This window comes from Pipistrellus hanaki (assembly GCF_964339955.1).
Source record: "Pipistrellus hanaki genome assembly, chromosome: 5".
Taxonomy (NCBI): Eukaryota; Metazoa; Chordata; class Mammalia; order Chiroptera; family Vespertilionidae; genus Pipistrellus; species Pipistrellus hanaki.
The window spans coordinates 102,572,689-102,642,766 of record NC_140507.1 but is presented as its reverse complement, the minus strand read 5'-3'; the positions used below and the strand labels follow the sequence as shown (position 1 = coordinate 102,642,766).

At 56.3% G+C, this 70,078-nt stretch overlaps 1 protein-coding gene across 1 annotated transcript; it reads left to right on the top strand.

Moving 5' to 3' along the window:
* Positions 1-18,110: 18,110 nt before the first annotated feature.
* Positions 18,111-46,523, top strand: NDNF (neuron derived neurotrophic factor). The gene is made up of 4 exons (XM_084883434.1): positions 18,111-18,393; positions 39,997-40,185; positions 42,583-42,707; positions 45,070-46,523. Exons 2-4 carry the CDS (start codon positions 39,998-40,000, stop codon positions 46,452-46,454), a joined length of 1,698 nt encoding a protein of 565 aa, XP_084739560.1. The 5' UTR covers positions 18,111-18,393; position 39,997; the 3' UTR covers positions 46,455-46,523.
* The last annotated feature ends 23,555 nt before the right edge of the window (positions 46,524-70,078 follow it).

Genomic DNA, 70,078 nt, shown 5'->3' with positions numbered 1-70,078 from the left:
GGTCATCCTGTTCTTCAGAAAGCTGACAGTGTTCTGTGAAAGAAGGCCTACGTGCTGGGAAGGGGCCATGAGACCCTATCTCAAGGCCTGGCCTGGTGTCGGCACTGACAACTCCATTTGGGGCACAGTCCACAGCCTCTCTGGAAGCATGCTCAAAAATCCCCACTCTCCAATGAAACATGCGGGTGTACTGGAGACTTTCCAAGCAGCTGAGCCACCGGCCAGTGCCATGGACCTTCTGGAAGATTGATTTGCTTGTTCATAGGTAATAATCAAATGTGTGTATTAAAATGCAGGCCACTTGTGATTGGTCAAGGGCAGCTTTTCTCTCATTTCTGGGTCTACATGGAGACATGCTTGCTATTTCCCTTTAATGCTGATTCCAATAAAAGGAAAAACACGTAAGTTTTGAAATCCAAGATTTGTTTCTTAGCTCTATGTCCACTAGATGGCGCTATTGTTTCAAGAGAATGAGGTGAGGAGTTTAAAATCTTCCCAGGAATCACAGCAGTAAGAGAGAGAAGTCCTTTTTTTGTTTTTTAAAAACTCTCTTTTTATGCAAATGGCATCAGCATTTAAAGTGCATGTAATCAGAGCTTAATTCTGAAAATGTCTGCATCTCTGAGACTTTGTTTCCTTAAGCTGCTGGGTTCACTTCTTAAACCTTTTTTTCCTATATACTTAATAAGCTTAATGACAACAAATGGAAACAATCTTGGTTATAAAATGTGCCTTAAAAGCCACCGTCCACAGAGGTTCAATAAAACCCCCAACGCTACAGCCAATGGGTAAAACCTCGCGTGGAAACGCGCACACAAGATCCAGTGTGAGCGTCTGCCCGTCACGCCTGCCTGGTTCTCAGAGAGACGTGCCAGCATGTGTGCACACGCTCCTGCCGGTGCACACCGTGTGCTCACAGTGCACATCTTACCCACTCGCTAATGCAAACAGCTCAGCATGGGTGCGAATTCCATTCCAGGCTGGCCACCTGATATAACACTCCCTTCCCTCACTCAGTTTGTCACAGTGTGAGCCTTGTGCACTGAAGGCAGTGTCTAAAGCAATCTCTCTTGTCACTAGGATGTTTGTGACTAATACTTTTTTTAAATTAATTTCTTTATTGATTAAGTTATCACATATTTGTCCTCAACCCCCCATTCCAATCCCCCAGTCCCCCCTCATGTCCCCACCCCCCTATTGTCCTTGACCACTGGTTAGGCTCACTACAGACTGATTCATATGCCTTTCAGCATAACCATTATTGCTTGTCTCATTTTTGATTCTTATAAGTATATTTCCAGTTGGACATGAGCTCACTCATCTGGGGGAAATGGTGAACAACATAGACTGATGAACAAGAACAGACCCAGAGATAAGGAGCATGGGTCAGACTGTTGGACCTCAAAGAGAGGGTGGGGATAAAAGGGAGAGATCAACCAAAGGACTGTGTGGACACTAATGAGCCTAACCTGTGACTAATACTTCTAAAGTATTAACATAATGCCCTACAGCATGCTACGGGTTATAATTACACAGACTCTGGGAGTTACTGTGAACTAATCTTTACAAGTGCAATTCTAGGACACAGTACCACCTCGAGGCTCAAACCTCCATGCTCCTGACCAGGTCCTCCCACAGCGTGTACCCTCAGCGCACACACCTGTGCTGACGCCTTAGAGATGAGAAGAAATCAGTGGGACCCCAGGCAAACCCTTTGGGGTAATTCCTATCTGTTGGAAATACCATAGAGAACGGACTACAGCGCCATGATGTCATTGGAAATATAGTGGTCTGTTTTTTTTTTTTCCCCTCTATAAAAGCTGAGGGACGATTTTAAAAATTAAATTGAAATGGTTATGATATTTTTTTACTTCTTTCTCAAAGTCTCCATAATTCAAAGGTATTTTTTAAATTTTGAGAGTAACTATCCTTTCTTACCTAATTGACTTAGTAAAATCTATCGAACAAATTAGTTTCTCGAGCCTTAAATAGAATGTCATGTTCTTCCTTTGGATCCATTGTCAGAATGAAGTCTGGCAGCTTGGGTTTTGATTTGCAATCATCTTGCACTGACATACAGAAAAGCAGTCCACACCCTGTCCATTTGCCCGTGAAATCCTGTCGCTCAGAACCTTCTGAGGCTGGTTTTCTGGTCCTACAGGCGGGTGACTGAATTGTCTGCGGGCGTGACCGGCACAGACCAGTGGTGTGTGGCCGGCCGGTGGGGGCTGGTGGTGTGTGGCCGGTGGATGGAGTGGAGGGGAGTCGGTCCCTCACTCGACTGCAGCAGGTGCAGTCCCAGCGGTGGAATGTGATGGAGCCTTGTTCACCCGTCCCTCCCATGACCTCATCCATCCATCAATATTTATCCAATTCCTGGCATTCCACTCTCAGCCGTCGATGTTTGCACGTCTTTATTTTTAGTATGCTGTCATACCTCGCTGACGTGACTCCCCAGGGCTCTATTGTCAAACAGAAAAAGGAGTAACTCTCCGCTGCCCACAGAAAGCAGGCCCAGCCGCGGGCTCTGAGGTCGGACATGCGTGGCCCTCAGCTAACACGGAGATGTACCACTATGGCTCCAAGCATCTCAGGCTTCGCCCCGTCTTGCCTCCGCACCATTCCCTGTGTTCCCTCTGCTTACAGTTCTTTCCCTGTACATGGGCCCACTCCTCTGAGCTGCTCACATGCTTCAAGCTCACTTAGAGCTTGCCTCCTGCAGGAGACTCAGTAGCCCCCTCTCTGAGCTGTTCCGTGCCTTTGACTCCTCAGTGGCTGACATCCCGGCTGAGTCTCCCAGGCTCTAAGACGTAATTTCACATTCTTCCTCTGAGCCACCTGCACATTCCTAAGAACATCGGCACGTTTTCCCTCCTTCCATTGGGGATCATGCTTCCCACTGGCACAGGGACCCTGGCATCGTCATCTCTGCGTCTTGAAAGCTCTTGTCACCCTCTCTCCCAGTGCCAGCTGTCCCCCCGGGCCACCGTCTCTTCCTCTGTAATTGGGGGACCCTCTCCCTGGGGAAGACCTGAGCTCCCACAGGGTCCCTCCTCCTGCCCCCCACTTCCTGGGCTCTCCTGCTGCTGTTCTTCTCCATTTTTACTGGCTTTTCCCAGCAGCATAGAAACATGCTGGTCTCCCCAAAGCCTTCTTTCCACCGATACCCTCTTTCCACTCTCGTACTATCTCTCTGCCCCCCTAACAGCCAGCCCCCTGGACAGGGTGAGTGTACCCCGTCGCTGCACCCACAGCTCCGTCTCCCCAATGAGCCCTGCAGGCTGGTCTCCGGGCTCTCACCCTGAGTGGACTGCATGAGCCATCGGCCTCGGTGCACCGCTCCCCGGAGACTTCTCACTGACTCCGCACCCGGGCAGGCATTCGCCAAGTCCTGCCAGCTGCACCTGGCATTGTGTAGGTCACACTTTGTCCTGGAGACTCAGGAGCCGGTGTGCAGGGCCTGCGGCTGTTTTATGTGGGCAGCTATAACCGCCGAGCCTAACACGTGCCCAGCACACGGAAGTGACCAATGTGTGTTGAAGGTGTCATGGGTGTCCAATACACATGTGATAGGTGATGGATTTTGAAAAGTAATCGAACCTGCCCTATTGGGAGAAACAGCGTTAGTGATTGGGGAGACAGCTTTGCTTTGTTTTCTGCCACGTGACTGACCGTGTGGGATGAGGATGGCGTGTCTGAGCAGGTCAATGCCCTGGTCACACCCGTGAGGCAGCGGGGACAGGGGCAGGCCCGGGGATCGCGCTTCCCACAGACACAGGGTCACGCCTGCGAGAGGATCAGACTCACCCTCGGGTGGGGGAGGGGCCATTCCAGGGGTTTCCTCTGGGAGCAGCCGTTCACCTTTGAACCAGGGACACAGCTTTGCCTGGCTCCTACAGTCCCTGTCACAAACTGAGGGCACTGTGTTTACCTGCCCAAACGGCAAACGCATCCCATATAAACAAGCAGCAGGGGCCCTAACCCTGGGACGCGCTCAGGGTTTCGTGGGCAAGAGCTGGGCAGGGGCCTCTTCCCCCTCCTTCATCCCACAGAGGAGGAGCAGCATCCTGAGAAGCCACCTCACGACCAGGTCCCCCCAATCCCAACAGGCAACGCCCCAGCCCCCTTGTCAGAGGGACCCTAGTGGGGCCCGGGCCACACCTTCCTGCATTTCCTTCCACGCGCCTGCCTCCGTGGCCGTGGCCATGGCTGTGCACAGCGTAGAGTGGCCAGCTCCAACTTGGGCCCCGGGACAGAGCCCATTGCAGGGAGGTGTGCTGTGGAGCTCGGACAGGAGGACATGGTGGGAGCTAAATCTTCCCTGAACAACAGTGTTAAAAACCAGGTGAAGTCAACGATGAGTTCTGGGCCATTTAACTCTTCCCTGTCTGCGTACCTTGAAGCCTGTCCAAGTCCCACAGCATCTCAGGGCTGAGCTGGAGCGCGGCCCCAGGCAGACGAAGCGGCGTGGAACCCCGTCCCCGGGACAGGGGCCATGTGCTGCGTGGTGCCGTGTGGGTTTCAGCCACGTCCAGCACTGGGTCGGTAAAGCCCAGAGCTCGGCCGAGACAGGGAGAGAGAACTGCGGGCGGGGCTCCGTGCTTTCTTTCCCTCTTTGTCGCCTGATATGCATTAATTCAACAATTGGGCGTTCATTCGGTGCACTTTCCCCGGGGCCACCCCCAGCCGACGCCTACACTGCAGCCGCAGACACCTGTGCCCGCCCTCGCAATGGAGACCCCGGTCCCTGCGGCTCTGAAGAGGCCTCGTTCTCCGCATAGGAGCCCGAGCACTGAGCCCGGGGCCGCCAGGCGGCCACACCTCCTGCTCAGGACGAGGAGTGGGCGTGCCTGTCCTCCAGGTCCCAGCCAGAGCCAGGGCACTGCGTCAGCGTTCCCTCGTCCTGTCCCCGCCCTCACTCAGCCCGATGCACACAGCATGACGTGGTTCCCATTTGTCTGAAACTCCTGCATGGGGGCACCTCACCTCTGAGTGACCTGTGGGTGCGCTGTCTACATCCTGTCAGGGCCACAAGTGCTCTGTGCATGTGACACAAGTGCTGGTCCTAGGCTCGTCCGGCCTTCTGGGAGAGTCTGTGTGAGTGTGAGTCTAACTGAGTGTGAGTCTGAGTGTGAGTCTGAGTGTGAGTCTGAGTGTGAGTCTAACTGAGTGTGAGTCTGAGTGTGAGTCTGTGGGTGTAAGTCTGAGTGTGAGTCTAACTGAGTGTGAGTCTGAGTGTGAGTCTAACTGAGTATGAGTCTGAGTGTGAATCTGTGAGTGTGAGTCTAGCAGTGAGTGTGAGTCTAACTGAGTGTGAGTCTGAGTGTGAGTCTGTGAGTGTGAGTCTGAGTGTTAGTCTAGCAGTGAGTGTGAGTCTAACTGTGAGTGTGAGTCTAACAGTGAGTGTGTGGCTTTAACCCTAAGAGTCTCTCATCCTAGACCACAGCGGGCGGGTCTGTGAGCCCTGGACCTTCCTACAGGCGGGTTCTACAGCCTCTGGTAGGTGCACCCTGAAGCCGGGCCACAGGAGATGGCAGTTATTCCCTGGCTCTGCTCCTGCTGACGGCACTCCACAGTGAGAACGAGCCGGCTGCACAGTCTGAGTCCTCCCAGCAGGACACAGCACCGCGGCCAGGGGCCACCAGGCCACAGAGGCCACGCGGTCCTCCCAACAGGGATGGTGTGTCCAGGCCCCATGGGACGAAAAGGGTGCAGCGGGGCGAGGAGGGAGCAGGAGGGAGCAGGAGGGCACGTCTCAGCACCGAGAAGGCCAGTGGCACAGAGGAGAGGGCCAGCATTGAAGCCAAGAGCAGGGCAGATGGACCTCCTAGCGACAGGGCCGCCCACCCTGGCCGCCGGACTCTGAGGCTAGGACACTGGTGCCCGGGTGCAGAGACTGAGCTCACCGGCGTGTCGGGGAGCCCTCCATGTGTGAAGACAGCCTGGTACCTGTTCACTGAAGTGACAGTCAATCAGGGGCCTTGGTTGTCCCAGGCCTACTGGAAAATGGTTTTCCCAGTTCACACGACTGACAGCACAGGCCCCTGTGTCAGCGGAGGTGTGTGCTAGTGCGTGTGTGTGCGTGTGCATGTGTGTGTGTGTGTGTGTGCATGTCTCAGTGTCCCCAGGGCAGCAGTGAGAGGTGGGGAAATCCCTGCCCCGCTCTCCACCTACCTCGTCCCGGGAAACACAGCCCCAAACACACTTTGTCCCGAAAACAGGGCCCTGGGGTGAGCATCGCCGGTCTGAGCCATGTCTGATTCATGCCAAGCTTTGCAGCCTGTGCTTTTGTGCCTTACGATGCAAAGACATGGGTACAGCCCTCGCCGGTCTGGCTCAGTGGATAGAGTGTCGGATGCAGACTGAAGGGTTCCAGATTCAAGGCCCAGTATGTGGTAGTGGGTGCAGGAGGCAGCCGATCCATGATTCTCTCTCCTCATTAATGTTTCTATCTCTCCCTTACTCTCTGAAATCATTTTTTTTTTTTAAATAAAGGGCACAAATTCTTCACGTTCTGCCCACCCAGGAGGGGTCAGCCCGCACCTCCTGGACCGGGCTGCCTCTGTGAGAGGCTTCAACCCACAGAGGAGGCGGGAGCGGAAACGGGTGGTCCCTGCCAGACCTCAAGGCCCATGTCCTCCCACCATCCTCCCAGTCAGGTGGCTTCTGCTGCTGCCATCCTGCCCCTCCTGCCCCTGACATCTCTGAGGCGCTGGACCCTCCTGCCTCCCCCACTCAGGCGTGGGGCGGGCAGCAGCAGCGGCAGGAGAGACTGCCCTCAGGGGAGAGGGGGGCCCATCGCCAGAACTGTACTGACTTCAATGCAAAGGAGAAAACACACAGCACAAACCAGCACGTGAAACAGATATTACTATTTTGGTTGCTAATTTCCTTTTAGAACAAGCTATTTTAAAACAGAAGGTCTTACAGTTTAAACAAATCAAGTAAGTGATCGAGGAAGCTGTGTTTAAACTTGGAAATGTTGTAGGAATTCTGCTCGAAGGCGCACTGGCTCCAATCCTACTTGGGGCCAATGCACCACCCGGTTTACTTCCACTGAGGGCCCCTGATCAGCGTCTGTCCGTCTGTCTGACCTCCTTCCTCTCCCTCCATCGCCGTGGCAACCCAGTGACACTGAGGCCTTCCCACCTGGCCCGGGCATGGACATGCCTAGCTCAGGCCTCTGGACCCAGTAGACGCCACCGCCCGGGCTCCATTTCACGCCCTCTCCACAGCAGTGCCGGCTTCAGGGTGTCGCCTCTGGAGTTGGTGCTAAGCCACATTTTCTCAGGGACTCTGACCCTCTGATGTGCTCGCTTCGCTTTATTTTCCTGCGTCTTCACTTTCCCAGCACTCAGCCTCCCGCCCTGGGCTGCCTATCCTCGGCCCCAACCATTCACTGCCCATCTCACTGCCTTGTCACTCTCTCCGCTGTTCTTTAAAAAAAATAATAATAATTGATTTTAGAGAGAAAGGGAGAGGGAGAAACAGAGACCTCAATGATTAGAGAGAATCATGGATCAGCTGCCTCCTGTATTCCTCACACTGGAGATGGAGCCTGCAACCAGGGCATGTGCCCCACCCAGGAATCAAACCGTGACCTCCAGGTTCATAGGTTCAACCACTGAGCCACGCCGCTGGGCTCCACTATGAGCTCTTAACCACCCTCTATTCTTCACCTTCTCTCCTGGATACCCCCACTTCTGGACGTCCTCACCTCCCACGATGGCACTCCTCTCCTCACCTGTGTCCGCGGGGCTGGCCCGACCCCCGGGGGAAGGGCACCTGGGGTGTGGGTGTGGAAGCGAGCTGCTCTTGTAAAGGTTGGGGGAGCCCAGCATTCCAGCGCCCTGGAGGGTCTTCCTGCCCTGGGTCCTGCTCTGTGTGTGTCTCTTACTCCCTTAAGAACATTCCCACTAAAGTAACTTACAAAGATTCTGGTCTGGAATCGATTGGGTAGAAGGTTGTTTGTAGTTCTTGAATGAGACTCTGCGCTTCACATATATATTCCTCATGGGTCAGCACACAATTTCCCATGGAGGTACGGTAAGTGCCAGAAGCCAGTTTCAGCACATCATGATTACAAGAGTTTCACCGAAAGGTTGATGAGACTTGGGGGCTCAACAAGGGCTGAGCCACATATGTAATCACCTGTTGGAGCTTCCCCCAAACCTGAATAGGATGATTGTCTGCTGCCAGACAGCTCAGGGCATATCAATCTGCATGTTATTGCCTTCTGTTGGCCAAACACCTGAACAGCTGTAGGCTATTCCCCACTCTGACAATGCTTCTGTACCTTACCCTTTGAAGGGTATTATCTCCACTTTGCCATAGGACAAATTGTGTTAATAAAAAGTAAGGGGTTCTGAGACAAGGAAGAACTTTAGCTCCTTCAGCTGAAGCTCCTCTGACCCCCAATGCCTTTCAAAATTATCTTTTGTCTTTGGACTCATTTAATCTACGCAAAGTCTTTCTCTTGCTGAGCCCTTTCCCTTTGTAAGGAGAGTTCTTTCAAAATCGAAATGATTTTCCTGAGTTTCGACAGATACCCAACGAGTTCTTTGGAGCTTCATGCTGCCCATGATCCCCAAGCACCTGCCTACTGGAATTGTCCCAATGCCGCTCTCTTCTCCCGAAGGACATCCCACCCCCAGGCCCGCAGCCTCTCCTCCACAGGAATCCATGCCGATCTTGCCTGAGCCCTGAAGATCTGGGCCTTGGGAGTGGTGGACTGACACTGTGGTTATCATGTTAACATAAACTTATGAACAGAGAATAGAGAGAGATGCTCATAAAATGCAGGGAAGTTGAGAGAAAAATGGAAGGTTCCACGTTTGTTACATTTCGTGGAGAGGAAACGTGGCACAGGATTCATTGAAGGAAGGGAGGGAATTGAGACTAAGTGACCGAAGCTCACATGAGCAGAAACCGCATTCTTTCTTTCTGACACCAAGCGCGTTCCCTTGCAGTCACACCAGACCATGGAATAGAAGCAGTCTTCCCAAAACAGTTCCAAAGATTCAATTATGCTTTATTATCCAGGGGGAAAAATGGCTCTACTCCTTTCAAATGACCTGAAATAATGCAAATTTCCCCTCCGCAGCACATGACGCGATCTGAGGTGTGATGCCCAGAAATGAGGCGGCCTCTGCTTCCCGTCACCCTCCACACTCAGAGGCTGGGTTTTACGGGGAAGTGACTCCTGTTCGATGTGGTTCTGTAACAGGGTCTGATGTGGCACACAGTGCAGTTAATATTAGAATACTTCACTTGTAGACGCAGCATTTAAGTAGACATGAGACAAAACCCAGCGTTTATAGGACTCACCCCACAGGAATTTCATAGATCTGCATCTGATAACACAAACCGAGATGCTTAACAGAACTTTAAAACAGTCTTGTTCTTCTATTCAAGAAACGTTTATTTTCTCAGAGGAAGCGTGTTCCTGTGCCAAACTAGTAGGGAAGAGTTAAAAATAGATGCTGATAAGACCGGACTTGGCTCCTTGTTCCATTTTTTAGTTCAGTCCACACATCTGCAAGGGGCTACTGTGAACCCACGCCCACAGGGGGCAGACAGCATCGCAGCAAAACCTCTGCCTCGGTTCTCACACATTCTGACAGCCTCCGCAGTCCCGTCTCTGCAGAGCAGCGACGAGAGGACCTGCTGCCCAGGGCTCTTGTAGGGGCGAGCGAGCAGGCACAGCAGCAGACGCTAGAAACGGCTCACTTACCCTGTTTCCCCGAAAATAAGACAGTGTCTTATATTAATTTTTTCTCCCAAAATTGCACTAGGTCTTTTATTTTCGGGGAAACACGGGTAGTAAGAGGGATTCAGCCGTCTGAGAGTCACTAGGGGGCGCCCTTCTTAAAGCAATCGAGTTCCAGGGTTAACGCGTTCCATGTCATGGAAATGTGGACACGGATTGAATGAAAGACACATGCATGTCTACTTTTTCTGAGCTGCACATGGTAAGATCTTTAGAATTTTGTTAGCCCTCCCGTGTTTATAGACAAGCCGATTTCTTCCATATGCTTAGGGAGGGACGTACGGTGTGAGCAGGCTGCACTTGACGGTCAAGACAGGTTTTGGGTGCTTGCAAGCACCCTGCTTTCTTCGTCTTCTTTTTAAAAAATATATTTTATTGATTTTTTACAGAGAGAAAGGGAGAGGGATAGAGAGCTAGAAACATCGATGAAAGGGAAACATCAATCAGCTGCCTCCTGCACACCCCCCTCTGGGGATGTGCCCGCAACCAAGGTACATGCCCTTGACCTGAATTGAACCCGGAACCTTTCAGTTCTCAGACCAACGCTCTATCCACTGAGCAACACAGGTTTCAGCAGCACCCTGTCTTCTTGGTGGCACTTCTCAGTAAATGCCCTATGTGATTCAAGTGGCCTTCGTGTCTGGACACAGCGACAGGCAGCCAAGCCCATGGGGGTGGGGGGGCATTCCGGGGACAAAAACACTGTCTGGGTCGTCCTCCTGAGCAGCTTCTGAGTGACGCCCTTCACTTCCTTCTTCTCACTCACAGATGGCTTTCTGATCAGGAGGGGCAAGTGTCTTATGTTTTGGGCACTTTACGTATTCAAAACAGTTTACTTCTGGCGATAACCCTATCAGGGGAATCTTATTCTCCCCATTTCACAGATGAGAAAACAGAGCCACTTTCCAAGTCCATGAAGGTCCCGAGTCATCAGGTGGCTACACCCAGGGGCTCAGAGGCTGTGTTCTCTCCACTCCATCTGCTGCCGTCAGCTTCACATTAGATGTGACCCGCTCTGTGAGTGCAGCAGGACGATGTCACTGCAGCAGCAACCGCGGCGTGGGTGCTAAAGGCCCGTGTAAGAGTTCTCCTCCCCGCCTAGCCTAAACAAGCCAGGGATGTGGGAAGTAGAGCCATTCATATATACTCCCAGATCATCGGAACGTATCCATCACATCAGCGTAGACTCCCTGTTACATCTAGGAGTGCATTCTGCCCTGGTCCTCCCAGCCCCTTTTCACCCTAGACCAGCCGGGGCAGCCCCCGTCTCTTGATGTTTGTGGGCACACAGTGCCACATCCTCACCGCGCTGCTGCCATTGCCACAGAACGGGTGCGTGCAGGGCGCTGGACACGGCTGGCCACGCCGACGTGGCCACGCAGCCCGGCCCTCAGGACAGGCAGAGCGGGTCCCACAGGCCGAGGCCCCGCTGCAGGACACAGGGGGCTCTCTGAGACTGTTTTCTGGGCGGGCTGAAAAATACGCCCCTGTTTCCATCGCATAATGGGTGCAGTGCGACACACAGATTAGGAAAAACCCTCACAGGAAACGCAATGATTGCGCAGGTATATACTTTGAAGTGAAACAAATAGGGGATTTTATGCAAGAGGAACCATTTATTACAATCTGAAGGATGGAAGATTAGGAGGGAAAGGGGTTTGGGGGTAGGAAGTGATTAAACAAAGATCTTATATGCATATACGCGTTACCTACGGACACAGACAATAGGGGGGTGAAGGCCTGGGCGGTGCGGGAACCAGGAGGGACAATGGGGGGGAAAAGAGGGACATCTGTAATATTCTCAACGATAAAGATTTTAAAAAAATAAAAATAAAAAAGGAATCCCTGCTGACCAAACCGGGAGTGACCTCCCTCTGCGTGGCAGGCAGTGCTGGCTCCAGTGCTTTATCCTCTCAGGGTCTATTCTCGCCAACAGGAACGAACGTAGGCCAAAGCTCCTTCTAACGTGGTCACCCCAACCTGCTCCACCCACACCCCCAGTGCCTTTTCTATGTTAGTTACACGGCAACCTCCCTCCCCCCCACAAGGCAAACTGGCCTCGCCCCTGCCCTGAGGCACCTGTGCACCCCTCAGGCTCTCCGGGGACACGTCTGTGGTCTGTGGGCTGGGTGCTCTCATCCCCTTAGCCTTCCCCAGGTAGGAGGGTGCTCTCCCATCCCTTCCCGCCCCGGCCACCGGCCCGGGGTCTGAGGCTGTGGAGGGAGGGGGTCTGAAAGCCAGCCAGCCATCACTGCTGTGCGGCGTGTCCCCAGAGCAGGGCCCACCTGGTCTTTTCAATGCCGTGTCCTCCAGCCACGGGCACCGGGCACTCAGTGACTGCGTACCAAATGCGCAGAGGAAGGAGCGAAGCCCATCTGAGCTCACCCAGACTCCTCCTGCGAACACTGCGGGCTGTTCCGTCTTCGGGCCTTCGCTCGGGCCTTACACAGTGAGAACAAGCACTGTTTCTCCCCGCACACTAGACGAATCTTTGGGAAGCTGTGCAAAACTGTTGGAGGCTTTTACTAAAACGTTTACTCTTTCCTTACATCCATGAATACTTGTGTAAGGTTACGGTAATTCCTATTTAAGTTAAATATATTTAAATGTATTGCAGTAATTTAAAAATACCCTGTTCTACTTCTCAAACTAAACGTCCAGGGAATTATGTTGGTCTTATCTACACCTGTTACATGAAGGCAGGCTCCTATAGGGGTGTATGTTTTAATTAATATACCCTGAATATTTCGTAATTCCACGTGGCTCCTCCTTCCTTCCAATGATCACTGACTCCACATCCCCATCCTTCGATCCAAGATGGCTGGCCACCTTCGGGTTTCTGTTTGGATGTTATTTTCCCAAACAACCCCCACTAGGCGCCTCATTCCCATCTCCTCACAGCGGGCTCAGCGCCCAGATTCCCTTATTAATTCCTGTGGTAATTCCCTAACCTGCCTCTGGAATACAGGTTCCTGAGAAGTAACCCACATGAACAAAGCTTCTCGGGACCCTTGAGGATTTTAAGATGTTATCATGGAATCGCCCCGATCATGACACAGACGGAAGGACCCTCCGAGGCCTGGCAGGGCGCTCCCCTGAGGCCGGCTGCCACCTCGTCGCACCCTGAGCCGATGCACACAGACACCCTCCACGCATGCTTCACTCCCTAGTGCTGTCAGCCCATCTCTGCTCTGGGGACCAGAGGAACCGGCCGACCTTGCACCCAAACCAGGGAGCTTGCATTCTGCCTTTGTCTGTTCGCCCCATTTCCATCCCTTCCCCTCCCCCACCCCCTGCAAAAGTTGCCCCATCATTCCTGCAGTCATTCTCCCAGGCCTCTTAGGAATTAATGATTCCCTCGGCGTCAGGTTCCGTGGAGTTCCACTCCTGTGTGCAATCTGTTGCGAGGTTGTTTTGCGTGAAGTCAGCGAGGAATGCCTGCCCTCACACAGACTGGCAGCTGGAAAATGAAGCAGCACCCCAATAACCTTTCAGTAGTTCGGCGAGTCCTCTTAGGCTACACCAACGCTCAACCACTGCTAGCTTCTTAAACCTGATCGTTGCCCGTGGAGTAAGAAACCACATCGGTTAACTCTCATGGTCTGTTATATTAAAACCCGTCCGTCTAACTCCTGCTTGGAATGGCCCTCGCACTCCGGTGTGGTGTTACCAAATCCTACTTCCCTGGTCCCTTGGAAAGCAGTGGTTCACGGGGTTACACAGAGTCCCCGAATAGCAGAACATCTCACTACCAGCATCAAAACCCGCCTGATGGAAGAGATGGCACCTCCTGAGGAACTCGTCCAGTGCCGGGAGGCTGTCAAGCTCACCGTCTCGGATACCAGTTCCGGAAAAAGCATGTTTTCTACTTGTGAGCTCACATTTGCAACTGACGGTAACGCAGTAACGACTTCCGACCGCTTACCTCGGGGCGGCGGGCTCCTTTCGTTTGTGTGGGAAAACAGTGCCTGTCCCAGAGCGGCTTGCCGGGCCGCGGTTCCTCTCAGAGAGCCATGTTCCACAGGGCCCGCAGCAGGCTCGGCTAGCGGCTCTGCCCCCGTGCTAGATGGGGTTCAGAGAAACGCTGGACTGGGGACCCCGCAGGAGAGGTGACGGGTGAAGGCACAGCCACACAGACGGTTCACAGGGCAGCATGGGGGGGCTGAACGGTTAGACGGTGAACAGCTTTTGCTGCTTCATCACAGACTGTCGTAAGCGACCCCGGCATTGGCAGTGGCGGTGGCATCAGCCACCCTGACAGTTCGGGGCCACCGCCTGGATCTGTACGAAGGTGGCAGCCTTTCACCCACCGTTGCTTTTGCACCAACAGTGCACATGCCAATTTTTCTAAAAAGGCAAGTGACACTAGCTTTGGCCTCGTAGATATCCTCGATAAAGGGGTCTCATGACCCTCTCACCCCACCCCCTGGGGTCCTAGGACCGGGTTTGAAGGACGCAGGCTTCTCTCTCTCTCTCTCTTTTCAAAAAAATATATTTTATTGTTTTTTTACAGAGAGGAAGGGAGAGTGATAGAGAGTTAGAAAGGTCCATGAGAGAAAATTATCAATCAGCTGCCTCCTGCAACCCCTACTGGGGATGTGCCTGCAACCAAGGTACATGCCCTTGACCTGAATCGAACCTGGGACCTTTCAGTCCGCAGGCCGACACTCTATCCACTGAGCCAAACCGGTTAGGGCAACGCAAGCTTCTCTTAAAGAGACCGAAATCACTCTCCTAATTGTATAATAGGTCTTCGCTTTTCTTCCCCCCAGTGGGCTGTTGATGCATTTCATGGTTTAAAAGTAAATTCAGATGTAAATAGTCAGATCCCTGCCAAGCACTTGAAGCTGACATACTGCTTGATCCTCACAAAACATCTGTGAGCCTGCTTCCCTCGCTTTCCCTCGCTCCGCTTTTATCCTCGGAAAGAACAAAACGCTGGAGCTCAGGGAGGTTAATTTGTCTCACAGCAAGCAATTACCAGTCTCGGATGAGACGCAGGCCCGTCTGACAAGACGGTGCGTGTTCTGGCCGAGGCGGCACGCTGCCCGCGTCTCTCAAACACGGGAGACACTGACGTACATAAATACAGGTACACACGGCCACTGGGCTTACCAACGGTCTATTTTTTTTCTGAGAAAACAGGTAAGGAATATGAATACACACAAATCTTGATGTGTGGCACTATTTTTAGGAACGGTCATAAAAATACCCTTTCCAGAGTTCTTTGGGAACTTCCCCATCCGTTTGGTCTATCACTGTTTGGCTCAACGAACAAGTCACTTCAATGTCTTTTGGGCTCACCCAGCCAGTGTGGCTGCGTGGTTGAGTGTCGACCTATGAACCAGGAGGTCCTGGTTTGATTCTCTGTCAGGCACCTGCCCAGGTTGTGGGTTCCACCCCCAGTATGGGGTGTGCAGCAGGCAGCCGATCCATGATCCTTATCATGGATGTTTCTCTCTAGATTCCTCTATGAAATCAATAAAAATATATTTAAAAAATAAAATTTTGGCCCAAACCAGTTTGGTTCAGTGGATAGAGAGTTGGCCTGAGGACTGAAGGGTCCCAGGTTTGATTCCGGTCAAGGGCATGTACCTTGGTTGCGGGCACATCCCCAGTAGGGGATATGCAGGAGGCAGCTGATCGGTGATTCTCTCTCATGGGTGTTTCTGACTCTCTATCCCTCTCTCTTCCTCTCTGTAAAAAATCAATAAAATATATTTTAAAAATAAATAAATAAATAAAATTTTGACATATTAATTAGCATGTTAGTTAACATATTAGTGTTTAGTGTGTTAAATATAAATTAATTGTTTCTTGCCAGTGTTAACTTGCCGTCTCAGCCTTGGTTTAGTGAAGCTCCCCCAGCCCTTCCTTCCCCTCAGGACCACCTGTGAGGTCGGTGAGCTCGTGGCTGTGTCCCCAGGACACCGCCGTCGTACCTGCTGTCATCCGGGTCCTTCAGGCGCACAGGCCGAGGACCACGGCTGCTGAGGCCGAGGTCCCGGGCACACCATGCAGAGCCGCGGTCATGGACACACCATGTAGAGCCGCGGTCGCAGGCACAGAGCCGCCATGGCTTTGCCTCGGGAAAGATCTCCCTGCCATCTTAGACCCTGGCTGCCGGTCCCTGCCTGGGGGGCTCCCCCACCCTGCTCTCTCCGAGTCCCCTCGCCCCCTGTCCCTACATCTCTCCCACGGCAGCTCTTCCTCCTCCCACCCCAACATGCTGGTCTAGGCCACGTGCTCCCCTCCACGGGCCCCAGGATGCTGGTGGTCCTGACGGGTGCCTCCGGCTGGGGTCCCAGGCACCCCAACCTGACAGGTTCACAGCAGACCTCAACGCACCCCCCTGAGAGGCTCCTGTGGCGTTTCTCTCGGCAAAGGGCACCAGCACCTGCCTTCTTGCCCGCGGAAACCTGGGAGTCAGTCCAGAGTCCTCCTCCCCTCCGTCTGTCCACCATGTCCAGCCAATCACGCGGTGCTGCCCTTTGTAAGTCCCCAGCCTCGGCACGCCGGGCTGCCGAGTACGGACCGGACCTTTTCTGGAATGACCTCCCCGCGGCCATCACATGCCCGTCTCCACAGCAGTCCCAGCGATCGCTTTCTAAAACGCCTATCGGATGGCATTTTAAAAACCTTAAAATCTGTCCTCCTTTAAGACCCTTACCAGCTTCCCAACCACAGGCTACTGTCAGGAAAGTTCTGGTTCTCTGGGCCCGTGGAGCCTGGTGCTGTCTGGTCTTGGGGATGGGCCTCAGAGGCGATGCAGCCACAGCTGACGCCCGGCTCCCAGGACACGCTGTGAACTTTGACCCCGTCCTAACCTTTCCCTGGCTTCTCTCTGTGCGTGGAATGCCCTTCCTGCCCTTTCCAGACCTTCTCCTCCTCCTTCTTCAGAACGAGGCACGCCAAACCCTACCCTCAAGTCTGCCCACAGAGCCTTCTAGAAGGACACTCTGCTTCCTCGCCCACGCACCATGCCCGCAGAGCAGGTAAAGACACCGTCACAGCCTCAGCAACTTTCATCCATACCCCGTCTCCCCGTGAAGGCCAGCACGTGTCTCACCGCGAACCCTCAGCACTGAGACCTGAGGACACAGCAGGCACTGGAGGAGCTGCGAAGGCTGGAGTGACCTGCTCGGTCCCGTGTCCTAAGTGCAGGGTCACTTTCCGCGTTTCCCCGTGCCATCATCTCCTCTGCACGGGCATCGCAGAGTCCCCCTTCGTGGTGTGCCCATGGCTTTGTAAGTCCCGAGAAGCCAGAAGCTCTGGGCACCCCCAAGTCCGCCCTCTGCGGCCAGGCGTCTCACAGGAAGGCCCGTGTTTCCAATGGCTTTGGGAAGGCTGATTTTCTTCTTATTTATGTCTTTTCGCCGTGGTATCCGGAGAGAACCGGTCCATTTCATGGCCTCAGTGCTGACTCTGCGTCTTAAGAAACTACATGTCCCGAGAGAACCTAAAACTCCGGAGTCTGAACAGCAGGTTTGCTGGAAACTAGGCTTGTGCTTTTGAAGATGCAATCCTAAGTCACTGGTACTCTCCCCTCCGCGGTCCTGGGCCGGGCCAGGCTGCTAACTGGGTAACTTCTCATCACAATCACCCGAGGCCTGAATGGCTGCACTCACTCCGCTGTCTCTGGGTCTGCAGGGCCCTTTCCAATGGTTAAAACAGCTGCCGGGTTCCAGCCCAGGAGGCTGGGTGCCTGCAGGGCCTCCCGGTGGGCAGGGCGGCCTGGAGGACCTGGACAGACAGGCACAGGGTGCACCCTGGCCTCCTCCACCTGCTCCTGCCCTGGCCCCCAAGTCCGCCCGGCTGTGCACAGGGGTCTCTCTGACCCATTGCCATGGCTTTTGCTGCTGGAGGGGGTCCGGAGGGGCCCCCTCTCCTCCCCCTGCCCTGCGGAGGCAGGACCGCACTAGGCTCTGAGAAGGTCGGGGAGGGTCTGGGTTTGGGGAGTTCGGGTCTAGGGGCGTGAGCATGACTGTGTGTGAGTGTGTGTGTGTGTATGAGTGTGACTGTGTGTGTGTGTGTGTGTGTGTGTGAGTGTGACTGTGTGTGTGAGTGTGTGTGTGTGTGAGTATGACTGTGTGTGAGTGCGTGTGACTGTGTGTGTGAGTGTGTGTGAGTGTGACTGTGTGTGTGAGTGTGTGTGCCAGTGTGAGTACAGGAGTGTGAGTGAGCGCACACAGTGGCGTGCAGCAGGCGGGTGGGGAGGAGCAGGAACCGGGGAGGCGGCGGGCAGCGGAGGGAGGGGGACAGGGGGGAAGGAGGGGGGAGGGCTCGGCTTAGGCGGTGACACGCGGGAGCCAACTCTCACTCCCGTTCGGAGCCGCCAGAGAGCAGAGGAGCCGCCACCGCCTGCGCGCCCCGCTCCCTGCGCCCCGTTCCGGGATCCCCGTTCCCTGCGCTGCCGGCCCGCACCCGGCGCCTCTGCTCCGCGCTCCGCTCCGCAGCCACTGGGCGGCCCCGCCGCCGCCTTTGAAGTTCGGGCGCCGCCAAGTTGGGAGCCGGCGGGGAGGCTCCCGGTTCCCCCACCTCTGCCTCCACCGGCCCCGCGGTCCCCGGTGCCGCGCCTCTGGCCGCGGGACGGAGCCTCCTCCCGGGAGGAGCGGCGGTCCCAGGTGAGCGGGGCGGGGGCACCGATCTGCGCCCGGGGAGGGGCGCGGGCACCCGGGGAGGGACGCGGGGACCCGGGGAGGGGCGCGGGGACCCGGGGAGGGGCGCGGGCACCCCGGGAGGGACGCGGGGACCCGGGGAGGGATGCGGTGACTCGGAGAGGGATGCGGTGACCCCGGAGGGACGCGGGGACCCCGGGAGGGGCGCGGGCACCCGGGGAAGGACGCGGGCACCCGGGGCCCTAGGGACGTGGGTCCTCAGGTCCCACCGGCCAGGGCGCGGCTGCCGGGGGCTGGGGCCGGGGCGCGGGCCGGGTCCTCGGAGTCCCAGGGCCCGGAGGGGGTGGACCAGTGGGCGGACCGGCGGGTGGACCCGGGCCCCGCGCCCCGAGAAGCCCCTCTCGGCCCGGACACCCTCGGCTCCCCGCGGGGCTGCGGCTCCGGCTGCCGCCCTCCTCGCCGTCTGCGGTTGCCCCTTCGGCGGGGCTCCAGACCGGGCGGCCAGGCGCAGGAATCCCAAGCGACTTGGCCTCAGGCGGCTCCCCAGTCCCTCCGCTTGGCAGGCGAGCGTCCTGGGACCGTCCCCTCCTCCGCCGGGGAGCCTGCAGCCCGGGAGCCGGGAGCCTGCAGCCGGCGGAGGCGGGTTCGGGGTTCGCTGCAGCCCGGGAGCCCGCGGGACCGAGGGGAGCAGCCGGGCCCTGGGAGCCTGGATAGCGGTTCGGTCCCCGTGGTGCCCGGCCATCGCAGGCTGCGATGCCAGGACCCTCCTCCTCCTCCTCCTCCTCCTCCTCCTCCTCCTCCTCCTCCCTGCACCCGCGCAGCCCACACCCCGCACCCTGCAGCCCGCTCCCTGCGCCCCGCACCCAGGTCCCCAGGCCGGGTCTGTCCCCCTCCGTGTCCCCTCGGGCGCTGTCCGGCTCCCGCTTTGGGTGCGGGGACCACCCAGAGCCCTGAGTGGGAAATGGACCCGAGCAAACGTCTCTGGGTTTGCTTTATTTACTTATTTTTTAAACAGGTTTGGAGCAACTTGGGCTGGTAACGTTTGTTTACTGGCATTTCCATCCAGTCAAGTCACAAAGAATGTATTTCTCCATGCAGCTGGGTTCTCACTGAACACCCTGCCCGCCCTACCCCCCCCCCCCTCCCGCCTCACTCTGGACTCTTTCTCTTTCCCAGGGGAGGGTGGTCTCCCACCCCTCTCCTCCCACCAGCCCCCTGGGGACCCGGGCGTCCCCAATGGAAATCAATAGACCCTCTAGCTTCTCTGCCCCCTGCCCTGCCCCTGCCCCTGCCCCTGCACTGCCCCTGCCCCTGCCAGAAGCTGGAGGCTGGGGCAGCAGACCTGAGAGCAGGCCTCCCCTGAGGGGAGTGAGGGTGTGAGGGCATTGCATGTCAGAGGGAGTGGGGGTGTGCTGCCATCGGGTGTCAGAGAGGAGTGAGGGTGTGAGGGCATTGGGTGTCAGAGGGAGTGAGGGTGTGAGGGCACTGGGTGTCAGAGGGAGTGAGGGTGTGAGGGCACTGGGTGTCAGAGGGAGTGAGGGTGATGGCATTGGGTGTCCTTGTCCCCAGAGGCAGGAGGCCAGATGCCAGGGCAGGTCCTCCCGCAGAGCCCAGGGCACGGAGGAGATGGGTATTCGGTATTCGCTCTGATTCACGGGTGCTTATTAAGAGTGGTAATGAGGCCCTGATCTGGCTGGCGGCTGTGCTTGTATTTGGTTTGGTTTTATGTCCGCCTCCTATGACAGAAGTTTCAGAAAATGGAGCCCGGGAAGCGTATGGGTTCCTCACACCCGTTCCGCAGACAGGGTGTCTCACGGGCAGAGGGAGGTCACCTGTCCGAGCTTGACCCTGAGCTTGGGAGGTGCAGGCCGGAAACGCCCCCGGCCTCCCTCTGGCTTCTCAGAGTCGGGAAATTTGGCGACGTAATTAGTGATGGTCCCAATTCCCACTTTCAATCTAAACCTATCTGCAGGATTATATTAAAATACCTCATCATTTATCCTTTAAAGGTGCTTCCAGTGAGTTCACATGCTCGGGGCAGGGTCAGCTGGGAATGGGGGCGCAGATGTTAGAGAAACGAGCACTCTTCCAGGTTCCTCTAAAACAAAACAAAACAAAACAAAACCAGAACCCTGCGTCTTCCCTGAAGAAAGGCAGGGCTGCTCCGCGGGCCTGAGGAGGGACGCCCGGTCCGCCGCACGCTGGGCTGGCAGCTGGCCGCCGCTCTCGTGCTGTTTTCGTTTCTGTGTCAGGACGTTTCAGTCGGCAAACCTGTGTGCTGCCGTCCTTCTGAGGCTCCTCGGGCGGGGACACTCTGTTTTAATTAGCGACTACCATAAAAAAGAAGCTAGAACTCTGTAATGGGCCTAAATTGCTGTGAATTATGTGTGGTTTGAATTACGCCTTTATTTCAGCAGGAACGGGACCGTGACTATAAAACATCTTTTAATCGCTTGCAGATCCAGCGTTTTATCTGAGACGGAACCAAACATGTGTAATTGAAAGCGGCCCTCTGAGCGGGAGGGCAGCCCGGGCGGTGTGTGTGTCCTGGGCCTGCGGACCCCGAGCGGCAGAGCGCGGGTGTGAGCAGCCAGGAGGGTGGAGGCGCCCTTGGTCGTGGGAGCCGGGGAAGGTCCGGCCCGGGAGCCGGCAGGCCTGCAGGAAGCTCACTGGAGCTGCTTTTCCAACAGGCTTTGCCAGCCCGGCCACCCACATGTCCGTTTTCTCACTCGGATTCGCTGACCGGACTCTGTGATGTGGTGGGTGGGCGTGGGGCAGTGGGGATATATGTATTTTAGAAAAACTAACAAATCGTTTGGAATGAAAGGGAAGGCAGTGGAGATACAATGTCTGTCTGTCACATTCCTGTGTTCATCTCCAGAGTAGTTTTCCTCGGTCTTTCCAGAGGTCAGGGTTTTCCTTTAAAACGCGGCTGCTTTGGGTGTCGTGGCGTGAGGACGGAGCTTGGTTTTCCGTTTTGTGGGGTGGGTGAGGAGGGAGTGGGAATGCAGTGGCCGGGCCTAGAGGTAGTTCCCAGCTAACCGTCATCGTAGCTACACCTCCTTCTCTGAGGCCCTGTCCCACTGCACACAGATCGAGAGAGTGTTTGTGCCGATAGAAATCATTGTAGCCTTTCTTCCTCACTTTTCCCGGCGATAAGGCGGTTGCTTCCTGCGGCTGAGAGGTGCTCTCAGGCTTGCTTTGCTCCCTGTCTTCTTGTCAGGCCTTGCTCTGGGGCCCACGCCCCACTTCCTATCAGGTCTGGTGTTGGGGAGCCCGTGCCCCACTTCCTATCAGGTCTTCCTCTGGGGAGCCCTCGCCCGTGGCAGCACGCGTGTCGCGAGTGACCTTGCCGGTGTCTGTGCCATCAGCCCGTCCCTGGAAGCCTCTCCTGTGGCCGTCTGAACGTCTGAACAGGGTCAAGGGCAAGCGTCACTGACGAAAGCCATTCAGATCGTTCACTTGACCTTGAAGCGACATCCAGACCCTCTAATTGTTTACTTTGGAGCGGTGACTCCGAAAGCTGTGACTTACTCTTTCCTGCTGGCTAATACTGCTTCGCGGAAGCAGCTGCTGAGAGAGCGATCCCTGATCAGTAGATCCAGGTCTTTGCTCTGAGAATGATTAGGAATTAAGGTCCTCTATACTTACTCCGTTTAACAGCACTCTGCCCCTCAGAGCCCGGTGCGGCCGGGTCTGCTCTCTCTGTCCCCTGCACTGCGAATGCGGTTCTGCTCCCACGCGGGGCTGGCTGCCGCCGCTCTTGTTGTGGTCATTAAAGAGAAGTCACGTCACATGGTTGCAGACAGAGAACCATCATGTTTTATTGCCTCACGGAGCGGCAGGTTGACTGTAAACTTAGTTGGGTTTCTGGGGGAAGACACCCCAAGGCTTGAGTCTGTGTGTGAGTGTGTGTGTGAGTGTGTGTGTGGGTGTGAGTGTGTGTGTGAGTGTGTGTGTGAGTGTGTGTATGGGTGTGAGTGTGTGTGTGAGTGTGTGTGTGAGTGTGTGTATGGGTGTGAGTCTGTGTGTGTGGGTGTGAGTGTGTGTGTGAGTGTGTGTATGGATGTGAGTCTGTGTGGGTGTGGGTGTGAGTGTGTGTGTGAGTGTGTGTATGGGTGTGAGTCTGTGTGTGTGGGTGTGAGTGTGTGTGTGAGTGTGTGTATGGATGTGAGTCTGTGTGGGTGTGGGTGTGAGTGTGTGTGTGAGTGTGTGTATGGGTGTGAGTCTGTGTGTGAGTGTGTGTGTGAGTGTGTGTATGGGTGTGAGTCTGTGTGTGTGGGTGTGAGTGTGTGTGTGAGTGTGTGTATGGATGTGAGTCTGTGTGGGTGTGGGTGTGAGTGTGTGTGTGAGTGTGTGTATGGGTGTGAGTCTGTGTGTGAGTGTGTGTGTGAGTGTGTGTATGGGTGTGAGTCTGTGTGGGTGTGGGTGTGAGTGTGTGTCGGGGGGGAAGCCTCGCTCACTCGCCACTTCTGAGCTGACACCTGCCCTTGCCGACCGGCAGCCCGCGGTGCCTGGCTGCCTCAGCCCGCAGTGCCTGGCTGCCTCCTTCCTGAACACACGTCTTAAGACGCTCGGCCCATACTTCCCCCTGCGTGCTGGGGTTTTACTAGCGACTGCAAGCCAACAAACAGGGCTTTATCGTCTTCTGAAATACTCTGAAAACACGAGCTGTCTAATGCTCACTCACCCCGAAGGAAAGAGGCTTTGCTCTGACTGCGTCGTGGGAAGGGAGAGCGAGGTGCTGAGCCGGCGTGGAACATGGACTGAGAGGGAGCCAGCCATAAGATCCGCTCCTGCAGGTTCCCCGCGGAGAGGAGCAGACAGACTCAGAGCAGCCGAACACCAGCTCCCGTCACAGTGAGAGTTTTCCTCGAGAACTCCCTGAGCTGGACCTGATGTAAACTCCACTCTGAGTCCGTGGACCTCACCTCTATCGGTCTATAACTCCCCAGGCTGCACGCCTCATCCCTCCAGGGACCTCCGGGTCCTCTGGACGTGGATTTATGTTAGCATGTTGGTGACTTGTCTTTGGTTTCCATTGGTTAGTTTCTTCCGGCAGCGAACTTGAACTTGACACATATCCAGTGTTTCAGCCATTTCTCCGAGCATTTATTTTCGGTTTCACTTGTGCCCACTCCGGCTCTGGTCTTTAGAGAAGAATGGCACAAGGCCTATCATTCACTTTATCAGATGTCTCCTTCAGTTATTCCTTCAAGAGAGTTAGTTCCCTCTCATAGGGTTATGAGGAAAGAAGGCCATTTTCTAGAAGTGAGGAGGTTATGTGGAGTTTGGAAGGGACCAGTGGAAACATGCTTACGCACGATGGGAAATGGGGTTACGTGAGCGGAACGCTCGGCCCCTGCCCTGCGGTGTGGCGTGTAATGTAGCCGCCGAATAACGGAAAGTGAGCAGGCAACGTCCGTCTCCTCCTTGGAGTGACATCAGCCGCACCACAGGCCAGGGCCCACGTTCCTGTCCGTGTTCCTCTTTCCCCACGTGAGAACCGGGTCTACGCCCTTGGCCACCGGCTGTGTGCTCAGGGACCGTCTGTCCACAACCTGCAGGCAGAGCCACCAAATAGGCGCTCAGTTCAGTTAGACAAAGGGTTTCATTCCCGGCCAGAAGCTGTCGTAACTACACCTCGCTCTTGGTGGCCGTGTCCCAGTGTACACAGATCGAGATGGAATAGGAGACTGGGATTGGTCAAATACGTAGGGAAAACTAAACTCAGAGAGCTTTATCAAGAAGGGGGTGGGAGGGTACCTGTTTTTTTTGTTTTTTTTTTGTGTTTTTTTTTTTAATCACTGGGGCTATTTTCTAAGTTATAATCTAGAATCTACAGAACACATGCCAAGACATAGACTACCACATCTGGATAGTTCATCAAGAGAAGGAGGGGCGACATTGTGGCACTTACTTGAAAATATGTCTAAAGGGGGAGAAAGCGAGTGTAAAAGCCCTGGTATCTTCGGGGCTAGTTTTTCTTTTTCTTTTTTTAAAATATATGTTATTGATTTTTTACAGAGAGGAAGGGAGAGGGATAGAGAGCCAGAAACATCAATGAGAGAGAAACATCTATCAGCTGCCTCCTGCACACTCACCACTGGGGATGTGCCCATAACCAAGGTACCTGCCCTTGAGTGAAATCGAACCCAGGACCCTTGAGTCCAAAGGCCAACGCTCTATGCACTGAGCCAATCTGGTCAGGGCTGGGGCTAGTTTTTTCATCGTAGGTGCTGCCAGCAGGGGTGCGAGGCCCTGAGGGCGATGGCTAAAACTTGTAGCACACACAGTGAGAAGTAAACCAAAGCACCCCTCGCTGGTTGGGCGAGGAGGATAGAGCATCGGCCGGTGGACTGAAGGGTCCCGGGATTGATTCCGGTCCAGGGCACATGCCCAGGTTTCGGGCTCGACCCGCAGTGCGAGGATCTCTCTCATCGTTGATGTTTCTCTCTCTCTCTTCCTCTCAGAAATCAGTAAAAACATATATATATTTTAAAACAAAGCAGCAGGCTGCTCCCGGGAACCGCCCTCTGCTGCTCAGGTCATATGTGCTTTGAGCCACAGGCACTGCCAAGTGCAACGTGATGCATTTCATTCCTGTAACACAATGTGCTTCTGATTACACTATCAGCGCTTTTTAAACACAAACACACTTAACCCATCTTGGTCCTATTGTCTAAAATACACTTGAAGACAAAAAAATAAAAGCACTTGGCTCATAAGGATACACTAGACCTAAATCTGAACAGTATTCAGATATTGACAGTGGTCAGTAAGGGGTGTCATTTCACAGGAACTACGTCAGTCACTAACGCTCACTGATGCTGTCGAGAGCGTGCCGGTGGGGAGGGTTCAGAGGTCGCGGGTCCTGTCATTGAGGAGGGGTTTGTGGTCCTCGGTGGTGACGGAGGCCAGACAGCAGCGCCCCAGCAGCACCTAAGAAGTGGGAAAACGGGCGTTTCTGTGCCAGCTGCTGTATTCTGGGATCTTCGGAGCTGGAGGTCTGAGACGCCACCCTGCTCCCCACCCCGTCCCCACCCTGTCCCCAGGCCTCTCCTGGTATGAAAGCAGCATCCACCCAAAGATGACGTCATTTCTGAAGTCCATTTTTGTTTCCCTGCGACCCTGGAGTGTAGATACCCTGGGTGGAAAGCGGGTAGGGATGCCAGCTGGCTTCCCCAGAGGTGCGAGCAGCTGGAGGCGCCAGCCAGAGGGGGCCGAGCTCAGCTGAGGCGGGAGCTGAGAGGGGCCTGGGCCTGGGCCTCTCCTCGCACCGACGGCCGCCGCGCACACCCGCCTTCTCCGCCCTCAGGTCGCTGGCACTGTGTCTGCATGCGAGTGCCTGTGGCACCCGAGGGCACGCAGACCACCGCGCCCCGCTGTGCCCTCTGTCATCTCCGTGACGCCCTCATCTCCAGTAGGAGGTCCTGCTTGCACCACAAATTGTGTGCCTCCCCGTGTTCCCCGGTCCTGCATGCACCGCACAAACTGTGTGCCTCTCCAATTTCCCCCGTCCTGTTCCCACCCCACAAACTGTGTGCCTCCCATGTTCCCCCGTGGTATGAATGTAAGACCGAGAGACTGGGCACCAAGCTGAGGCGCAGTGGACATTGTCTTTAAGCCTGGTCCCTTGCCCTGGCCTGTGTTGCTCAGTGGATAGAGCATTGGCCTGCAGACTGAAGGGCTTCGGGTTGGATTCGGGTTAAGAGCATGTGCCTCAGTTGCAGGGTCTGGTTAGGGCTCCCGCGGGAAGCTACCAACAATGTCTCTCTCCCGTCGATGTTTCTCTCTGTGTGTCTCTCCCCTTTCCTTCCACTCTCTCAGAAAATCAACTGAAAAATGCTGTCCGCTGAGGATTAACAAAAAACAAAACAAAACTTGTCTTTTAAGGAAAGCGAAAGACGCAGAGTGGTCCTTCTAAGTAGCTGAGGGGGAGGGTTCCCCTAAAACCACCCGGGACAGGCAGGTCCCAGCTTCTGAGAGTCCGCCTGGTGGAGCAGAGTGAAGGGATGGTCCTCCGGACCCATGCAGGCAGCAGGCACCGGGAGGCTGCCCGACAGTTACCGTTTGTATGGAGGAGGAAATGCTTAATATGGCTACTGACAGGGCATCTTACCCACTCAGCGGAGCTCACGGAACAGTAAACACTGCCGAGGCAGCGGCTCATGTAGAGTGAAACTCACCCAAGGGGAGAAGCATGACACACTGATCAGCTCTGCCCCAAATTAACCAGAAAAGGGTTGAAATACACAGTTTCACACCCCCCCCCCGTCATAAACTGATGTAAGTTATTTTATGCATACGGCATATACACTGAGTGGCCAGATTACTATGCGATCTCTGAACGCATAATAATCTGGCCACTCAGAGTGTGTGTGTGTGTGTGTGTGTGTGTGTGTGTTTTAGAGGCCTGGTGCATGAATTTGTGCATGGGTGGGGTCCTGCCAGCCTGGCCAGGGGGAGGGGACATGGGCAGTTGGCCAGCCTGCCTGCTGGTCCAACTCCTGGCCAAGGGGACTATTTGCATATTAGCCTTTTATTCTATAGGATATACACCGAGTGGCCAGATTATTATGCATTCAGAAATCTGGCACTCAGTGTGTATGTTGGGGGAGGGGGGAATACATATATGCATATGCATATATATATATATATATATATATATATATACACACACACATATATATATACATGTTTGTATAATATCTACATCTCACAATTCTGAGGAGTTTGGAGACAACGTGTAAGGGTCAGGGGTCCTGAGAGGAGGTGGGCAGGAAGCCAGGAGGGTCCTAGGATAAATGAGTCATCGTCGTCTTCTAAAGCATTCTTCGTTATTTGTATAAGGATTTCATAATTACCCCGTTACCGGATGTAGAAAATACAGCCCATTACGTCTTGAGACTTTTAGCGCTCAGGGGTCACAGCCTGACGCCCTCATACACACACATACGTGTTACATTGAATTTGTTATTGAAGTTCCGCTGGTTTCCAGTGAAGCTCCCAGTTACTAACCTCTGCTGCTGCGACATGCCTGTGCTGTGGGCTGCACGCTGCGAGGGAAAACGAATCCCCTCATTCCTGTGTCGCTGTGATCCCGCCCGTCACAGGCCCGGCCCCAGCGGCCACGGTCCTGAAAGCTCCCGGGACCGGAGGAAGAGGGGAGACCCTCCCACGCCTGAGAGAGGCCAGGCCCAGTTTGCCAGACTTATCTCAACTCGCAAACGTGTAAAACAAAGGGGTGAGTCTTTAATGGATGGGAACATCTAAACATTCTAAATTGAGATTAATTGCCAATGAATTTGCAAAGATGCCACCATTCGCTTAGATTTTTAAAAATAATTTAATGACTCAAAAACATTAAGTTAGCCCTAGCTGGTTTGATGCAATGCATAGAGCAATGGCCTGCAGGCTGGAGGGTGCCGGGTTCGATTCCGATCAAGGGCACATTTCCAGAAGGGGCGTGCAGGAGACAGCCCATCGATGATTCTTTCTCATCATCGATGTTTCTATCTCTCTCTCCATCTCCCTTCCTCTCTGAAATCAGTAAAAAAATATTTTAAAAACATTAATTTAGTCCAATTCCCCAAGACCTTAATCATAGTCTGCTCAGATGTTGTGCTGTTTGTTAGTTTTGCTAGTAGTTCACTTAGTAGGGAATTTAATATTTGAGGTCATGCTTAAGCAGCATCTTTCTGAGAGTGAAAATACTCTGACGAAAACACAGAGGGCCACGCAATGCCCCCACCTGCCCTGCTCCCAAGTTAGAGACGCTTTAAGTAGGGGACATTGCTGACCATGAAAGGGGTGACGGTTTCTGGGATCTGGAAGTCCCAGCGTAAACTCCCCCTCCTCCCCAGCCACCTTCCCACAGATCCAGCCCCGTCCCAGAAGGTAGACCAGTTCAGCACGTGGCTTCACTGAGTCGCCCGCAGCCAGGGAACCACTCAGAGGCAAAGCTCCTTTCCTTTCCTGAGCCCTTCTCTTCCTAGTCCCCTGGCCTGCCACTCAAGTCTGGGTGCTCACGTGCCCTAGGACAAACCTTCGGTTGAGTCTCTCTCTCTCTCTCTCTCTCTCTCTCTCTCTCTCTCTCTCTCTCTCTCTGTGTGTGTGTGTGTGTGTGTGTGTGTGTGAGAGAGAGAGAGAGAGAGAGAGAGAGAGCCATTAACACACTTTGAAGACCAGTCACTGGAAAAAGAAGTAAAAAAAAAAAAAGTATTTTCTTGGGAAAATGAGTTGAAAGTTTGTTAGAGATATATAACCCATTATTTTTAAGAATTATTTTTATATTGATTTCAGAAAGGAAGGGAGAGGGAGAGAGGTAGAAACATCAATGATGAGAGAGATGCCTTGGGCATGTGCCCTGACGCATCGAACCAAGGCCTCCTGGTGCACAGGTGGACGCTCAGCTGAGGAGCCACACCAGCCAGGCTCCTTATGATTTTGAAACATGTTCCAATTATGTACAGTAGGTACAAACCCAAAAAATCGGCAAGTGCAAAATCCCTTTTCAAAGGAGTAGTAACAGAGTAATTCAGCTCTAGCATCATTCCTTCATTCCATCAATAATGTGGCATTTTGGAGAGGTGAGACTTGGAGTTAGGTCCTTCCTAAGGGTTTTAAGATAAGTGATATTATATTTACCTTATATTTGCCCACCGGACATTTCAGTGGGGGAGAGAGATTACAGACCCCTGGGGTGTGATAGTCCGAATATTCTGAATGCTAAAGCCCTTTATGCAGATGAGGAATACAGTTCAGTGAGTGGACGGGCCTATAGACACCAGATGCATGCATCCAGCCGCCTGTTCAGCTGTCACTGAAGGGATCTCGGCATTCCCAGTTTATTACGAGGCAGCAGCTCGGAGGCCGTCTCCAGCCTCCTCCCCCCGGCAGCCCCGGCCCCACGCGGGGACCCCACAGTGCGGCCTCCAGGCCCAGCTGCAGCCGCTCGTTCCTGAGGCTTCCCCAGTTAAAGCGAAAGCACGGCCTCAGCCATGGCGGGGGTGCTCATGGGGGAAGGCAGGAAATAACCGCGTCTGAGTTCACCCGTGGAATCCCCTCTTGGGGCAGTGCCTCCTGGCGTGTGGCCTCTCTGCCACAGGTCTGTACACTCCTTTTATTTCATCGCCGTCTTCTGTGGGCGTTCCATGGAAAGGGACTGCAGGGTCTGTCTGTGCCGCGGCATTCTGAGCATCCGGTTCTCCAATCGTCTTTTAATCCAGAAATAATCACCCGGAGCGTCCCGGGAACGAGCCTGATCCCCAGCTCGCTAATCCCCACACGGCCTCTCAGATCCTCCGCTGGAGGGGCCGGGGACCTGAGCTCGCTCACCTCCGTGATCCGCCGTGTGTAGTCAGTAATGGTAGATGTGGCCATCGAGGCGAGCAGAGAGGAGAGTCGGAGTTTTAGGAGATTATTTCTGAAAGCTCATCAGCCTGGCCTCGCTCTGAGCTTCCTGCCCCTCTCTGATGGAACAGGGGCTTTGGCTGATGGATTGGGTGGATAAAGGTGGAGTAGTCTGTACTGAAAGTCCTCTTCCATTTTAATAGCAAGTCAAAATGGGTGTCTTTTGCTGCTGAACAGTTTCCCAACTACTTTGAGCTGATTTTTACTATTTGTAAATAAATAGAACCTGGGACCAGACAGGAGGGAGGTGGGACGCACCGTCTCCTCTCAGTGCCCTTCACTTGCCAGCCGGCAGCACGGTGTCTGTGGGGAACACTCCCTCACCCCGATTCCTCCGGGGCAGATCCCGAGGGCTCCCTCCCACCACCCGTTAGTGCTGCCTGCACACAGCACCTCGTTCCTGGGGAGACCCAGAGCCGGGGCAGCGCCCGCGGGGTGACTGCCAGGACGTGGCTGCTGACCAGCCCAGGAGCCCACGACCCTGCCCGCTCCCCGGGCTGCTCTCCGGGGAGGGCTCTTGCCTCCGCCTGCGGGTGAGAGGCCGCCCGCTGACCCACCCGGGGATCCAGGATTCCTCTCGGGGGACACGGGGGAGGCCCCCCGTGAGCCGCAGATGGAGCTGCCAGGTCTGAACGGCCTCGCGTTGGCGTGGTTTCGGCACCATACTTGGTTACCACAGTGCGGACTCCATCGCCGTTAGAATGTCCACGTTCCTTTGGGAAGGCGGTAGGCGCCCCTGAGGCAGGTGGGGGTCGGGGACAGTGAGGCTGTGACGGATCAGCGGACGGGCCACAGGAGGTCTCTCTGCTCTTCCTGTCCGTGGCATCGCCCACACGGAGACCTGGACGTGCTGCCCGTGACGGTCGGAGAAGCGCACTGGACGCTTTTGGCTGCGGTCCTGAGCGGGGTTCAGGGGTGGGGTGCACAGCTGTGCCTGGGGCTCCCCAGGCACAGCGCCCGAACGCTCCGGGGAAGGCACAGGACTTGTTTGTCACTTTCTGCTGATCGCAGGAAAGGAGGCGGAGCTGCCAAGCCAGAGTAGGAAAAGCCACCCAGCCCGTGACCCCTCAGGCGCCGGTCCCTGCAGGCTCCCTGGCCTCCCGGAAGGCAGCCACACGGCTCCCAGCGCCCACAGGGGAGTCCGGGAGGAGGGAGACGCCTGGTTGCGGTCCAGTCCCGTGTGCATCAGCTCCTGAGTTGCTGTTGAACTCAGGAGTGTGTCTTGTTATCACGCGTCGGGACCCGCCCCTCCCCGCAGGGCAGGGGTCGGCTGCCTGGCCAGAGGCTGTTCCTGTGCTTAGTGATTGCATTCGGCCATTGTTTCTCCTATGGTCTATTCCATCTGGTCTATTGGTCCTCCTCCTTCTCACCGGCGTCAGCGATGGCGGGAATGTCCGCGGTGACCTACTGGGTCATCATTTTACAGCTCTTATTCCACCAGCTGGGCAGCCTTTTCCCTTTGGGGGCCCTGGCCTGGCTGTGGCCCCCCGACTGCAGGGTCGGGCAGGGGGACTCCCTGGAACCCAGGCAGGTCCGGAGGCTTAGGGCGTCATTGTGTCCCATACCAGGTGTCCTCCGCAGGGAGCACTGGCAGCGCCTGGGCAATGGTGAGGTGCGTGGGAAGGTCCGGGTGCAGAGATGATGAACTCTAACCCCAATCCTCACCCCAGGAAGTCCCGACCCCTGGCCCTCGAAGGGCTTTGCCCGGGTTCTGAGCCAGATGCTGATTGACATGTGGCAGCCACACCCCACAGTGAGGCTGACACCCTGCAGCGAGGCAGGGCACCCCACAGGGAGGCAGGGCACCCACAGGGAGACAGGGCACCCACAGGGAGGCAGGGCACCCTGTAGGGAGGCACCCATACCCACAGGGAGCCATCTGCACTCACAGGGAGGCAGGGCACCCACAGGGAGGCAGGGCACCCACAGGGAGACAGGGCACCCACAGGGAGGCACCCATACCAACAGGGAACTATCCGCACCCACAGGGAGCTATCCTCACCCATGGGGAGGCATCTGCACCCACAGGGAGACACCCGCACCCACGGGGAGACACCCACATCCACAGGGAGACACCCGCACCCACAGGAAGACGGGCACCCACAGGGAGACACCCGCATCCATGGGGAGACACCCGCACCCACGGGTAGGCATCCGCACCCACAGGGAGACACCCGCACCTACAGGGAGGTAGGGCACCCACAGGGAGACACCTGCACCCACAGGGAGACGGGCACCCACAGGGAGGCAGGGCATCCACAGGGAGACACCTGCACCCACGGGGAGGCATCTACACCCACAGGGAGACACCCACACCCACAGGGAGGCAGGGCACCCACAGGGAGACACCCGCACCCACAGGGAGACACCTGCACCCACGGGGAGGCAGGGCATCCACAGGGAGACACCTGCACCCACGGGGAGGCATCCACACCCACAGGGAGACACCCGCACCCACAGGGAGATACCCGCACCCACAGGGAGACGGGCACCCACAGGGAGGCAGGGAACCCACAGGGAGGCACCCATACCCACAGGGAGCCATCTGCACCCACAGGGAGGCATCCACACCCCAGGGAGGCAGGACATCCACACCCACAGGGAGGCAGGGCACCCACAGGGAGGCAGGGCACCCACAGGGAGGCATCCACACCCACAGGGAGGCAGGGCACCCTCAGTGAGTGCGCACCTGGGGCTCCCCGGGCACAGGGAGAGGACCCTCCGGGCACACCTGTGGGAAACCTCCCTGACCCCGGCTAAGTCACCCCTTTCAATGGGGGATGGAGCAGACCCATGGCTGTTCCCTCCGGCAGCCGCAGAGGCTCTGTGTGTCTCTGAGAACGACCGCTAGTCCAGGGGCCTCCTCCTGTTTGCAAGACACACAGTGCTCCCAGGGGCCCAGCTTCCTCACGCCTGTCTGTCCGGAGGGGCTGTGTGCCCGTGGCACCCGCATGGGACGGAGCCCAGAGCCCCCTGAGCAGGTCGCGGCCTCCCTGTGGGGTGCCCTGCCTCCCTGTGGGGTGCCCTGCCTCCCTGTGGGGTGCCCTGCCTCCCTGTGGGGTACCCTGCCTCCCTGTGGGGTGTCCTGCCTCGCTGTGGGGTGCCCTGCCTCCCTGCAGGATGCTCAGCCTTGCTGTGGGGTGGCTGTTATCATGGGGGGCTGGAAGGCAGAACCCCCCAAAGCCACCTTTTCCTTCACTGCGAGGGCACAGGGTCACAGGCTCAGACTCATCAGAGGTCGTGTGGATGAGTCAAAGGAAAGCAAAGGGCCCGGTTAAAAGCAGCCTGGAAAGACTGAATGTTTGCCCTTAAAAAGGAGAAGGAAATAGCAGACCCCTCTGTGGCCGAGATGCCTGCAGGAGCCCTCCGGGTTAGACCCTGTCCCCTCCGCTCTAACCGGACGGTGGCTCCGTGTCCCGGGGCCTCGCCTCCGCGCAGAACCCTGCCCTGAGGTCAGGCACGTCCTGTTCGCGCCCTCACGTGATGGGGCTCGGACAGGTTTGGAGGGAATCTCGGTGACACTGACATTTTTAATTTTAATTTTAATTTTTTTTCAAATGTACAAAGCTGTTTATTTTTCTTGGCAAGTTAAAAAATACATCACCATTTAAACCGAATACACAGTGAGTTAATGTTATTTCCTTACTATACAACGGATATTATAAGGAACAGCTTCTTTCAGTCAAAACCAAATGAATACCATCATCTTTTCCTGGCTTATTTTTCTGAACATATAAATTTATTACCCCTTTTTAAATGCTGGAGAAGTTATACCGTAGTTCACACGGGCCTGTTAAAAATCTGTTGCGGGCTGCAGACATTGAGAGTGAAGGTGACTGATGGCAGTCCTCACAGGAAGAGCCTCCTGGAAGTGGGATTCAGTGCTAAGCAGGACGTTTCTAATTCACACGTGCTGTGGCGTGTGTACCGACCGAGCTGATCTCGTGGCATTATGTAACCGGAGTGTCCACAGCGCCGATGGCACTTACAAATCTGTCCCGTGGATCTGCCGGCCCCGGGCTGTGGTGGCTGCTGGGGGCGGGGGGAGAGATTAGCTTTGATCCTGTGACGCCCAGGCAGGCATGGCTGTGGCTGCTGTTCAGAGGGCCGGAGGGTCTGCCTAAGGTCGCCAGGCCTGGGTCCAGGAGCCGGGCCAGTCCCCGGAAAACCCAGTTTGCCAGTTCCTTACATCGTGAGGCCATACGGAACGGCAGTGCCTCTGGGTGTAAAAGGCCAGGGTTCAGTGGTCGAAAAAGTTCCCTACTCTGAAGTGCTTCAACCAGGATTGTAGTTACATCATTTAACATACGTTTAAAGAGGTGCGTTCGCCTGGCTGGCGTGGCTCAGTGGGTGGAGCGTCATCCCCTAGATCCAGAGGTCCCGGGTTCGATGCCTGGTCCCGGGTTCGATGCCTGGTCAGGGCACAGGCTTGATCCCCAGTGGGCGGAGGGGTGCAAGAGGCAGCTGATTAATTACCATGTCATATTCCATCTCTCTGTCTCCCTTCCTCTTATTTAAAAATCAACAACACGAACACAGAGGTAAATTAACCGGATTCCCTCCCCTCTTATCATTGTTTGCACAATTTCAAATAATAATTCCGTGTTTTCACTGAGGGAACCAGGTGAGCCGAGATGGTACGCTGACCCCCGGCCTTGGTCATTAACGGTGAACTTGGCAAAGCGACTGGCGTGCAGCCGCCGCAGACACCCGGCGGGTTATGTGTTTTTAGGCATCCGTGTTTTCAGGGTTATTAGATGTCCTTCCCCCCACCCTCTGGGGCTGGGGATGGGGGGTGACACCCGGAAAATTGTCCCAGCTTCCTTTAGCTTTTCCTCACCACTTCCCGTGCTCAGCCTTCCCTGGGGTGTGGGGGCGGGACCGCCCGGCTGGCCTGCTATTGCTTCTGCTGCAGGGAAGGCTGCCCACGATAGGCAGGCCGGTGAGGGCGGAGAGCTGTGTCTGCTCCGGTGGCCACAGCTCCCTGGGGGACGGGGAAGAAGCTCCCGGAGTCGTCACTGCCTCCTCTGGACTGCGGGTCTCCCCTCTGTCCCGGGGGCCACAGGGTCACTGTCCCCCGGGCGTGGGGCAGGAGCACAGAGATGGTGACCAGTGACTCATCCAGGGGAGGCTCAGCTGGTCCTCACGGCCCCCAAACAGTCCCAGCAAAGCCCCCTCCTCGCCTCTGAGCTGCTGCCGGCCGCTCGCCAGGGAGGTGGCAACACACTCGCGGATCAGCTCGTGGACGCGGACAATGCTTCTCAGCAGTTTGCCTTTACTGTGCGCATCATAAACGAGTTTCATCGACGGACCGCTCAGCTCCCAGTCCTCTCTCACCGTCTGAGTGCAGGACAGGTGGGCCGTCCAGGGACGGTGGTCTCTCCCAACACCTGCTTTTTGGTCGGGGACACGGTGCAAATCCAACGATAAAACTAGCTGGCGTCACCATGGCCCAGACTGTGAGCCGCGTGGATGGAAGGCTGGGGTGTGTCAGGCCGTCATCTCAGCAGGACTGGCGGTGTGTCCATGTGCCAGCCTCTGACCACAGAGCGAGGTCAGTGCCAGACCCATTCGCCCCCTCGGAGCCTCCCCCCGACTGTCCCGGGCGTCTTCTCAGCGACTGGAGACCGCCACCCGGAACCCGCCCTCCGGGCTGGGAGGATCGGGGCGCCACGTCGATGGGCCCACCATCACCACGGCAACGTCCCGTCTTGTGGGAGGGGGACCCTGACTGGAAGGAGACGGCCAGGTCTCCCCGGACGCCCCTGGAGCTGGAGAAGGAAGAGCTGTGGACGCAGACGTGCTGAGAAACGTCTTTGCATTAGAACTTCAGCCGAGACGAGCTTGGACCCTGTAAGTCACAGAAGGAAACGAGAGGACAGTTAAGCCATTAGAGGGCACTTTTGCAATCTTAGAACAAACGTCTGTCCCCATGGACTGGCTTACCCGAGGCTCACTCCCTGGCTTTTCCGTCACTTATCCACAGCGACTCGTTCTCAAGCTGAATTGGAGTATTTTATTGTTTGGAGGGAAAGGCCTGGGGTGAGGGCGGGAGCCGGTGAGGGGGTCAGCCGGGGGCGGGGGGGGGGGGGGGGCGGGAGAGGAGAGACACATCTGTATCACTTTCAACAATAAGGAGAAATTATTAGAATAAGTAAAGCTTTACATTTGAATCAATGAATATAAATTATAAGAATATGTACATGTCTGTGAAATAGCTTTTTGATTAGCTATATTGAATGATTCTATTTTTTTTTATTTTTAAAAATGTGTTTTTTATTTATTTTTTTCCTTTCTTTTCTGTTTTTCTTTTGTTTTCTTTTGTTTTTTGATCTTCACCCAAGGATATTTTTCTGTTGATTTTTAGAGGGAGTGGAAGGGAGGAGGAGAGACAGAGAGAAACATATCAATTGGCTGCCTCCCACATGCGCCCCAACCAGGCCCGGGAATCGAGCCTGTAACCTCGGTACGCGCCCTTGTTCTGCATCAAATCCAGGACCCTTCGGTCCACAAGCCAATGCGCTACCCACTGAGCCACGCAGGCCAGGGCTGTTCAGTGCTTCTTTTAAATACTTTTTGTTAAAAATAATTTCCCCATATGCTGATCTGATTGAGTAAGTGAGTAACTTCCTCTAATACCTGACTACATTTCCCCAACAATCAATGAATGTGATTCCGTAACATTTTGGAAACTAGACTCCTATTGGGTAGAAAGTCTTGTGTATTGGGATTGTGCTTTTTTATTTTTATTTTTTAGTTTTATTGAGAAGTAATGGACACACATTGCTGTATAAGTTTAAGGAGTAGACATGATGGTTTGACTTCCATATACTGTGACGTGGTTACCACGGAGGGTCAGCTAATACCCCTCTTCTCACATGGGCACAAGGAAAGCAAGATAGAGGAGAGAGAAAAGGAGGCTTCTCTTCTCTGGACGGCACCCATCCCTCTTGCCCGTGAGTGATGTGACGATTAAAATGGTTACATTTGTTTCAGAAATAAAAAGTGCTGCCGAAACGGTTTGGCTCGGTGGATAGAGCGTCAGCCTGCGGACTGAAGGGTCCTGGGTTCGATTCCAGTCAAGGGCATGTACCTTGTTTTCGGGCACATCCCCAGTAGGGGGTGTGCAGGAGTCAGTGATCGATGACTCTCTCTCATCAATGTTTCTAACTCTGTCTCCCTTCCTCTCTGTAAAAGATCAATAAAATATATTTTAAAAATAAAATAAAAAGTGCGAGCTGACAGGATTTTAGCCGGGGATAGCGGGTGTTTTATAGAGAGAAAGCCAAAGGTGAAGTTGAGTCCGTCCCCAGGGCAGTGTCCCCAGGCCAGAACGTTGATGAGCTGGTAACAGATTACTGCATGAGTGCTCAGAGTGGAGAGCTGGGGAGACTGAGGTTCCCCCGATGTGTGAGCCACCAGGTCCGCCGGCCGGGTTGTCTGAGTGCCGGGGCCCAGACTCCGGGTCAGAGGTCAGGGACCTCGTCCTCAGAGTCAGCATCGTCTCCCCCAGCGGGGTCCACAGGGTCAGCATCGTCTCTCCCGGTGCCCCGGCCCCCACTTCTCAGGGGACAGCACCAGCCTGTGGGATGGGTTTATTACAAGAGAGGCAGCCCTGAGCCCGGGACCCACACCTTTTTCATTGTTATTTATTTATTTGTTATTTTAAAAAACTCTTGATTGTTTAGATTATGACATATGCCTCCTTTCCCCCCATGGACCTCTCCCCGGCCAGTCCCACCCCAAACACATGCCCTCACCGCCTACTTTCTGTGTTCATTGATCGTGCTCACAGGCAAGCATACAATTGGATGATTTATTACCCCCATCTCCCCCTGCCCCCGCCTTCCCTCTGAGGTTGGTCGGTCTATTCCATGCTTCTCTGTCTCTGGATCTGTTTTTGTGCATCAGTTTATGTTGTTCACTATATTCCACAAATGAGTGAGATCACGTGATATTTATCTTTCTCCGACCGACATGTTTCACTTAGCACAATGCTCTCCACGCCTATCCATGCTGCTGCAAATGGTAGGAGTTCCTTTTTACTGCAGTGTCGTGTTCCATTGTGTAGATGGACCACAGTTTTCTGATCCAGTCATCTGCTGATGGCACCTAGGCTGTTTCCAGATCTTAGCTATGGTGACTTGTGCTGCTATGAACCTAGGGGTGCATACATCCTTTCTGATGGGTGTTTCTAGTTTCTTGGGATATAGCCCTGGAAGTGGGATCACTGGGTCAATTGGGAATTCCATTTTCAGCTCTTTGAGGAAGCTCCATGCTGTTCTCCACGGCGGCTGCACCAGCCTGCATTCCCACCAGCAGGGCAGGGGGGACCCACGCCTTCCGTAGCGGGCAGTGACCACGCCTGCTCTTTGCTCCACGGCTCCTCACTGCACACTTTCCTGGAGAAGGCGATCGCACATCACGGCAGCTGTTCCGCTCCCCGGAAACACAAACACCGCCCACCGGCCCCGGGGAACTGTCTCAACACCTACCTCCATAACCTGACCTTCGAGTGGCCCGCCTTACTAAAATTAAATTACTAAATAGCTGGGGAGGGAATGCATGATAACATTCACCAAGTTTCTAAAGTCACTCGTGATAAATAGGGCGCAGTCTTGCTCTGGGGTCTTGGCTGGAAAGAAAGGAGAGAAGTGACGGTGCCCACATAGCAGAGTGGTCCGGGCATTGCAGGAGACCATGTAGGTAAAGCACAGAGAAGGGTGCGTGGCATGCAGCGTGGACACAACAAGACTTATTAATGTTGTGAACTCAAAACCCATCTCTTACACTCAGCTGATTGGATAGAGAGGAAGTGCTGCCCAGGGCAGCGAGGATGCTGGCGGATCCTCCACCATCAGACCTAGCTGGCTCCCTAACTCCGGGGCGGACCCGCATCTCCCAGGCGCCCGGGCCTGGGCAGCCGCATGGGCCTCCTGGGGCTGCTGCTTTGCCGTGAGCGGTTCTGGGGCGAACCCGCCGTGGCCGGCCCTCTCGGGCCATGCCGAGAGGCGTGCTGGCTCCACATCCCCCATCAGTGTGGACAGCGAGTCCTCCCATTCAGAGAGGCCGGCTTCGTGCTTGGGAGGCAGAGTGCCAGGTGCCACTGCAGAGCACGCTGAGCGCCTCCTCGAGGTGAAATAAGCATTTCTTAACAAACCGCTTTACCTGAGAGAACGCTCAGCCGAGCCTCTGCAGAAAGCACAGGTCTGTGCGAGCCTGGGTGTGGGAGTAAGAATACTACTGTCCACGGACAACTCTGAGTCGGGTGATGAGGAAGAACGCACACGACTGTGCAGGGCGCTGCCACGGGCTCGTTGGCTGGAGGCCGTCCTGTGCACCAAACGGGAAGCGGTGCTTAGATGTCAGATTCGGAATGCTTTTGGGAGGCAACTGATCAATGTCTCCTCTCCCCCTCTCCCTCTCTCCCTCCCTCCCTCTTTCTTCTTCCCTTCCTCCCACTCTCTCTGAAATCAACAAATGGCCGAAGCCGGTGTGGCTCAGTGGTAGAGCGTCGGTCTGTGGACTGAAAGGTCCCAGGTTCGATTCCAGTCAAGGTCATGTACCTTGGTTGCGGGCACATCCCCGGTAGGGGGTGTGCAAGAGGCAGCTGGTCGATGTTTCACTCTCATTGATGTTTCTAGCTCTCTATCTCTCTCCCTTCCTCTCTGTAAAAAATCAATAAAATATATTAAAAAAAATAAAATCAACAAATGAACAAGTAATTGTGTGCTGGTCCTTCCCTGGCCCTCAGCAGCACACAGTAGGTGTCAAACTCTGAGACATCGTCTGCAGGCGCCTCCAAGGACCCCACAGGCTCCTGCGGCTGTGAGATGGGGTTCCCCCTCTGAGCACCAGAGAGGCCACGGCACCGAGTGTCCTCTCCTCTTGTGGTCCTTTCCTGCCTGGAGTTCTCTTGCGTCCATCACCGAGACCAGGGTACACAGGCGTCCAGGAGTGTATCCGCGCACTCTGAGTAACCGCTAAGGCAGGTTTGTTAAAATACCTCGTTTTCACACGGAGCCGCCTGCTGGTACTCAGCGGGACCCTGTACTTCGGGGGGAAACCCAGCAAAGCTGTTGTCAGGATCGGGTGCTTGGCCCTGTGCGTGAGGCAGCCCTGACCTTCAGAGCTGAGGGCGGGAGCCCGCCAACCATGTCTGCCCGCAACACTGACGCCCCTTCCCGCCCCCAGGATGGCGCCCCTGCCCCTGTGGCTGCTGTGGCTGCTGCTGCCCCTCGGCCCGCGGGCCCAGAAGCTGCCCACCCGCAACGAGGCGCGCTTCCAGAGGCAGGTCCTCGACCAGGCCCTCTTCCAGGACTCCGCGGTGCTGCCGGATGGAGCAGAGGTCCGCGGCTACCTCTTCCGGGACACGCCTAAGAGGTACCCCTACACCCTCCCCCGACACCCCCTCCCCTGACACCCCCTCCCCCGACACCCCCTCCCCTGACAACCCTTCCCCCGACACCCCCTCCCCCGACACCCCCCTGCCCTGACACTCCCCTGCCCTGACACCCCCTCCCCTGACATCCCCCCCGTCCCTGGACACCCCTCTCCCCTGACACCTCCTCCCCGACACCCCCTCCCCTGACACCCCCTCCCCTGACACCCCCTCCCTGACACCCCCCTGCCCTGACACCCCCTCCCCCGACACCCCCCTCCCCTGACATCCCCCCCTCTTTGGACACCCCCTCTCCGGGCTCCTCGGAGTGTTGGCCGGGACACGCCTAAGAGGTACCTCGACACCCCCTCCCCTGACTCCCCCTCCTCACGGGCCATCAGGGTGTCAGCCAGCATGCGGGGCCTGGATGCTGTGGGGTTGGCCTCAGGCGGCCTGGCCGGGCCCTCTCGTGGGAAAGATGTGGAGCCGCTGCCAGCCCTCAGCGGGGGCTCCCGTTCCGGCCCACAGTGGCCTTCTGGGTGGTGGGCGATTTTTCCATGTCTTACCTTTGGGATGGCTGCTTTCTTTTCTTCAGGACAGAGGGCCATTTCCAAGGCGGGCTCTCTAGGATTGAAATGAGATTCATAGACACACACACACACACACACACACACACACACGCACACTCTATTCCTCAGCGTTGTGCAGTTACTCTTAGAAGGATAACACGACTCTGACCAATATCATCGGATTCTGAAAGAATCAAACCCAAAGGTGATAAACACGGACCCTGTTCGTTTACCTTCAGGCCAGCCTCTTCAAACTGGGCTCACGTAGTTCTTCCAAAGATCCTGACCTTTAAAAACGAATTATCTATGTATATAAAAGCCTAATGACCAGTCGCTATGCTGCTCACTGACCACCAGGGGGCAGATGCTCAGTGCAGGTGGTATTCAGCGTGCTCCCACAGCCAACCTCCCGCAGCCCCTCCCCCCAGCCGGCCGGCCTCCTGATAGACCTTGATGGCCCGCCAGGCCGAGGGACCCCACCCATGCACGAATTCGTGTACTGGGCCTCTAGCCCTATCTAATAAAGAATGGTATGCAAATTAACCATCACTCCACGACAAAAACAGCAGTCCCCATAGCCTCAAGATGGCGGCACCCAGCCCCTCAGCTCCTCTGCTGGAGTGTCTGGCCTGTCTACAGGAACAGCAAGGCTGGATCTGTCTCTGGAGAGGTTTTTGATCTGTCCGAGACACAGCAGACAGAGCCTGGACAGCAGGGCTTGGGGGCCTCCTTAGGCAGAGGGGATGGGAACACCCCCAGGCCCAGCAGGCAGAGCCAGGACAACAGGACATGGGGACTTCCTTAGTGTGTCAGTGTCAGGAAAGCCCCCAGGCCTGGCAGACAGAGCCCAGATAGCAGGGCACTGGGGCTTCCTTCGCATGGCGCATGGCGCATGGCAGTGGCAGGCAGAGAGGGGAGAGCAGGGCATGGGGCTTAACCTCCATGGCTGCAGCAAAACCCCAGGCCCACAGAGAGCAGAGAATCATGGGGAGTGGGCCTAAGCCATCAGTAGGACATCCCTGAGAGCTCCTGGACTGTAGAGGGTGCAGGCTGGGCTGAGGGGCTCCCGTGCACGAATTCCATGCACCAGGCCTCTAGTGTGTTACGTAATTAAGTATATATGCGTATACCCTTCATGATGCTGGTTCTATGTGAAGTTAGTTACTTTGTGTTACCCCAAACCCCACTCAACCACATTTCAGAAATAGCTTCTCTGTTTAGCTGGGGCATCCAGCATTCTGAAGGGATAGACTGTGCCACACCACCAGTGACCCTTTGTCCAGAGGCTGAGGTGCATCTTTCTTTCTTTTTAAAAAAATATATTTTATTGATTTTTTACAGAGAGGAAGAGAGAGGGATAGAGTGTTAGAAACATCGATGAGAGAGAATCATCGATCAGCTGCCTCTTGCACATCCCTACTGGGGATGTGCCTGCAACCAAGGTACATGCCTTTGACCAGAATCGAATCCGGGACCCTTCAGTCGGCAGGCCGACGCTCTATCCACTGAGCACACCGGTTTCGGCTGGGTCCTCTTTCTCTGTCACTTCACTTTGGGTTGACAGTGATGAGGGGAGGTGGCTCCCTCCCACTGGGGCCCAGGCAGCCTGTCACCCTCCGGTCCTCGAAGTGAACAGCCGAAGAGGGTCAGCGTCGTACAGGGACGGACGTGGCCTATGGTTTGGGCATCGCTTAGCGCTGCCTGGAGGACACGGTTTGTGTGAGTGAATGTAACAGATGAGGAGCTGACTGGTCTGTAAAATAAAACCAACCAGGGTCCGGGCCCGGCGGGCTCAGTGGACCCCGGTCTGATGGACGGCCCGCTCGGCAGGTATTTCTTTGTGGTGGAGGAGGACAACACCCCGCTGTCCGTGACTGTGACTCCATGCGACACCCCCTTGGAGTGGCGGCTGAGTCTGCAGGAGCTGCCGGAGGAGGCCAGCGGGCAGAGCTCCGGTGAGCGGGCAGCGGGGAGGGAAGTGGAGGGGAGAGCTCAATGGAGGGGGGGGTGCCCACAGGGGACCAGGAGGGGTGCTCAGGGGAGTGGGGGGGCTCAGGGGAGCAGGGGAACAGGGGAGGCTCAGGGGGGGGGGCTCAGGGGAGCAGGGGAGACTCAGGGGAGCAGGGCAGGCCCAGGCCCCACATGGTGGCTGTGGCAAGAAATGGCCTCTCCTCCTGGAGGTGCAGAAAGTCAGCGGTGCATGCAGGGGGCGCTAGCAATTCTCCATGGAGATGAGGGAAAGCGGGGGAGACACCAGAGGACAGGGTGAGAGAACGGGGTGAGAGGACGGGGAGGCACAGAGGACGGGAAGGAGGCACAGAGGACGGGGAGGAGGCACAGAGGATGGGGATGAGGCACAGAGGACGGGGATGAGGCACAGAGGACGGGGACGAGGCACAGAGGACGGGGATGAGGCACAGAGGACGGGGAGGAGGCACGGAGGACGGGGAGGAGGCACAGAGGATGGGGACGAGGCAAGGAGGACGGGGAGGCACAGAGGACAGGGAGGAGGCACAGAGGACGGGGAGGCACAGAGGACAGGGAGGAGGCACAGAGGATGGGGAGGCACAGAGGACAGGGAGGCACTGGAGGTCCATGGCCTTGGAGGAGGAAGGTCAGGGAGCAGGTGGGGGGGGGGGTGGAGGGTATGCCTGCCCCCTGCTCTGGCTGGGGGTTCCGTCTTGCCTGAGCTTGGAGCTCCAAGGAGAGAAGTGAACGCCCTGGGCTCTGAGTGGGTCTGAGACGCCCTGGGGCTGGGCTCTGGAACTCAGCGCCTGCAGTGACCCACCAACCACAAACCTCTGTCTCTGGGGCAGAAAGGGCTGCTATGTGGAGACAGCAAAGGGCGTCCGGCCCCTTAGTCTGGGCAGAAGCATGTCCCAGGAGGCACAGGGTGGGCAGCTGGAGGAGGTGCGATGAAGGTGACAGGAAATGGCTAAGAATCAGGGCAGGGGAGGATCCTGCAGGGCCGGGCAGTGCTGCCGGCAGGGACGAGGCCTCGGGCTGTGGGCCCGGAGATGTGACAGCTCCTGAGGGGAGGAGGCTGGGAGAGGAAGCGAACAGTCCTGCGAGGGCTGCTGATCTCAGGTTTAAGTACAGGATCCCCCCTGCCTGCCCCCTGCAGGGTGAGCTGGGAAAGGCGGGCTCCTCGGGCCAGCTCTCATCCCCACACCATCTCTGTGGCATGGGATTGGCTCCCAGCGCCTTCCCCGCATCACTCTGGGACCCGTGTTCTTGACACGGGACACGGGTGTTCTCACTGAGCTCTGCACGCAGGGAGCTCGCCTGGCGCCCAGGAGGGCAGGTTGGCGAGGGGCAGGCAGTGGGATGGGGCTGAAGGGATGATCCCATCTGTGGACAGATGGTGGGCATGGCTCTCGCTCGGAGGGCTGCCGTCTGTGACCTACAAGTTCCATACCGGGGTCTCTCCTGGGAAAGAGCGTAAAACCACCACAGCCTCACCCACATCTCAGCACCGCCTGTGACGACAGTCATAAACCACCCACCGTCTCACCCTCAGGCGGGAGTCTCACGTGGGGAAAACAGGGTCAGCAATGGAGGTCTGTCCAGAGGCAGAGGGACGCAGGCATGAAGAAGAATGTGATTCGGTGACAAGGAAAAACAAGGGTGAAAAATAGGATGTTAAAACAAATGAAGACTGGATGGGCATAGCCCAAAACCTTCAATGGGCTGCTCAGGACCCTGACTGGAATGACTTCTTATTCTTTTTAAATGTTTGTACTGACGTTAGAGAGGAAGGGGGAGAGCAAGAGAGAGGAACATCAGTGATGAGAATCATCTATCGGCTGCCTCCTGCACGCCCCCACTGGAGATCGAGGCCACAATCCGGGCACCTGGTCTGGCTGGGAATCAAATCCTAACCTCCTGGCTCATACGCTGTCACTCTGCCCATAGAACCAAGCCAGCCAGGGGGACTGGGAGGGTCTTTTTTTAAAAAAAATATGTTTTATTGATTTTTTACAGAGAGGAAGAGAGAGGGATAGAGAGTTAGGAACATCGATGAGAGTATCATCGATCAGCTGCCTCTTGCACACTCCCTACTGGGGATGTGCCCACAACCAAGGTATGTGCCCTTGACCGGAATCGAACCCCGGATCCTAGAGTCCGTAGGCCGACGCCCTATCCACTGAGGCAAACCGGCTTTGGCTGGGAGGGCTTTTTCTGCTTGTCCTGTGCTGCCCAGGTCTCTGCTAGCAGCAGGCGTGGCTGTGAGGGTGGGGGACAAGGGTCTGGAGCCCGGGGTTTGCAGGCAGCTGAGAGCCGAGCCCTGAGGGTCCCCTCTGCTCTCTCTCACAGGCGAGCAGGAGCCGGAGCCGCTGGAGCAGCAGAGGCCGCGGGCCTCGCCCGGGGCGGGCACCACGCTGCTCTCCTACCGCGGCAACGATGTGGAGGCCTTCGCGGCGGCCGGCGCGCCCGCGGGGCTGTACCGGCTGGAGCTGCTGTCCACGGAGCGGGACGCCCACTTCCGCGTCTACGCCACCACCACACCCGCGTCCGACCGGCCCTACCCCGAGCTGCCCCGCGACCCCCGCGTGGACGTCACGGCGCTGGGCTGCACCACGGCCACGCTGGCCTGGAAGCCCAGCCCCACGGCCGCCCGGCTGCGCCAGCCCGTGGCCTACTGCGTGGTCGTCGGCCGCGAGCACAACTTCAAGAGCCTGTGCGCCGTGGAGGCGCGGCGGAGCCCCGACGACGCCTTCATGGCGGCCCCGCGGCCCGGCCGCGACTTCAGCCCCTTCGACTTCGCCCGCTTCGGCTTCCCCCCGGGCAGTCCGGGCGGCGGGGCGCAGGGCCCCCGGGCCCGGCTGCCCCCCCGGCCGCCCCAGCCCGACCTCCGGAAGGTCTGCGTCGGGAACAAGACGGCCTTCACGGTGTCCGGCCTGAGGCCCGGCACGCAGTACTACTTCGACGTGTTCGTGGCCAGTGCCCGCACCAACGCCAGCACGGCCTACGTGGGCACCTTCGCCCGCACCCGGGAGGAGGCCACGCCCGCGCCGCTGGAGCTGAAGGACGGGAAGGCGACCGAGGTGTTCGTGAAGCGGCGGGGGGCCGCGCTGCTGCGGTTCGCCCCGGCGGCCTCCCACCAGAAGGTGGCCTTCCTGGTGCACGCCTGCCTGGACGCCGTGCGGGTGCAGGTGCGGCGGGACGGGCGGCCGGTGCTGTCCCAGCGCGTGGAGGGCGTGCGGCAGTTCCTGCTCCGTGGCCGGCCCAAGGCCACATACCTGCTGCGGCTGACGGGCGGCCGGCAGGGGGCGTCCGTGCTGAAAGTGCTGGCCACCACGCGGCCTGACAAGCACTCCTTCCCGCCCCTCCCCGAGGACACGCGGATCAAGGCCTTCGACCGGCTGCGCACCTGCTCCTCGGTCACCGTGGCCTGGCTGGGCACCCAGGAGCGGAGCAAGTTCTGCCTCTACAAGAGGGAGCTGGGCAGCGCCGACACCGACGGGCAGGGGAGGCGGGCGCGGAACCAGTGCCTGGGGCCGGACACGAGGGACAGGTCGGAGAAGGTGCTGTGTAAGTACTTCCACAGCCGGAACCCGCAGCGGGCCGTGACCACGGAGACGGTGCGCGGCCTCCAGCCGGGCAGGGCCTACCTGCTGGACGTGTACCTCATGGGGCACGGCGGGCACTCCGTCCGGTACCAGAGCAAAGTCGTCAAAACCCGCAGGGTCTGCTCGTGACCTGGGGCAGGAGCGTCGCCCCGTGGACCTGCCCTGTAGACCCGCCCTGTGGACCTGCCCCGTGGACCTGTCCCGTGGACCTGCCCCGTGGACCTGCCCCGTGGACCTGTCCCGGGGCCTCCAGGAGACACACGAGCCCGCCGCTGAGCGCGAGGGAGGGGGTCCTCGGGTGTCGGTGGGGTGGCAGTGTCCCCTCCAGAGGTGCGACGGGTCCTCGCGTGCCCAGGGTGCCGGTGTGTGATGTCACAGACGGACCCCCCAGAGGAGCCACCATCCCTGCCCCAACCACTGCATGGACTGCTTCTAAATTATTTTATTACCTGGACGTTGAAGAGACGCCACTCATTGCACACATCCCCCAACCTGCAAGCCAGTCCTCCTGATAGATGCTAGGATATATATCGATATAAGTTATTTTATAAAGTCCTGTTTTAAATGTCGGTGTGTCTGTGGTCGTAAACTATTCAGGTCTCACGTGGATGTGCCGATCGGATCCAAGCTCCGGTCGGCTGTATCGTACACGCTTCTCTGTGGAGCGAGTTGTTGATGTGCTGGTGTGTGTCTCCTGTGCAGAGCTAACACGTTCTATCCGTGTACATAAAATTAAAGCTATTACAGTATATTCTGCTCATTTTCCCAAGCAGCTACGCTGGTGTGTTCTGTTAATGTCTGTCCCCCAAAACCATCCATATGCACTTTGCACCAGGCCTGACCCTTTTTTTAAGGTTAAAGACGTGGTGTGTCCCCCTGAAGCCGCCATGGCATGAGAGACGGGTGTGAGGGTCTGAGCCTAGACCACATGTGTCAAACACAAGGCCCGCGGGCCAAATCCAGCCCGCCAGGCCTTGCAATGTGGCCCGCACCGCGCTGTCATCACTGCACTCCACTGTCAGTTTATTATGACATTGTCAGTTTATGACTGTTCAGTAAACCATTCGGCCCGCGATTTAGGCTGGATTTTAGATTTTGGCCCCTTCTCTGATTGAGTTCGACACCCCTAGCCTAGACAGTGAACAGCGCGCAGCTGTGAGCCCTGAGGGTCCGGAGGGCCGGTTTTCTCAGAACAGGACAGCCAGGCATGGCAGCTCCGAGCGCCCAGCAGCTCGTCCTGAGCAGCCCGGACGTCTCTGCTGAGAAAAAGCTTCTCCTTTAAGTACGAACCTGGGGTCCTTCCACTTGTGTCCTGCGTGCGTGTAACTAGTAATGGGAAGACATGCCAGAGGCGGCTGCTTTGTAACGTGAACGGTCCGATGCTTCTCCTTTCGACTTTCCATGAATCTTTAAAAAGTGATTCAGACGTCAGACAGAGCCGAGGCCGAGGGGCAGAGTCCGCGTGTCCGAGCCCTGGGAGGCCAGCCCCTGGCGGTCTCGCTCTCCGCACATGCTGCACACGAGGCCGTGAGACCCGGGACTCAGGCGGGCAGGGACCGGCAGGCGCCTGAGTTTTGTGGCTTCAGGAACACCTGCTCCCGCCCACGCACACAGTGCCGGCTCCACCTTCCCCAGGGGTGAGCACAGGTGCATTCTGTGAGGGGCAGATGGCTCTGGCCCTGGGGGTATGAGTGCTGGTCCTCACGCCCCCTCTTCCAACCCTCTCCCCACGTACGACCATCCAACTCATCCGTATTGGGACCAAATCAAAATGTGTCCCGTGTGCCTGTGCAGCACAGAAGCGATCCCTGGAATCACCTTCTATAAGGATGTGTGTGACCCGCCTAGACACTTGGATGGTTGAAAGTAAACCTTCAAAACTGATCATATCCCCGCCATGTTCACTCCTAAACGTTGAGCGTGGTGCCTTTGGAGGGAATCCACCATTTCCCATGACTTACACATTTATTCTTTTATAAAAAAATATATATATTATTGATTTATTTTACAGAGAGGAAGGGAGAGGGAGAGAGAGGCTAGAAACATCGATGAGATAGAAACATCGACCAGCTGCCTCCTGCACTCCCCCTACTGGGGATGTGCCCACAACCAAGGTACATGCCCTTGACCAGAATCGAATCTAGGACCTTTTGGTCCGTAGGCCAATGCTCTATCTACTGAGCCAAACCGGTTTCAGCCACACATATGTTCTCTGCCAACAAAGCGCTGAATCTACTTGGTGAACCGGAGGGGGCAGGCTCCACGCCCAGCCGGCCAGGAACCAGGCCGAGTCAGAATCACCGTGGGCGTCGCCAGCCACTGCGATGGGTTTGCTACGTGCTCTGGGCAAATCCAGGCATTCATTCATGCCCCAGTGGAGTTTGCTTTTTAAAAAGAGTAGGAAACAGGCCCAAGTGAGAGCAGAACCCCGATTCCTGTGCCCCTGTTAATGTTCCCCCCAGAAACCCAGGGCAGCTCAACTGGGCACACCTCTGTCTCTGCTCACAGGCTGGCATCTAAGCAGAACCAAACCCTAACCGGCATCGACCTTGAAGAAAGAGATCTGTGGCACCTCCAAAGCCACGCCCTCCCCGTGTGACACGGTGGGACGCCGAGAAGTCCGGCTGGGAGCTGGGCCTGGGGTGTCCCCCTGTTACAGAGAACTGGAATAATCACAAAATGCCGGAGAGTTTGGAGTCACATTTCATTCACCGGAGGGCTTAGTGAAAATGGATTCAAATTCTAAGCAAGGCTACACACAGACTTGCCTTTTTATTAAAGAGCGAGCCCCATGGGCATTCAATGGTTATCTCGTGCTGGCCTTGAAAACAACACAGTTCTATCCAATTAAAAAATGCACCTGGCATGGCATTGAGAGTATGGGCATATCTAGTCTCTGGCCTACAAGGTCAGAAGGCTAAGTTTATCTTCCTCATTATTCAAGCAGGCTAACGCAGGCTAGAAAGCAAAGTTACTTTTTTAGAATAAGAGGCCATCTAAAACCACAGCAGAGAATTCCAAACAGCAGTTTTACAAAATAGGGGTTGGCCTTCTCACCCCCGTGAGGGCTCTGGGGAAGGGGCGCTGGCGGGCTCAGCCATCCTGTGGGCTGGTCCGTGGGGTCGGGCTCTGCACACCCACGCCCTGTTCTCCCAGAGTTCCGGCCAGAAAAGCAAACAGGTTCACCCAGGCTTCCCTGCTCTGTGGGAGGTGGGCCGTGGGAGGGGGGCAGAGAGGAGATGAGGAGGGTATGGTCCTCCCCATTTCTCTCTCAGAGGGGCCTGTGAGGGCTAACGTGGCTCCACTGCATAAGGTTTGGGATTCTGCCCGACACCCAGCCTCCCTGGGGATTCTGACCATTGCCGGGGTGGCTCTGCTGGTTGGAGCAGCGTCCCCACGCCCGGAAAGTTCTGAGTTCGGTCCCAGGTCAGTCTGGGCACGTAAGGGAGGCAACCAGTCATTGCCTCTCTCTCCCTTCCTCTCTCTCCAAAGTAAATAAACACGTCCCTGGTGAGGAGTTTAAAAATGAGTAATTAACATTGTCTCCCGTGATAGACACTTGGTTCCTGGGAGCAGCGGGCCATGTGTCTGGGGAGGATTCCCTTCATTTCTGTTTGTTTACTTTCCTCCTCCTCAATTCTGAGAAACAAACTTCATAATCAACGTTCAGAGAGGAAGTTAATCAGAACGGCATTTCATATCCACCCCCGGAGCTCCTTCAAAGATGTTGTTAAATATTCAAAGTGAAAACGGAACAGCAGGCCTCCGGCGATGAACAGCGGCTCTGAGGCCAAGGCATCGGGCACGGCTTGGTCTCCGGGGGCACGGGCATGGTCTCTGGGGCCCGGACATGGTCTCCGGGGGCCCAGGCATGGTCTCTGGGGCCCGGGCACGGGCCGGACACTGATAGGATGGGGTGGTCGCGGCCGTCCCTCGGGGAGAGAGGGAGGGACTCGTACCAGCGGGGCCGCTGGTGCTAGGAAAGACCCATTGGGAACAGGAATAAGAGTGAATGTTCTCACTGGCGCCCCATGCCACAGGGAGACACATCAGGAGAGCTGAGGGCCTGCGGGAACTCGCTGGGAAGGTGGAGTCCAAAGGTTCTGACCAGGGGCACGTGAGTCTCTGTGGACAGAGGTGCCCCGGCCTGCAGACTGCGGAGCGAGGGCCTGAGGGGGGTGACACAGAGATAGGGCAGGCAGGTGTGGCTATGGGCGGTGAGACTCTGTCAGCACCACCTAGGAAACATAACCATCTGCCAAGACCAGTGTGGCTCAGTGGATAGGGCGTCAGCCTTCAGACTCAAGGGTTTCAGGTTCGATTCTGGTCAAGGACATGTACCTTGGTTGCGAGCACATCCCCAGTAGGAGGTGTGCAAGGCAGCTGATCGATGATTCTCTCTCATCTATGTTTCTAACTATCCCTCTCTCTTCCTCTCTGTAAAAAAAAAAATCAATTAAAAATATATTTAAAAACAAACAAACAAACCCACATAACCATCTTACAACTAAGAGGCAAGATGAATGTGTTGCTTCGAGTCCAGAATTATTGTAAGAACCTGGTGAATTTTCAGCACAAATTTAAAAACATCTGCCGTCTCTCTTCTTGGTAAGCAACCTGTCAAGATGAATATCCAAACAAGCCCATACCCATTCCTTGTCCATAGTCAATTCTCCACGTCGTCCCTCCAGCTTCTATAAACAGGGAGGCTCAGGGTGACAGACATACGATCTGTGTACTGACAAGACCCCGAAACGTCCATAGTCAGTGACAGCTCGGACAGGTTCTGCTCTGAGAGAAATTGTTTGTAATAACAGAACCATGTTAATGCCCAGTCGGGGGAGGGGGTCAGTCCCACCGCTCCCTGTGGGATGACTCGGACCCAGGGGAGGAGGCGGTCTGTGGGCGTCTCTCCCACAGGCTGGAGAGCTGGGCATGCCCGTCGAGGAGCGGCTTGCAGAGGCGAGGGGACCCTGGACAACCGTGGCCGTGGCCTCCCCCAGGCCGAGCTGTGCTCTCCACCGACCCCGGGGCTAATGGAGTGGCTGTGGCTCAGCCCCTGGCACCCACAAGCAGCCCTGGCGACATGGAACTCCTTTGGCTTTTTCCGGACGGGCCCAGAACTGTATGGAGGCGGGTGAGGAGGCAAGTGAGACAAACAAGCACACGTCCGCTCTTAACTGGCCAAATGCAGCTCCAACAGGTTTGTTTCAGTAAAGCTTCAGTTTAAAAAGATTAAAATTATGAACAACAAATACATAACTATCAACAAGTGAATCTAAAAATCAAGTGAATTAAAAATCTGATGTACAGAATAAGCTGGTGAATATAACAGAATCAGGGGCATAGAAAGGGAGTGGACTGACAGTTCTCGAGGAAAGGGTGTGGGGGTGAAGGAAGAGACTGGACAAAAATCGTACGCCTATGGATGAGGACAGTGGTGGGGGTAAGGGAAGAGGGTGGGATGGGAACCAGGTGGAGGGGAGCTATTGGGGGGGAAAAAAAGGAACAATTGTAATAATCTGAACAATAAAAAATTACTAAGTTAAAAAATAAATTAAAAAAAGAAAAAAAAAAAGAAAAACATGTTTTTAAAGAAATCCGGGCTCCCTTAGCCGGCTTTCTAAGTGGTAGGATTGAATACCCTCCCTGTTAAATAGACCTTAATGTTTTTCCTCCACACCCAAACCAGGGGTGGCCGAGTCTTTCCTTTTCCCATCCCACACATGGCCCGGTTCCTGCGGGTGAGCCACGCGTGGTCTCCGGGTCTGGGAAGGGTGCAGAGGTACGAAGCCAGGTGAGACCGCGGCATCAGCATTTAAATCTCTCCTGTTTGTCACGTGCCCTTGACCCATGGCGGGAGCCATGTGCTGAGCAAACGTGGCCGCCCAGACCCTGCGCCCAGGACCGGGCACGCGTGGCAGGGGCGGGGCTGAGGCTACAGTGCGTGCTCCAGTCGGAGGTCCGGGCCCGAAGCACACGCTGCTGATGCTCGGCCATGGGACGCGGTTCAATGTCACCGAGGACCCGGCCGTCCGTACCGCCACGAAGCCACGCCGCCTCCCACGGCAGGAAGAGGAGGGGCTTCCAGAGGCCACTGGCCTGTCTCCTCTCGCTGCAGCCACGAGCTGGTGGAGCCGGACAGCCAGGCGAGCGGAGCGCGGACGTGGGAGCGAGTGCTTTTAACTCCGCGCCTGGAGCGATCTTCCTGGGAATGAGGAGGACCGCTGAGGTGCCGTTTGGAAAAGCGGGGAAACCAAGGCCTGGAAGCCGACGGCCGGCCAGGCCTGCGGAGCGCAGCCCCGGAGCCCGGCCCCAGAACCCTGATGCCTCCGAGAGGAAGCCGGCCGAGGAACCAGAGCACTGAGGAGTCCGTCCTGGCGCAGGGTCGCCCAGTGGGTGCTGAGCGGGTGCTGAGCGGGTGCCGAGTCTCTCCACCCCACCTGCCCAGCCAGTGGGTGCTCGTGAAGTGGAGTCCCCAACAAGGGCGCACCGAGGGGCAGATAGCCACAAGGAGGAAGGGATAAAGCCTGGTCTGACACACCAGTAATGGTCATTGGCGGGTCAGCATGGGTGGCCGGAGACAGGAGAGATCATTCCGGAAGCGTGGCCAAGTCCCTCCGACCATGCCGAGGTTCCATGTCACCGTGTCTGTTCTCTGCCGTGACCGTGCTTGGCATTTGCTCATGACCGAGAATGTGCTGTATTGCTTACATATATTATAATAGACTGTGTCGGTAATAGGCTGCCAATAAACCTTTATTCAATGCTTTTGTGTTTTCTGGTTTGGGCTGTGTTTTGCCTTCTTTTGTCATTTTTAAAAAAATCTTTATTGTGGAAAGTATTCCATAGGTCTCCCCCCTGCATTAATCTCGTTGTCATGGTTTTTAAAGGCAGATGGTTACTGAGCCTCAGGAGTCTGGCCTGGGCTGCAGTCACACCCTAAAGGGAGGCGTGGTGCTGCTAACCCCTGACAACTCTGAGAGGCAGATGCTGCCACTGCCCACACGTCACCGACAAGGAAACCAAATGTCAGAGAGGTTAGGTCACCTCCCCAAGGTCACACAGCGGAGGAGGGGGCAGCGCAGGCTCCAGGGCGAGCCAGGGAGGGCGGAGGCAGAGTCTCAGCCCGGCCTGGGGGTTCTCCTAAAGCCCGCGGACTGTGCTCACTGTCTGAAGCCCCTGCGTCCGGCACGGGAAGAGCTTGCTGCTGATGGTTCCCCGGTTCCCTTCCCTTGAATGCTCCCTGCGTTCTCGGCCCGAGGAAGCCCGCCCAGCCCCGCCCAGGCCCGGCTGCAGGCTGGTGAGCCCTCCCTGCCCGGGGCAGGTGCACTGGTGGCGGGGCCCAGGCCGCCCCTCAGAGGCCAGTGTCCGTGGCCTTGGCCTCGTGGCCGACCCTCCCCTGCTCTTCCTGGGACGGGGCGAAGGGGAGTAGGTCCCTGCTGCCCCCTTTCCACCTTAAAAATAGATTTTCCTAATTCCTGCAGCCAGCACGGCCAACCCAAAGGCCGCCCTGGGCCCAGTACACGAGGTCTGAGTGTGTGGCCGCAAAAAACAAACGTTTCCGTGTTCATAGAAATGGAGGTTTATTCCTATAGAGACGCACTGAGCACAAAGGGCTGGAATAGATGAGTCACCGTTCACACAAAGTGATAGAACATTTTACGTTTTTTCTTGAACATTCACTCACCAGACACTGAATAACTGCACAAATTAATCAGAGTAACACAAATAGACCTATTTCTCTTGTTCTCTGAGAGCGAAATATTTCCTGTTGCAAACATCAAACAAGTCAGTCCAAGACCAAGGATGTGGCCACCAGCTGCTAGAATATTCGCTGCTGGTGTCAGTGGAGAGAAATGGTGCGCCTGCGTGTAAGGTGCGTAAGGCACATGAAGGCAGCCTGGTTATAGGAATGAGTAATTAGGGAACACTGTAGTTTGTTATTAATAATTATGTAAAACAGGACATTGTAAAAATTAAGTTATGAAATTTTTATTAAAACATTTCTTACAAACCCTTACATTGTATGGGCTGCAAAGATATTCATTGTGGGCTGCACGTGGCCCGTGGGGTTTGAGTTTGACATGCAGTGGTGCTGTCTACAGTGATGTTTAAAAATGGCATTGGCAGAACATACAAAATGTGTGCCTTCCTCTAGTTCCGTTCCCAAAGAAAGCGGCAGCGACCGGCTCGCACTTCTCACTGTCCTTCCTGGGGATCAAACGGGGAGAGACACTCAGTTCGCCTCTGGCTTTCTCTTTGAACTTGCTGTTCGGCCCAGGTTCCATGACGCCGGACCTCATTCTCTTTTTAAAACATCGACTCTCCCTGGACATTCTTTCCGATGTGCCGCGGGCATGTCAGTGTGAGCACACTCCAGTTACACATGACACATGGTGAGAGCACACGCAGGTTACACATGACACCATCCTCATTCCCAGCAGACCATCCCCTGCGCCCTGTGGTCACTGCTGCCCCTGAGCTTCCTCTCCGTGATGGACACTCGCTGGGCCCTGGGGAGACACCGCAGGCCGATCGCCGGGCCCTCCCGGGCGGCCACAGCCCAGCTCGGGCAGGAATTCTGGGAGTCCGTTTACGGCACCCCGCCTTGGGAGCTGGGAACCCTCCGTATCTGACTGGCCCCGCACCCCTCCCCCACCAGGCACTCCCTGCTCCCCCTCCTTCCTCCAGTGAGGAGCCCGCGGGCTCAGTAAGGATGGCTGGACTCTCAGTCAGCTTCTGTCTGCGGACCCATCCCACCTGCTCGTGCCCGGAGATCCCCTCGTGTCTTATAGAGCCAACCCGTCTTCCCTCCCGCAGAGCCTACTGCAGCGCCCCTGCCTCCTACACCCCAGCCTCCAGCACCCCAGCCTCCAGTGCCCCCAGCCTCCAGCACCCCAGCCTCCAGCACCCCAGCCTCCAGCGCCCCCAGCCTCCAGCACCCCAGCCTCCAGCACCCCAGCCTCCAGCACCCCAGCCTCCAGTGCCCCAGCTTCCAGCACCCCAGCCTCCAGCATCCACAGCCTCCAGCGCCCAAGCCTCCAGTGGCCCAGCCTCTAGTGGCCCAGCCTCCTGCACCCCAGCCTCCTGTGCCCCAGCCTCCAGCACCCCAGCCTCCAGCACCCCAGCCTCCTGTGCCCCTGCCTCCTGCCCCCCAGCCTCCTGCCCCCCAGCCACCAGCACCCCAGCCTCCTGCACCCCAGCATCCAGTGGCCCAGCCTCCTGCACCCCAGCCTCCAGCACCCCAGCCTCCAGCACCCCAGCCTCCTGTGCCCCTGCCTCCTGCCCCCCAGCCTCCAGCACCCCAGCCTCCAGCACCCCAGCCTCCTGTGCCCCTGCCTCCTGCCCCCCAGCCTCCTGCCCCCCAGCCTCCAGCACCCCAGCCTCCTGCCCCCCAGCCTCCAGTGGCCCAGCCTCCAGCTCCCCAGCCTCCTGCACCCCAGCCTCCAGCACCGTGATCCTGACTGTGGCCTCCTGCACCGTGGCTTCCTGCGCCGTGGCCTCCCCGTGGAACAGGGGGCAGCACTGCCTCTCTGTCACGTAATCAAACGCGTCCAGACTCTGCTGCCTCCCCAGCACCCCTGGGAGGGGCCCCCGAAATAGGGACTGCTGCTAAGGAGCAATGCACAGGGTTCTAGGAACCAAATAACGAGGTCCATGGGAGCTCAGACAACGTGACAGGCCAGGGGGTGCAGAATTCTCGTTAACTTCCGTCATCGGCATTGCGTGGGGTGGTGGGCGCTGCTGCTCCACGCCAGCCAGGTCCTCCTTCAGCACGGGCAGCCGGCCTCAGGTGGACACTGTCCCCAAGTCCGTGTGACACGGAGGGGGTGACACAGAGGGGGTTCCACCCAGGTCATCTGGCTCCTCTCTTCCTCTCCCCTCACAGCCCGTCCCCACCCCCGAATCCAAGGAGCCGGGACCCAGGCTCTCAGTGAGTGCTTCGTCCTCCTGTGGGGAACGTGAGGAAGCAAAGGCCATCCCCACCCAGGGCCCTCCAGGGATCCGTCCTGGCATGGGGAAGGTCACAGGTCACCACCTCCAGGTATCCATCCCGCCTCAGGGAAGGTGACAAGTCACTCCCTCCAGGGATCCGTCCTGCCTCGGGGAAGGTCACAGGTCACCACCTCCAGGGATCCGTCCCGCCTCGGGGAAGGTCACAGGTCACCACCTCCAGGGATCTGTCCCGCCTCGGGGAAGGTCACAGGTCACCACCTCCAGGGATCTGTCCAGCCTCGGGAAAGGTCACAGGTCACTCCCTCCAGGCCGAGCTCTGCCAGCCGCTCAGGAGAGCTCAGGGGGCTGAAGTGCTGGCCACAGAGGGCAGGCCCTCCGGGGTTTGGCTGTCTTATGTCCCCACACTTCGTCCTGAGGGCACTGAGCACACGCCTTTAAAACCACCATTTCGGCCCTGACCAGTTTGGCTCAGTGGATGGGGCGTCGGATGCGGACTGATGGGTCCCAGCTTGATTCCGGTCAAAGGCATGTACCTTGGTTGCGGGCACATCCCCAGTAGGAGGCAGCTAATGGATGTTTCTCTCTCATTGATGTTTCTAACTCTCTATCCTTCTCCCTTCCTCTCTGTAAAAAAATCAATAAAACATGTTAAAAACAAAACAAAAGAAAAAAAAACCCTACCATTCCGTGCTTGTTCCAAGTTCTGGTTAAGTGAAATTAAAGGTAAAGAAAAGACTCACGGGGGTCTGGGGAGGACAAGAGTATGCCCTCCCCGTGCGCTGGGGGCAGTGTGTGCAGTGTGTGCAGTGTGGTCAGTGTGGGCAGTGTGGGCACTGGGGGCCTTGTGGGCAGTGTGTGCAGTGTGTGCAGTGTGTGCAGTATGGGCACTGGGGGCCTTTTGGGCAGTGTGGGCAGTGTGGTCAGTGTGGGCAGTGTGGGCAGTGGGTGCAGTGTGGGCAGTGTGGGCAGTGTGTGCAGTGTGTGCAGTGTGGGCAGTGTGGGCACTGGGGGCCTTGTGGGCAGTGTGGGCAGTGTGGTCAGTGTGGGCAGTGTGGGCAGTGGGTGCAGTGTGGGCAGTGTGGGCAGTGTGTGCAGTGTGTGCAGTGTGGGCAGTGTGGGCACTGGGGGCCTTGTGGGCAGTGTGGGCAGTGTGGGCAGTGTGGGCAGTGTGGGCAGTGTGGGCAGTGTGTGCAGTGTCGGCAGTGTGGGCAGTGTGGGCAGTGGGTGCAGTGTGTGCAGTGTGGGCAGTTTGGGCACTGGGGGCCTTGTGGGCAGTGTGGGCAGTGTGGGCAGTGGGTGCAGTGTGGGCAGTGGGTGCAGTGTGAGCAGTGTGGGCAGTTGGGCAGTGTGTGCAGTGTGGGCAGTGTGGGCACTGGGGGCCTTGTGGGCACTGGGGGCCTTGTGGGCAGTGGGTGCAGTGTGGGCAGTGTGGGCAGTGTGGGCAGTGTGTGCAGTGTGTGCAGTGTGTGCAGTGTGTGCAGTGTGGGCAGTGTGTGCAGTGTGTGCAGTGTGGGCAGTGTGGGCAGTGTGTGCAGTGTGGGCAGTGTGTGCAGTGTGTGCAGTGTGTGCAGTGTGTGCAGTGTGGGCAGTGTGGGCACTGGGGGCCTTGTGGGCAGTGGGTGCAGTGTGGGCAGTGGGTGCAGTGTGGGCAGTGGGTGCAGTGTGTGCAGTGTGTGCAGTGTGTGCAGTGTGTGCAGTGTGGGCAGTGTGTGCAGTGTGTGCAGTGTGGGCAGTGTGGGCAGTGTGTGCAGTGTGGGCAGTGTGTGCAGTGTGTGCAGTGTGTGCAGTGTGTGCAGTGTGGGCAGTGTGGGCACTGGGGGCCTTGTGGGCAGTGGGTGCAGTGTGTGCAGTGGGTGCAGTGTGTGCAGTGTGTGCAGTGTGTGCAGTGTGTGCAGTGTGTGCAGTGTGGGCAGTGTGTGCAGTGTGGGCAGTGTGTGCAGTGTGGGCAGTGGGTGCAGTGTGTGCAGTGTGTGCAGTGTGTGCAGTGTGTGCAGTGTGTGCAGTGTGTGCAGTGTGTGCAGTGTGTGCAGTGTGGGCAGTGTGGGCACTGGGGGCCTTGTGGGCAGTGGGTGCAGTGTGGGCAGTGGGTGCAGTGTGGGCAGTGGGTGCAGTGTGTGCAGTGTGGGCAGTGTGTGCAGTGTGGGCAGTGTGGGCAGTTGGGCAGTGTGGGCAGTGTGGGCAGTTGGGCAGTGTGGGCAGTGTGGGCAGTTGGGCAGTGGGTGCAGTGTGGGCAGTGTGGGCAGTGTGTGCAGTGTGTGCAGTGTGTGCAGTGTGGGCAGTTGGGCAGTGGGTGCAGTGTGGGCAGTGTGGGCAGTGTGGGCAGTGTGGGCAGTGTGTGCAGTGGGTGCAGTGTGGGCAGTGTGGGCAGTTGGGCAGTGGGTGCAGTGTGTGCAGTGTGTGCAGTGTGGGCAGTTGGGCAGTGTGGGCAGTTGGGCAGTGGGTGCAGTGTGGGCAGTGTGTGCAGTGTGTGCAGTGTGGGCAGTTGGGCAGTGTGGGCAGTTGGGCAGTGGGTGCAGTGTGGGCAGTGTGTGCAGTGTGTGCAGTGTGGGCAGTTGGGCAGTGTGGGCAGTTGGGCAGTGGGTGCAGTGTGGGCAGTGTGTGCAGTGTGGGCAGTGTGTGCAGTGTGTGCAGTGTGTGCAGTGTGTGCAGTGTGTGCAGTGTGGGCAGTGTGTGCAGTGTGTGCAGTGTGTGCAGTGTGGGCAGTGTGTGCAGTGTGGGCAGTGGGTGCAGTGTGTGCAGTGTGGGCAGTGTGGGCACTGGGGGCCTTGTGGGCAGTGGGTGCAGTGTGGGCAGTGGGTGCAGTGTGGGCAGTGGGTGCAGTGTGTGCAGTGTGGGCAGTGTGTGCAGTGTGGGCAGTGTGGGCAGTTGGGCAGTGTGGGCAGTGTGGGCAGTTGGGCAGTGTGGGCAGTGTGGGCAGTTGGGCAGTGGGTGCAGTGTGGGCAGTGTGGGCAGTGTGTGCAGTGTGTGCAGTGTGTGCAGTGTGGGCAGTTGGGCAGTGGGTGCAGTGTGGGCAGTGTGGGCAGTGTGGGCAGTGTGGGCAGTGTGGGCAGTGTGTGCAGTGTGGGCAGTGGGTGCAGTGTGTGCAGTGTGTGCAGTGTGTGCAGTGTGTGCAGTGTGTGCAGTGTGGGCAGTGTGTGCAGTGTGTGCAGTGTGGGCAGTGTGGGCACTGGGGGCCTTGTGGGCAGTGGGTGCAGTGTGGGCAGTGGGTGCAGTGTGGGCAGTGGGTGCAGTGTGTGCAGTGTGGGCAGTGTGTGCAGTGTGGGCAGTGTGGGCAGTTGGGCAGTGGGTGCAGTGTGGGCAGTTGGGCAGTGTGTGCAGTGTGGGCAGTGTGGGCAGTGTGTGCAGTGTGTGCAGTGTGTGCAGTGTGTGCAGTGTGTGCAGTGTGTGCAGTGTGTGCAGTGTGTGCAGTGTGGGCAGTGTGGGCACTGGGGGCCTTGTGGGCAGTGGGTGCAGTGTGGGCAGTGGGTGCAGTGTGGGCAGTGGGTGCAGTGTGTGCAGTGTGGGCAGTGTGTGCAGTGTGGGCAGTGTGGGCAGTTGGGCAGTGGGTGCAGTGTGGGCAGTTGGGCAGTGTGTGCAGTGTGGGCAGTGTGGGCAGTGTGGGCAGTGGGTGCAGTGTGGGCAGTGGGTGCAGTGTGGGCAGTGTGTGCAGTGTGTGCAGTGTGGGCAGTGGGTGCAGTGTGGGCAGTGGGTGCAGTGTGGGCAGTGTGGGCAGTGTGCAGTGTGTGCAGTGTGGGCAGTTGGGCAGTGGGTGCAGTGTGGGCAGTGTGTGCAGTGTGTGCAGTGTGTGCAGTGTGGGCAGTTGGGCAGTGGGTGCAGTGTGGGCAGTGTGGGCAGTGTGTGCAGTGTGTGCAGTGTGTGCAGTGTGTGCAGTGTGTGCAGTGTGGGCAGTTGGGCAGTGGGTGCAGTGTGGGCAGTGTGTGCAGTGTGTGCAGTGTGGGCAGTGTGGGCAGTTGGGCAGTGTGTGCAGTGTGTGCAGTGTGGGCAGTTGGGCAGTGTGTGCAGTGTGTGCAGTGTGTGCAGTGTGTGCAGTGTGTGCAGTGTGGGCAGTTGGGCAGTGGGTGCAGTGTGGGCAGTGTGGGTGCGGCTGCAGCAGCCATCGGCCTGTGAGGAAGCAGTGGGCTCAGCCGTGGGAAATGGACACTGAGCGTGTCAGCAGTTCGGAGACAGCCTCCCCCTCACAGGGGGCCACTCCCCGTGGTCAGGAGCCTGCGCGGAGGTGATTGTCAGAGGCCGGTGGATAATTAACCCTGCAGGCGTCCCAGCCACACTCCACCTACCCCAGAGGGCGGGCGGCAAACTCCTTAGTCAGCAGAGCCAAATACCAACAGCACAACGATTGACATTTCTTTGGAGAGCCACATGTTTTAAACTTTAACTTCTTCTAATGCCACTTATTCAACATAGTCTCGCCCAGGCTGTGGTATTTTGTGGAAGAGCCACACTCAAGGGGCCAAAGAGCCGCTGTTTGCCGACCACGGACCTAAGGGATACGGACCATCCCCAGCTGCCCCGGGTGGGCCGTCTCAGAGTGACGCCTGGGGTGCCAGGCTGAGCCCCACTGGGAGCCATGCCCCGGGAAGCCAGAGTGACCCAGCACGTGGCATGGGCTGTTCCTTGGTTTCTGCCCCAAAGCTCTTTTTCTCCAGTATTCTTCTTCAGAAACAGACTTTGGCCTGATGGTCGCCAGGACGTTTCTGAGGTGTTTTCAAGGATCAAAACCCCGTTCCAGACAAACCTCAGATTCACGTGGTGGAAGTGACAGGGGCACATGCCTCGGTCGCCCCACATCTCCACTTCCCAGTAACCCGGTCAGGAAACCCACGGAGCTTTGCTCCGGAAACCCGTTTGCTGATCGGCAATGAAGACGTTCACAGAGGCCGGGCCTGTCTCCGGCTCCGGCGAGCTGCACGTGAGGTGCTCGGGCCACGCGGAGACCGTTCCTTCAGGTGAATGAGGCCGAGTGTTCGCGTCCCCGGAGCGTCAGTAAGGACACCCCCTGGGGCTGACGGGGGGCCTGCCCTTTGGACAGAGGCTCCAGGGGGCAGGAACCACCGCCTCGGAGCTGGAGGCGGGAGCGCAGGACACCGAGCTGGTGCCAGTGGAACTCTGCGGCCTGCAAGCCATACAGAGAGAACATGCCACATGGAGTAAGCAGGGGCTGGGCCCGTGGACGGGGCAGGGTGCTGCGCCTGTCACTGGGGACAGCACAGAGGCCTCCCGGGAGCCAGCCTCAGGGAGCCAGCCTCAGGGAGCCGGAGCGGGTGATGCCAGCCGCCCCTTTGATGGTCAGAGGGGGCAGGGGTGGGGTGACACGGGGTCGGAAACACAGGCAGCACCACTGGGGTACCCCTCCTCCGTCTGTCTCAGATGTTTCGTGGACTCCGTGCATGGCCACAGCACATGGAAGATGCAGCATCTACACGGCATGAAATCCCTGTGAGAAAACCTGTGGTGTTCTCGGCTGGCACGGTCTCTCCGGCTTCGTACGCGCGGTGAGTCCTCAGAGCCCTTCTCAGCGATGGATCTACTTTTACCTAAAGGGTGATTGCACCCGTGTCACTCACCGAGGGGAAACCATGGCTGGGCCAGGAGACGATCACCACAGCGAAGCCCTGGATTCAGAGAGAACACGGGGGGGCAGGGGGCAGGAGAGGGCACGCTGCTGGCAGACGTTGGCATGCCCACAGCTCGTTGTCCGCCGGACAGACAGCCCTGTGGCTTCAGAAACAGCGCCTCGCTGCTCTGCCAGGACAGCACGCCCGCGGGGCCTCCCGTTGGATCCCCTCGGCTGGCGTTGGAGGAGGATACTTCCAGGGCCTGCCTCAGTCGCCAGCAGCACAGCCCGCGAGACTGTCCCCACGGATGGGGCGGGCACCACAGCCTCCGGCTCCTGTGACTGCCTCCCCCCCAGTGCCCCACGTGGACAGCTCGGTCTCCTGGGCACGGCGTGCTATTCTCAGGACTCGTTTTCTAAGGCGTCTTGTTCTGGGGAGAGGACTCTGGCAGAACTGAAAATGTGCCGGCATTTCCGTGTCTGCCGTTGGAAGCTGAACCAGCTCTCCAGTGACCAGCACACACTCACCAGGATCCCAGCTAGCGACCTCAGCGAAGCCTTGGCATTTACTAACAATACTGTCCTCCCCCCCTCCACCCCGCCTCCTGCACCTCCCCCCTCCCCACAACCCGTCCTCAGGAAACTGGAGCAAATAAAGGGATCTGGCACTGTGAGCAGCAGGGCTTTCGAAGATGCTCAACTTGGCTTGGTGGCAACAATGACCATGAACTCAGCAGCCTGGGATCTCCTCACCTCTCACCTTACACAGTGAGAAGAGCCCACCCAGGGATTAGGGTCTCCCCTTCAGACCCTGCTGCAATCGCATGTGGTCAGGGAGCTCACACCAGCCTCACCATCTGCAAGCAGCCCCCACCCAGGCGTCCTGCCCAGAGACTGATGGTGTAAGGTGGAGAGACCGGTCTTCTGGAGCAGATTCCCTCAAACTTTGATTTAAAGTTTTTAAAAGATCCTGTCAGCCTGCCCGGGAGGCCCAAAGAACTGAGCCTCATTCTATGCACCAAAAGGCCATTGGTTCGATTCCCAGGTTGGTTCAATTGATTGGAGGCTGGATCCCCAGGAGGGGGCACGCAGGAGGCAGCTGACAAATGTTTCTCTCTCTCTCCCTCTCCCTTCCTCTTTCTCTCAAATCAATAAAAAACATTAATCAGAAGGCCCTATGAGATAGTGGTAACAAGAGCACCATAGCAAGCACCTGGGCACTCATCCTTGAATTCATGTTTCCTAATTTAAAAGACACAGGTCACCTTCCGGGGACCACGGGACCTCTATTCCAGCAGGAGACATTGAGCCAAGGACTGAGGGATCCCCCAGAGCCAGACGGTGTTCAGAGCAAGGCTGTTCCCCAAGATCTCCGGGTCAAGCTGATGATGATGCAACATGGGCCAGTCTGACTTAGAGGAGGCAACCGGAAGTCCTGTTTTGTTTTCTATCATTGCTGTTTGACGTACTCTTTCTTTATCAGTAATCTCAGCTGCTGTTGTGCTTTGGTAACCCCTAGAGTTGCCCCCAAAAGGTGAGCGACATGTGGTTTTACACAAGCACGTCAGTTCCAGGTCCTGCCCGTCTCCGTCGCCCGGGCAGAGGGATCCAGTGGGTCACAGGTTTGTTCCCCTCCCCCCGCCTGACCCTGCGAACAGGATGCAATAGCTCCTCAGTTAGACATCGGGAGGCAGATGCCTCTCACCGCTCCCGTCCGGCACTGGACTTCACGTCACAGCATGGAGCCAGCCTTCAGCATCGGGGAATTCTTCTGAAATCCATGCAGCCATGCCGTGGCGGTGGCCGCCTCGGAGGTGAGAGAGATACTGGGGCTGTCCATCTGGCTGCAGTAGTTTGTTACTTGGGATCCAGGCTCAATTCTGGTCAAGGGCATACGCTCGGGTTGTGGGCTCGATCCCCTGATTCTCTCTCTTCATTGATGCTTCTATCTCTCCCTTCCTCTCTGAAAGCAATAAAAACATATAAAAACAAATAAATAAAATAATTTTTTAAAAATTGACTCACTCTTACTAAGATATACCACCAGACTTGTCATTCCTTAACATACACACAAAACTCTCCGTGTTTACAGCATGCTAGCTGGAGGCTCTCAGAGCTGCCTCTGAAATGGGCAATAGGAGGACTCAGGCTGTGGGAGGGTGGGTGAGGGGTTAGTGCGGCACTGTCCCCATGGCAGTGGGCATAGTAGAATTGGGGGGAAATGAGTGAGATGTGTTTCTAACCAGGAAGAAGTCGTTAGCAGCGGGGCGAGTTCTCTTGAAGTCCCCCCAAAGCTGTTGGAATTCATTAGCGAGGACGGCGGTGGCACTCACAAGGCCTCGGTTTTTCTTGGCGAGGCCGGGGCTGAATGCGTCATAACTAGCACTCCGGCTGCACCTGTGTAAACACCCTGGCCAGGTCGGAGAGTCTGTGGCCGGAATCCAAGCACATTCCACCTGCTCTTCCAGAACAGACCCAGCTGTGTTCAGAGCCCTCTGTCCGTGGCCTGGGCAGGGCAGGCTAGCTCCCTGGCTTCTCAGGCGTTTACAACGCACAGGGGTCACTGTGGTTCTGGGGATCGTCTGCATTTCAGTTGGTGGATGCACCTTGTCCTGAGTCGCATCTGGGGCACCATCTGGGCAACTTGCAGCATCAGATGGTGCAACCGATCATCAAAGGAAAGTATGACGGAAGGCCTTAGTCTGTCCAGAAGGGGAAGTGCATGAAAAGGACTCTTCCTCACCCTTTTTTCTTTTTAAAAAAAATATATTTTATTGATTTTTTACAGAGAGGCAGAGAGAGGGATAGAGAGTTAGAAACATAGATGAGAGGGAATCATCAATCAGCTCCCTCCTGCACACCCCCCACTGGGGATGTGCCCGCAACCAAGGTACATGCCCTTGACCGGAATCGAACCTGGGACCCTTCAGTCCGCAGGCCGATGCTCTATCCACTGAGCCAAACCAGTTTCGGCTCCTCACCCTTTTCTGATGAGTAGTCACCTCCCGTTCCTTTAAGATGAATAACTTGGGTTGTATTTTGGAATACACTATCTTTCCTTCAGTATAAGGATGCTCACACATTGAAAGCTCCGGTCACCATAACCAGCACGTGTGGATGGCAGCCCTGGATGCAAGCACATGTGTGCAACACTGGAAAGGAATTCTGTGAAATAGTGCCCACCCTTACCCAGCAGGACGCAGAGAGCCATTTTCTATTTTATTTTTAAACTATATTTTATTTGTTTTGAAAAGGCTTAATTGCAACATGCTAAATCCATGGCTCATTCATGGCTTGAAACCCAACATCTGAACTAGTGTGTTACCCCATGTGACTATTTGGTCATATGTTCAGTTGTACACACATTTGCTTTTTTAAAATTTTTCTACAAATTCTCTACCTCCTCATGCCATTCATCCTGATGTAGAGTGTAGGGTCATGGGACCCCACTTCTCGGGCATTCGGGGTTCAGGCTGAGTGGTTTCTCTCTTCCTGGAAGAAGCCCTGAGTTACCGGTAATTTTGTAAAAGATCTTGGCGTCGGAAGAGTCACTTGTCTCCCACGATGAGCTCACCTCCATGGGACCATGACGGGGGGACCATGACCGGCCTGCAGTGAGGGTGTGTGTGTGTGTGTGTGGGGGGGTCTCTCTTCATGGAACGGGGACCTGAGATGCTGGTGGCTCCGATCCCTGATTTTGTCTCACTTTTAGTCACAAAATGATCTTATGTCATGAGATAGTCTTTCAAAAAATAAAGTATGTCTTTTCCATGATATTGGGATATTGTTGGCCTTTAAAATACAACTTCAGATTAGGAATAGGAGTGAAAGTGATTACAGCAACAGAGAGAGGAGCAAGCATATGAAGTGCATGATGTTAAATAATTGTGCAGAAACAGGGAGTGGGGTGAGGGAGTCTAAGATTAGCAAGAAAAAGCTTTTTCTTGTTCGCCTGTTTTTGCAGTACATGGGAGACAGAAATAGGTTGTTGTCGGAAGAAATAGAACCAGTAGAGAGGATATCACTGAAGAGACAAGCCAGACAGGAGGTCACTGATGGATGAACAGCTTGGAGAACTCAGAGGGGACGGGGCAATGAAGATACGAGGTAGGATAGCTATTTCCACGAAGTGTGTGGTTTTCCCAGTGACTGGGGTAAGGAAATGTGTGTATATAAGGAACAGAGGCGGAGGAGAAGTAAATTGTAGAGTTTTCTCCATGTAGAGTATTTTCTTTATATATATATATATATATATATATATATATATATATATATATATATATATATATATATTTTTTTTTTTTTTTTTACAGAGAGGAAGGGAGAGAGATAGTTAGAAACATCGATGAGAGAAAGTCATTTATCAGCTGCCTCTTGCACCCCCCCCTACTGGGGATGTGCCGGCAACCAAGGTACATGCCCTTGACCAGACCCTCCTGCAGGCCGATGCTCTATCCACTGAGCCAAACCTGGTTCGGCACCATGTAGAGGATTGTCACAGTGACCATCACCAGTAGACCTTTATTTGCAGGGTCACGCGTGAGGTTCAGCGACCTTAGGCGTGGCTGCAGTTCACACGTGAGCAGTGACCGGCGCTGCATGCGTTCCCACTCCCCCCGGCGATGGGGGGTCCCAGGCCGTGACTAACAGGAAATGTAGAATGTTAGTCATTTTTACGATGGAGAGGAGGAAGGAGAGGGCGTATTCGGAAATATGAAACTTTCATTGTGTTTGTCAAGAACACTCTAAACCTCTCCTTAGACGTGAGACCCACTGATAATAATTTCAACGAATGTAGAGAACATCAACAGCCAGCGCGGAGAGGGGTGGAGAGGGGTGTGCAAGCTGCACTGCTGTTGTTTCCAAATCCCCTTTACGATTTTCTTTAGGTTTTGTTTCCTCCTTTTGCTTTGTGGTTTTGAGAAATCCCCTTGGACCCTGCGATCATAAGGATATTCTTCTCTGACTGTGAAATTTTTAAAATTTTGCCTTTTCTATTGTCATCTATAATAAAATAAGCGTAATAGGCAAACTAGACTGGACACCCTTCTGGATGTCCTTCCGGACAAAGCCAGGGCTGTAGCAATATAAAACTGAATAAATTAATATGAAGCTGGATAAAACCAGCAACCAAATATTATTTTGTTTTTTTATTAACTTCATTAAGGGGCAATTAACATGTAATAAAATGCACCGACTTATCAAGGGCACGTATCTGGGTTGCAGGCTCGATCCCCAGGCCTCACTGAGGCATGTGCAGGAACCAACAATCCATGTGTCTCTCTCACATCCACGTTGCTTGTTCTCTCTCCTCCTCTCTACTTCCCTACCTCCCTTCCTCTCTCTCTAAAAGAATCAATGGAAAAATATCCTCAGTGTGAAGGCTAACAACAACCAAAAAAGCACCCATTTAAAGCACTCACTCCTATGAAATTAGGCAAAACCCTACATGCATGTGACCAGCACCACAATGAAGATATAGAACATCCCTCCAGCCCAGATGTTCCTTCCCCCCACCCCCACCCCTCCACCCCCGCACCCCCCCACCCCCGCCTGGCAGGCAGCCATGGCCGCTTCTTCCCCTCCAGACTAGACTTCCCATTTCCCGGATTTTATGCAATGCAGCCAGAGGGGGTGGGCGCTCCAGGCCAGCTTCCTGTGCTCAGGATGGTGTTCTGGAGACGCAGCCACATCACCACCCACTCAGCACCGCTCCACCTACTCCGCTGGTGACAGGGGTGGGGTGTGTGTGTGTGTGTGTGTGTGTGTGTGTGTGTGACCGAACCGCCCGGCTCTCCACCCGCTGGCGGAGGTCAGGGACGTCTCCAGCTCATCGCTCCTGTGGGTGCCGCTGCTGGTTTCTATCTCAGATGTCTTGTGGACACGAGCATTTATTCCTCTTGGCAGAGACATAACAGGGGTCTGGAGGTCGTGGACGAGTGTGTGTTTAACTTTAGAAGGAACTTCCGAGAAGTTTCCCGAAATCGTTATTTTACACAAGCCCCAGCCACTGAGGAGAGGGCCTCTGCTCGCTCTCATGCGAACTCGCTAACCTTGGCATTGAGATCACTGAGATGTGGCAGTGTGTGTACACACGTGTGTGTGTGTGTGTGTGTGTGTGTGTGTGTGTGTGTACAAACTGTATGTTTCTCTCCACCAGACAAGCCAGAAAGCTGCCGGCTCTGATGGGTCTCGGCACTCGGGAGGTCTTTGCAACTGGTTTAATGTGAGCATTTCACCCGTCAGGGGTCAGGGGTCAGGGGTCAGGAGTCGGTGCAGACCTCACTCTGGAAGCAATGTGTAAACAGAGAGCATGTGGAGTGGCCATTACTAGTTGAACCCCCGCCTTATTAGTACAGAAACCCCTTTTTCTTTTCTTTTTTTTTTTTTAATATGTTTTATTGATATTTTACAGAGAGGAAGGGAGAGAGAGAGAGAGTCAGAAACATCGATGAGAGAGAAACATTGATCAACTGCCTCCTGCACACCCCCTACTGGGGATGTGCCCGCAACCAAGGTCCATGCCCTTGGCCAGAATCGAACCTGGGACCCTTCAGTCTGCAGGCCGATGCTCTATCCACTGAGCCACACTAGTTTCAGGAAGAAACCCCTTTTTTATTCCCCAAGACCAAAGGCCGGGTGGCAGGGCACAGGAGGGAAGCCCCGTCTGCGCGTTTGGAGGGCTGGGGATGGCACTGCTGTCTGTGTCGCCCAGAAAACCGGCATCGCTCTGGGGAAGCCTCTGGACGGAAAGGCGGCCACACGGCTTCCTCCGGCACCTCCTCCACGGTCTGCGTCTCCGGGCAGCCAGGTCTTCCTGCGTTCGAGCTGCTGCTCAGTGGGTGAGAGTCAGGGTTGCAGACGCGACAGCCCCGGAGACAGGCATTCCCCACCAACGCGAACATGCTAAGCCCTCCTGAGCTGCACGCTCCGACACGGGCAGGACGCTAACCTTTGTGTTGAGTGCGTTTGCCACAATCACAGATCGAGAAAGCTCACTGCCTTAGCTGTGGCCCAGGGTGGGACCGTGACGCCTGACCCCATCACGTTATCCTGTGGCAAAGGAAGTGGCAGGACGTGGGGCTCTGGGGAAGACAGGTCCAGCTCAGGATGCACCTTCGGAGGAGAAGCTGAGCCTCAGGAGAAGCTGAGCCTCAGGAGAAGCTGAGCCTCAGGAGAAGCTGAGCCTCAGGAGGAGCTGAACCCCAGGAGAAGCTGAGCTACAGGAGGAGCTGAGCCATAGGAGAAGCTGAGCCTCAGGAGAAGCTGAGCCTCAGGAGGAGCTGAGCCTCAGGAGAAGCTGAGCCTCAGGAGGAGCTGAGCCATAGAAGAAGCTGAGCCTCAGGAGAAGCTGAGCCTCAGGAGGAGCTGAGCCTCAGGAGGAGCTGAGCCTCAGGAGAAGCTGAGCCTCAGGAGGAGCTGAGCCATAGAAGAAGCTGAGCCTCAGGAGAAGCTGAGCCTCAGGAGGAGCTGAGCCTCAGGAGGAGCTGAGCCACAGGAGGAGCTGAGCCACAGGAGGAGCTGAGCCTCAGGAGGAGCTGAACCTCAGGAGAAGCTGAGCCTCAGGAGGAGCTGAGCCTCAGGAGGAGCTGAGCCACAGGAGGAGCTGAGCCACAGGAGGAGCTGAGCCTCAGGAGGAGCTGAGCCACAGGAAGAGCTGAGCCACAGGAGGAGCTGAGCCATAGGAGAAGCTGAGCCTCAGGAGAAGCTGAGCCTTAGGAGAAGCTGAGTACAGGAGAAGGCCTCCTGTCTCCCAACCAAGTCCACACGCTGCTGAGGGCAGAAGGAAGCAGAGCGTTGTGGCCCGCAGAGGGTTCGAGGTGCTTTCCTTGCAGGTACCCGTGGCTTTGGCTGGACTCTTTGGCGATGCCGCACTTTGGATGCATCCGGCTGTGACCACCAAGCTGCTGGGTCCTCGGAGCGCAGCCTCTGGCACCAGCAGTCATGCTGAGGCCTTTCTCTCTGAGACGAGGACGATGAGGAATGTGTATGAATGTCCGGTGCCGCCTCTGTTCAAACCCATCTCTCAGAGCTGCCTCTGTGGCAGGACCCTGGGCCGGCGCTCAGCAGGCATGCTGGGGGAGCCTGCACCAGGAGGGCCACCCCGCCACCCACGCCGCCCACTGGGCAACCCGGAGAAGCTAAGAATGTTCTTTCCTGGGGGTTCTCGGGAGTCAAATCACGGGGTTTGATACTGGCCTGGAATTGGGTCCTGAAAATGTATCTGAATGTCAGAAAC

Bases quoted from the DNA above. Each gene is read 5' to 3' on its own strand.
- NDNF (XM_084883434.1), top strand. From the start codon at position 39,998: ATGGCGCCCCTGCCCCTGTGGCTGCTGTGGCTGCTGCTGCCCCTCGGC. The intron at 40,186-42,582 runs GTACCCCTACAC...CCCGCTCGGCAG, and splicing joins TTCCGGGACACGCCTAAGAG to GTATTTCTTTGTGGTGGAGG. The intron at 42,708-45,069 runs GTGAGCGGGCAG...TCTCTCTCACAG, and splicing joins GGCCAGCGGGCAGAGCTCCG to GCGAGCAGGAGCCGGAGCCG.